Consider the following 72,089-nt stretch of genomic DNA (forward strand, 5'->3'; position numbering starts at 1 on the left):
CTGTTGAAAAAAGATCTGAGATAAGTATCTCTGTCTCCTTGTGGGAAGGAAATACATTCTAATCGTGCCCGGCATGCGAGCACGAAGCGGCTTACCTGCTCGCGTCCACAGCCTCGCGTCTCCTGGAAACGGGTCGCGAATGCGTGTGTTTGCAGGAAGTCTTGGTTTTACTGTTTCCATGGCGACCCGGGTGGCATCGCTTGTCCAGGATTGGACCGAGCGAACGCGCCTCCAGTCCCACCCCTCCACAGGAAGTGGATGGGCGGGACTTGGCGCCATGGCAACTGCGTCTGCCTGAAATGTTAAGTATGGTGTAAGTACCTCATTAGTGTGAATATCGTTGTTGCCGCTCGATGCCACGGGAATACATCCCATGAACAAAAACGGGCATCTACGATTGCAACGTGGTGTGACTCCCACGTGCATCGCTAGATCTCTAGCCCAGGTTTCATCACTGTCATGGCGAGCGGGGTGGCGCTGCTAGTCCAAGATTGGACCGAGCGAACGCGCCTCCAGCCCCACCCCTCCACAGGAAGTGGATGGGCGGGACTGGGCGCCATGCCAACTAGGTCTGCTGGTATTGTTCGAGCTGTGTTAACTAGGAGTTAGGTATGGTGTAAGAACATACTAAGTGTGAGTGATCTCAATGGTGTGTATACTGTAATTGTTCCACAATGTTACGGAGTTACATCTCATGAACATTATAGGATGTATACGACCTAAATGGGGTGTGTCACCCACGTATACCGCAGGATCTCTAAAGGGTACAGTAAATCCAAAAAATGGAAAAAATGGTAGCCACACTTAACCCATGGAAAGGACACTATATGTTCCCATAAGAGAACATAATTTATAGCACCCACTGTTGGCTGATATCCCCTGATGGGGCAGCTCAGCCTTAACTTCTTCCTCCTTATTCTAATAGATCCTGCATTCCGCTGTGAACCCCCCAATTATCTCTAAAAGGACCTGCTCTTTACTATCCGATGTGCACCATTGTATCATAGATTGTACAGTCTTTTACCTGTGTTCTACATATTCAAATATATCCTAATGGTATGTTCTCCTAACCTAATTTCATACTCCTCTCATACATCTTCTCTGTGAAGTACTGTTTGCACATATTTACAAGTACTGGGTGTGGTATAGACCCCACTGTAGTTATTAAAGAAAACAAGTATAATTTATCTCTTCGTTCAGTCCCTTAGGTGTCAGAGTTCCAAGCTTATCGGTCCAGAAGGATTCCCTCTGATCCAGCTTTTGTTGTAAATTCATGTGTGGTTCTCTCCTTTTTACCACCTCGAGTATTTGGAATCTGATTTGTGCCAGATTATGTCTCTTCAGATCCCAGTGTCTTGCCACTGACGAATTTTTATTGTGGTTCCGTATGCATGAGCGACGCTCATTCCATCTCACCTTCGCAGTTCGTGCTGTTTGTCCCACATAATACAGTCCACATGGGAATTTTATTGAATAAATGATGTTGTTAGTGTTACAGGTCCCAAAGTCTTCAAGTTTTATTTTTTCACCCGTATGTGGATGGTTGATTGTGTTCCCTTTAAGTATATAACCACAATTTGAGCAACTGAGACATGGAAATGTTCCAGTTTTGGTTGTGTTCTGTTTAGTCTTAAATTCCCTTGTTTTTACCAGTTTGTCTTTTGAATTCTGGCTCCTTTTGTAGGCAAAGGTAGGTAGTTCCTTGAATAATGTTTCAACTCTCTCATCCAAGGCCAAAATGTTCCAGTTCTTTTTGATTATTTCTTTGATGCGTTTACTTTGCTTGGAATATTTCGAGACAAACACTAACGGGGGTGTCTCTTTGCTTTTTTCTTTCAACATAAGAAGCTTTTCTCTCTTTTTCTTGTCAAGTCTCACCTCTGCTTCTTCAATTTCCAATGCAGTGTAGCCCCCATTCAGGAATTTCTCTCCCATCTTGTTTATTGCCTCTTCGAAGTCTGTGGGATCACTGACAATTCTTTTCACTCTTAACATCTGGCTGTAGGGTAGGTTTCTGATTAAACTTGGTTGATGGAAGCTTAGTTTGTGTAAAATGTTGTTCCTATCGGTCGGATTTTGATAAATATTAGTTCTGTGTCCTGAGTTCTCCTTGTTAACCTCTACATCCAATCGAACACAATGGCTTCCCAATGCCCATCTTGGCACAAAAGCGTCATTTCTGTCGTTGAATGTGTTACCGGTCCTGAGGAAATCTCTGTTCCATCGACAGTGGTGACTTAGTCAGTTGTTGCCTTTTCGCAAAGAGGAAGATTCATCCTTGTAGCCAATTCTTGATCCATATAGTTCCCAATGGCTCCGCTGTCGATATATGCTTTGACTGCATGCATTCGAGACGGCTGTTGGTGACTTATGAGAATCATTGGCAAAGCTAGGTGCGAGGTCTGGGAGTCCTTCTTTTTGCTCGACAAGCGGACCTCTACGCTTGTCGGGCAGGGAAGTTTTCCGGCACAGGCTCTGCTTCAATCTTGCTGGCGACCCCTACTGCTTTCTTGGGTGGTTTTACTGGGCACTCTCGGAGGAAGTGGCCGGCTGACCCGCAATACAAGCACAACTGTTGTTGCCTTCTCTTGTCTCTTTCAGCCTTGGATAGCGGCCCTCGTACCCCTCCAATCTGCATAGGTTAGGACACATTAGTAGTTTTGGAAGCATTTTCCTTTGGCCCACAAATACCCGAGTGTCCATTCTAGCTCGATCTGCCTTACGGTTCTGCAGTCTATGATCAAGCTGGACCACCAAGTCTATGTATTCAGTACAGTCTCTGGGTGGATTGACCACTTGGGCTAAAACGTCTTTTAACTTCCCTCTCAAGCCGCGGTGAAACAGCGTTGTCCTTTTGTCGTCCGGCCAACCGGTTTCCACTACCAGTCTATTGAAGGTTGCGATGTATGTTAACAGATCTTGGTTCCCTTGACGCAGAGACAAGAGTTTGTTATCCAAAGCCTGACCTTGGGAGTGCCGGGCAAACAACTTCTCCATGTCCAGTTGGAACCTCTGAAAGTCTCGCAAGATGGGGTCATCCCGCTTGACTAGCGGTACCGACCAGTCTGCTGCACTGCCACTGAGATACGAAAGCACAAATGCCACCTTTGATTGGTCATTCGGAAAGGCTCCTGCCTGCATAAGAAATGTAGATGGCACTGATTCATAAAAACTGCATACCTTTTTGGGTCTCCTGCAAAGCGTTCTGGGGGTGCCAAAGGTACAACTCCTGGAAGGACCACCTGTATTGGATTGCTCAGTGTAGCCAGGATCGTTGACCCCATTCCCGGTAGCGGTGTTTGCCCTGCCTGTGATTGCAGCAGTTGCCTGGCGAGGTCATCTGTACGATCCTTGGCTACGATCAGTTCTCTCCTTAAGTCATTGGTTTCTTGCCGAGCTGAATGCACCTCAGCCCTGAGTTCCCCCAAAAGCTGGGCTAGGTGGTCAGTTTCTGAGGTTTCCATGACGCCCAGGTGGAGGTTTTGTGTAAGGCTTCGCGTTCTGTCACGCTCTCCTGGTCTCCGCGGGGGCGTTGCTCGAAACTGCACGAATGAAGTCTTCTCTGGCGTTGCACGGGGTGAATTAGGGTGCCTTAGCGCGCGTCTTCTCCCTCACTATTACTTACCAGAAGCTTTTGCCTAAAATGTCAAACAAGATATTAGCCAGCCGTGAGGTATATGTTTGGTTTCCACCTCCTATAATCTTCTGATGCCCCTCCATTCTCCTGCCTCACCTTGGGTTTTTTAATGGTGGGCTCTCCGTCCTGCGATCTAGCAGGGGCGCGGTATGCTCAGTCTTCCCTGGATCAAGTTACTTCACTGATCCTGCGGGGCTGTAGCAGAGTCTTGAATAGCTGGACTCAGCAGGTAAGTCTCTATGCCAATTGGTGCTTGGTATAATTGTTAAATGTCCTTATTGCCCAAGTTTTGACTTGTCGATCCTTTCTTTCAGGTGCGGCCTTGGGCGGTTTTCAGATGAAGATTTGCCTCTTCCTAAAAACGTGGAGCAGGATTCCTGCGGGTGAGTATTAGCGCGGATGGCGTTGGAGGCTTTTATGTATGGTTTCTTTTCGTGCGCGACTAACCTGCTGTTCTTGTCTTTTTCTGCAATGCAGGTGCAGCGCGGCTCCTGAGCAGCGATCGGATGGACCGCTTCAGAGGAAGTCCCAAAAGAATGAAGACTCCGGGTGAGTATTATTTGTCCATGCAGATAGCTTTCTCTCTGCAGGTGCAGCGGTCCGGAGAGCAGCGGAAAGTGCAGCCTTCTGGATGGAATGTTCAGGTAAGGCCCCAATTGCTGTGTTAATTCCTGTTCTTTTCTTTCCCTTCTTCTCAGGTGCCGATGGATCGTGATCTCTTGGACAGGCGTGGCTGTTGAAGTTTGAGTCAAGACAGACACGGTGAGCGTTACGCTGCAGGAGTGCAGAATAACGCGAAGCGTGTTCTGTCTGCAGAGTGTGGTTTAAATAGCCTTGCAAGTAGTTCCAGGTAAAGTATTCCCTTAGCCACACCCTGCCATTTCAGGTAAAGTAGTCCCTCAGCCACACCCATGGTAGGCAGAAAGGCTCAGCCTCACTAGGCTGAGTATGTAGTCCCATGCAGTTCAGCACATATTATGAGCCTGGTGGAAGTCCAGGAAGTCCTAGGACACTCCTATGGGGCTTGATAAGCCCTTATGGGTACCAGTGACAGGGGTGGGCGCATCAGTTCCAGAGTTTTGGGAGTATGCACCATGACAGGTACCTTGTCACTGGTCAGACGACCGATCATGGCAGTCAAGTGGGAAAAATGGGGAATGAAGCGTTGATAGAAATTAGCGAAGCCCAGGAGCCGCTGCAGTGCCTTTAGATCGTTGGGCTGTTTCCATTCCGGTATGGCTCGTAACTTTGTAGGATCCATCCGAACTCCCATGCTGCTTATCACATAACCCAAGAATTCCACACTCTCCTGATGAAACTGGCATTTCTCGGCCTTGGCATACAAATGATTGGGAGATAACCTACGAAGGACCTCCTGAACATGTCCGACATGAGCCGTGCGGGTAGAAGAGAAAACAAGGATGTCATCCAGATATATCCATACAGACACTCCAACTAGATCGGAAAAGACAACATCCATGAACCGTTGGAAGACGGTTGGGGCATTGCAGAGACCGAACGGCATTACCCTATACTCGTAATGCCCGAAGGGAGTCTTAAAGGCCGTCTTCCACTCATCACCTCCTTTAATCCGCGCCAGGTGGTAGGCCCCTCTTAAATCCAACTTGGTGAAGATCCAAGCAGATTTTAATGACTCTATGATGTCCCGGCCGGGGATATCGGTCTTTGCACGTGATTTCGTTCAGCTGGCGATAGTCGATGCAAGGGCGCATCTTAACAAAGAAAAGTGGAAATTCCGCAGGGGACTTTGATGGTACGATGTAACCCTTCTTAAGGCACTCCTCGATGTACTCCTGTAGGACACTTCTTTCGGATTGCGTCAAGGAATAGATCTTGCCATGAGGGATGATGGCATCAGGTAGAATATCAATGGAGCAGTTAAACTGTCTATCAGGTGGTAACGGTATGTCTTCTGGCTTGGCAAACACCTTAAGAAAACCAGCATATTCCTGAGGTATAGACTGGGCAACGCATAGGTGGACGGGGGTGTTGCCGGGAGTGGATGGTCCTATGCCAAGTGCTGCAGGAAAAGTATTGTGAAGGCAACACTCTTGAGCACAGCGTGCAGAAGAAAAGACCAGGGTTCGGGAAGTCCAGTTAATCTGTGGATTGTGATAAAGAAGCCAAGGCAAACCAAGTACTACCGGAAAGAAGGAAGACTTGATTACATCCAAGGAAATCCTTTCTAGATGTCCCTCCACCGATAGCCATAACTGACCGGAATGTTGGCAAACAGTACCTGAAGACAACGGCGTACCATCGATAACCTCCACTACTGCGGAGTGTTCCTAGCGATGCAGGAGTATGCCATTTGTAACCGTAAACGTGACATCGATGTAATTGCCCGATGCACCACAATCAAGGAGAGCCAATGTCCTTATGCGTTTCCCTTGCCATGCAATACCAACTTCTAAAACCAACAAGGGCACAGATTGCATGGGTGGAAGGTCTGATTCAGAAAAACGGCCCACCGCTGCCTTCTCACCACATAGCGGGCCCGTTAGTTTTCCGACTTCCTTAGGGGACGCAGTGGACATGTTCCCAGATAATGTCCAGTTCCTCCACAATACAGACATAGGTTTTGCTGGCGTCTTCTCTTCTTCTCCGCCTCCAATAGTGGTCCCCGGATAGCTCTCAGTTGCATAGGCTCAGGACCTACGTCAGTTGAAGTCGCCGACCCTGAAGGGGGTACTGATAGACCCGTATGGTATCTTTCCGTCTGACGACGTTCACTTCTCCTTTCTGTCAGTCTGTGATCGGTACGTAGAACCTGATCCACCAATGCTGGGAGAGTATCCGGCTCCGGAATATGCAACAATTCATCCTTATATTCATCTTGTAGGCCACGACGGAACAAAGTCTTCTGTGTGATCTCGGGCCACTGTAAGTCCGTTGCAAGCTGACGAAACCGACTAATCTAGTTGATGATGTCACTGGATCCTTGTTTAATATCCATCAACTGGTTCTGAGCAACGGATGCCAAGTTTGGCTGTTTGAAGACATCTAGAAAAGCCTTCTCGAATGCAGCAAAATCACTTAACAAGGGACTGTTGGAGGAAACCAGAGGAGCGGCCCAAGCTAGAGCGTTGCCAGTTAGATTACCAAGGATGTACCCAATCTTGGCTTTGTCTTGATTGAAATGGCCTGATCGAAACTGAAAATGGATTCTACAATGGGTACAAAACTCTGCCACTCGATGCGGATCACCATCGAACTTCATAGGAGTTGTATGGGCCATAGCACTCTCAGGCTGTGGAGCAACACTCAACCCCTAACCCATGGCTTGCCGAAGGGTGTCATTTTCCTGGCGAAGGGTGGTCATCTCAAGATGCAGGGCCCGAAGTTCTTCCCGAAGTTCCTGCATTTCATCCATGTCAGTGCCGGAAGGGAGGCGTCTCAATCTGTTATACAAAGCGTCACGAGACTGCTGGTTACCTTTTCTTCCCGGGGAGCGAGGAGGTGAGGCTGCCAGTCTGTCAGTAAATCTTCACAAGCTGAATGAGCGATGCAGGGTACTGATCCAACACCCTTGTGACAATATACGACAGGACGACACAGAACCAGCTCCCAACGCCACGGGACAGCCCTTCTCTGATTATCGTGATGTCAGGACAGTGTAAACACTGACAGAGAAGGCCTGGTGAAGTCCGCTGCAGAACATGATGGTCGATGGTCGGATCTTTGGAAATTTCTTGAAGTGAATGCAGTCACAGGCTCAGATCAGTAGTAGTCAGAATGGATTTTGGATTTTGAGAAGGCGGACACCCAAGACAATGAAGGACCAAGAGAAGGTGTGGAACCCAAGCCACCCCAGGACCAGGCTCCAGGCAGACCCAAGGAGAGAGACGGAACCACGGGGTACCCGGACAGGGAGCAACAGGGAGGCCCAGGCAGGGAAAGGAGACCAGGCAGGAAAGGCCAGGGAGAGCAGGGCAGAACAGAGAACAAGACTGGGACCCCAGTTGGGGCAAAATAGGTGCAAGCAACAAGGTGGACAGAACCCCGAGGGGCTCTAAGGATAGCTTGTAACAGGGAACCTGGCACACAGGCAAAGCAGGCCCCCAGGAGCGCAAACAAGGCCAGAAACAAACCGCATTGAGACGCGTTGTTTCCTGGTTTGTGGAGGCTAGATATAGCCGGGGCCAAAATGAGGCTTGGAATGCAAGCGTCTGTCACTGCGCATGCGCGGAACATCGAACGCTGATGATCGCGCATTCGCAGGACATTCACAATGGCGGCGCCCATGGAGCCGGGAGTCCGAGCCGCGGGATACCGGGGAAGATACCAGCATGGGTAGAATCTCCAGGAGGGAGATCGGCAGAGCGGAGGGCCCTGACCCTTAGAACAGGTAAGTGGCGTGACAGTCGTCTGCTCCCAGTCAGCTTGCCAGTCTTCAGAATGGAGAATGGTCAACCCTCAAATACCCAATTAGTGGAAATCCACAAGTGATCACAGTTCAAGAGTGTTTATAAAAGCCTAATCTAAACCTAAATCTAAGATGGGAGCAAGCTACGACCATCAAATAATAATAAGGCAGTCCTAGTGGCGTCTTGGCAAATAAAAAGGGCCTAAACTAAAAAAAAAACGATTGCCAATCCTTACCACTGCTTTTACAAAAAAGAGTGTGGGAAAATGTTCACTAGAAAAGAAAGAAGTGTTCACAGAAATGATAAGGCAGGATGGTTTGGCTGGGTCTCCCTTCCCCACGTTTTTAGCACAGGATAAGGCGGGACTTCTGAGCACAGCACACTCCTGGGCCTCTCCAGCACGAGGTTCACGATTCAAGTTCAACGATACCAGTACCTTCAGGGTCCAAGTCTCTTTACTACAAAGTATCTTACCTTAGAAGGCCTGCTGGATCAAAACAACAAACACAAAAAGTTCCTTAGGTAATCTTGCACCTTGGGTGATTGCTCTTCACCCCTTAGATTTCTCTCCACCGGGCTCGGATCCTTCTTGCAACTTGGGCCTCCCTCTGTCGGGTTCACTAAGGCCTTTCACTCCTAATATCAATACAATGTTCTCTGGTGTTTCAGACTTCACCCCGATTCGCATCCCTCCGTCAGATTCACAATTGCCAGTTTTACAGTTCACTTTAATTTTAACACAATTCAGGATTCCTCTTCTTAGCTTTCCCTTTGGCATCCCTTCGTCAGGTTCACATAGGGTTCACATTAACACAGTACATACTTTTCTAACACCGTTCATGATTTGCTTCATCTCATCAGAAAGCGTGGTTTCCCTTCTCGTGGCTTTTTTTCGGCATCCCTCTGTCGGGTTCACACTTGCTTTATTCTCAATCTTATGAGAAAGCGGGGTTCCCTTACTCTAGCTTTCTCTCTGCATCCTTCTGTCTGGTTCACACTTGCCTTGTTCTGCAGTATTCTGTTCAGAAAGAGAGGGGGTTCCCTTCCCCTAGCTTTCTCTTGGCAAGGGGTTAGAGACTTTGATTGTACAAGGGATTTGATGGTACCCTTGTAGGACCACTCTGACATCTCACGCCGCCCTGTCCTAGGGCCTTCTGGTTCTTGTAGGTTCAACACAGGTCCCGGTTAGAGTCTTTCGAATGAGCACCCTTGTGGTGCCGGACCCCTCTGCACCTGGACCTTAACTGGACTTTCTTTAAAGTTCATAAACACACAAGTTAATTTGCTCATCAGTTCCTTGCGTTCACACTATGCTGCCGATTGCAAGCTTGGGCTCAACACAGTTCGGTTCGCTATCAGCTTTTCCTGACTCACCGGCTGTGCGGAACTCGCTGGCTTGTCTGCCTCTGGAGTCAAGGACGGTGTCACAGTAGCCAGCGTGCCTGGGTTATCAATGCAGGAGGCCCCCGTGCACCAGTGACATCTGCCACTCCACACGTCAGCTGTAAACCCCGGTCTCATGTTTTCTCTTTCAGAGGCTTCGCAGGTCTAGGTTGAAAACAGCAAGGGCATCTCGCTCATTGTCGTTCTTTCTGGTCTCGCCGATTCTCGCCGACTGCCGTCCTGGATTTGCTGCTTCCTCATGCAGTTGGCCTTGCTCGTAGTGTGCTCTTGTACTCTGCTGTTTATCCCTGTGAGGAAGGTAAAGGGCTGTCAGGTGTGCATGGTTATTGACAATTGCCTGACTCTGCCTGACCTTTGTGTCGGGACATGTCAGGTAAACTGCTTTGGTTTTATTCTGTTTTCTGTTACGGTGGGAGAAAGATTTTGTTTCAGACAGGGGTTGGGGGGGTGGTAGAGTTTCAAAGTATCCTACGGGGTAGGATGAGGAAAAGGTTTTTTATGGAATGATAGCCCTCGTACTAGTATTTTTGGTTAACTCAGAAGGGTGAGACTTGTAGGGTTGGTGAAACAAACGGGAAAACCGGGGTTATTAGTGTGAAATGAACGGGGGGGTTGTGGGAACGATAGTGTTCTATCAAGGTAGACTGGACGTTCAGAAAATGATAATCAGAGGGACATGAAGAGGAATGACTGGGAGTATTCGGGTAGGAAATAGGAAAACAGGGATTCTGGGAGATGTGGTTTTCAAATGCAACAGAGTTTGGGCCCGTAGGGGATTGACCTGATATGGAGGGGTGGTTGGATTTGGATAAGGGAGATTGTTTGGGTGGAAGGGAGGTAGATGTGATACATCCTACAAAAGCCTCAGATACTTCGTCCTCCTCACCTTCGCCCCTGGTATAGTACCGCGTCTCACCTGGGGTATTTCCCGAACACAACCTCTGGCTCCCCTACCCAGGTGTTCCTCCCTCGCTCATCCGCCCCCAGGGAGAGCGCCAGCCCTTACCTGGCCACCTGAATAAGGGATTCTCGAAGTTTGCTGGAGAGAAAACCCTTAGGTTTCTCACAGATGCCAAGTGAAAGCAAGGTAAAGTGAATCCCGCATTTTGATAAAGTGACCGAACAGTGCTGCAAAGACGGAGATGAACCCAGCAAAGGCGTTTCACGAGAAAGCCGGGGAAGTGGGGGATCCCGCATTGGTGAGAGCTTGGGAAAAGTCTTGTGCTGCCAAGCAAAAGACTTTGATTCGAGGGATCCTGCTTTTTCTGAAGAAACTGCTTCCTGATGCCTATAGACTCAAGGGGTGCTCACAGTCATGCCACTGTTCCGCCTTGTCCCGTGATGTAATGTGGGGAAGGGAGTGCAATAGTTCATCAGTGCTGAACTACCAAAGCCCTTTTGGACATTTCAGTTTGCACTACACTCTTTTGTTATACATATCATTGTCCCATACCCTTTTGTTAAATAGAGTAAGGATTTGGCAATAGGGGCAATAGGTTTATTGGTGTGACAGACCACTCAGACTAGGCAGGTGAGTTGAACAAAGGCCAGTCTTTATTGACTTTGAAAAGTAAAAAAAACTTAAATCAATCAAGATTTCAGCTCGCTTAGTCCAGCAGAAGTTGCAGTAGTTGTAGGTTTTCTGAGAAGATAAGGCAGAAACCTGGAGTTAGTCCTCATAAGCCCATTGATATGAACTTGTTGCTTCCTCGCTTCCAAATCGATTCTGCAAGAAAGAGGAGAATTCACTGTCAGTCCCTCTTCTCTGTCTGTCTTATATAGGGGCTGGATACTTCTGGACCAATCAGGGCCCTCCACACCTTTGAGGCTTGAAACCCCCACAAGCCCTGCCCCCTCCCTTCTGTACTATCGGTCGCCATGATGCAAACCAGCCATGTGCCGTGAGGTGAAGACGGGGGTTTAGGCTTTTAGAGCCCTCCACCCTAGGTAAGGCACAAAGACTTCTAACATTCCTGCTCTCTGAAGTATCTGCTTTCAGCCGTCTTCCACGCGGCAGTGCATATGGTCCCTTAGATCTTCCCCGAGCCGCCCCCACGTTGTGGCGTCTCGGCCAAACAACCCTTTTAAAGTCCGTGACTCGGTGGGCTAAGAGTAAACGCTGGTCACGTTTATGTTTGTCTTGTGCCAGGGTCGCAGCCGCAACCCCGTAGTCTCCAGCCCACACTCCTCCCTCCTTTGGCACTCGTTCTGGCTGAACGTTCGTGCCTCTGTCCCCGTAGCTCATGTGGAGCAGGCCGCCATCAGGGTATGAGACAGCATTCCACCTCGGCACTTGTTCTCGCTGTGTTTTTGTGCCGCCACCACCGGAGCTCATGTGAGACATGACGCGGTCCGCGCCTATGTCTGCCCCCCACCACGAGGATTGAATGCCTCCTACGGCCCCCTCCTCCGCACTCCCGGCCATATCCTCAGGTCTGGGTCCTATGTGTCCTGCGGCCCCCTCTGTGCATCCTGCGGCCCCCTCCTCCGTGCTTACAGGCTCAACCTCCGCATGGAATCCCATGCTTCCTGTGCCCTCCCTAGTCTTCAGGCCGTCACAATTAGTATAGGCCATTTTGTTTTGACACAACACCACTAGGACAGCGTTTTCTTTACTTTAATGGTCGTAGATTTAGGTTTACATTAGGCGTTTACCTCACCCATACACTGTTCAATCAACACCTTTGGATTGTACTCCTTGTGTCTCTCGTACTTCTGATAACCATTCCTTCCTTACATATGTTGTCAGAGTGGGATGTGACTCAATTGAAAAGAATTGGGGGACCCTAACATTTCAGAAACTTAGTAGTCGAGCCTCTGAGCCTCAGTTGCCATAAGGGAGTCAATAGAATTCGACATTTGCAGCAGTAGGGAGTTCACGACCCCTCCAGGAAAGAGAGGACTGGTTCCCACCGACTTGATCCTGATACCCCTCCCTGGTTGTTACATCAGGTTGGCTCTGAAGTCCTTTTGTTATACATATCATTGTCCCACACCCTTTTGTTATATAGAGTAAGGATTTGTAAATAAGTTTATTATTGTAGGCCGTTTTATTTTGACACAACACCACTAGGACAGCGTTTTCTTTACTTTGATGGCCGTAGCTTGCTCCCATCTTATATTTAGGTTTAGATTAGGTGTTTTTTCACCCATATATTGTTCAATAAACACCTTTGGATTGTACTTCAGGAACAGCCTCAGATGAGAACAGTGATGCAGACCCACTGGCTGAACATTGCAGTTTTGAAGTTCAGATGTATTGAAACCCCACAGAAATGTAGCTTCAAGGTTGGCACAAGTGTTTTATAAATTGTAAGTGCTTCCATGTTAGGTGAGCAATTGTTGAGATATATCCATGACAGAAAACCCATCCCGGTGTTTTCAAAATCTTCATTGGACAAGCTCAGAAAAGAGCTGGAAAAATGTGGGAGGAGCTACTTAATGGCTTGGTGCCTTGAGGGTCATTTAGGGGATAAAAAGGCGGGCACTTGTTAGACAATGCCCATACAGGGAACAGCCTCAGATGAGAACAGCGATGCCGATCCACTGCTGAACATTGCAGTTCTGAATTTCAGAAGTCTTGGAACCTCACAGAAATACAGCTTCAAGGTTGGCACCAGCGTTTTATATATTTGTAAGTGCTTCCCTTTTGAGGTTGAAGTTCTGTGAAATAAACAACAACTCTGGAAGTGTTAGATAGGCCAATCACAGCAACTGGGAGGTGGGAGCCAGCCCTGACGACTAAGGCCCCTGTCTGCTCCCTGTCTGCTATCAAAATGCTACCCCTTTCCCTTGCCCCCCCATGGTTGCCTCTGGTGTTGGCTGCCGTTCCCCTGACTCCCATGGTTGCTTGTGCCGTTCCCTTGCCCCCATGGTTTCTTGTGGTGTTGTCTTCCATTACCTTGCCCCCCCATGATTGCCTGTGGTGTTGTCTGCCGTTCCCTGGCCCCCCCATGGTTGCCTGTGGTGTTGTATTTCCTACCCTTGCCAGCCTCCTTTTGTATGCATGTGTTTCCTGCCTTGCTTATTCCTGTCTATCCTACCTCCGATTCCTCTTAGCCCTCTCCCTCTGGCCCCTGCATCATTCCACTCAGGAGTTGTCTTGATACACTATTTCTCTGCAATCGCTGTGTTGTTGCAAATGTTTGACTTGGACTTTATGGACTCGTTTGACCCTTGGGGCTTCTCCCATCTCTATTCTCATGCCGGACTTCCTCTGTATCACATACTCATGGTGATCCTGTATCATGCTGTGCCCATCTTCTTCCTGGATCCTGTCTTGCGTCTGTTGTTTCCCTGCAACACTATGGGTCTCATTATGACCCCGGCGGGAGCCGTGCTGCTACAAACGGCACGGCTGCTGCCGGAGTCGTGTTATTTTCCGGCGCCTGGCAATGGGGAATTATGAAGGGCATTACAGCCCCGGCGGTCCCGATAATTCCCCAAAGCCAGGCGCCAGAAAAAATGACTCCCCATTCCCATTCGAGTCCCATAGAACTCAATGGGAATGGGGAGGACGGAAGCACCGGCACCGTTAACAACAGTGCCGCTGCTTCCATCAAAGTCTGCGGCCGGGTGATGTTCTGCCTGCCAGGACAGACCTGGCAGGAGGGACGGCACCCGGCCGCAGAACTTGGAGTGTGCCAGTCCGGTAACAACGGTGCCTGTAGCTTGCCGCACTGTTGTTACCGGACCGGCATACTCATAATGAGGCTCTATGTGTATTACCGACTCCTGCAACTGTATTGTCTCTCCCCTCTTGCTACTCCACTCTTTTCACTGCTTACTCTTGTTCTCTTCTTTCTACCTTCTTCCTTCTCCCTCTCTCTTCTCCCCCTCCCTTTCTTACTCTATGCACTTACTCTATCAGAATTTTCCTCGGACATATTATGACAGCTACATTGTTGTCTCCTCCCTCTCCCTCTCGTTTCTCTTCCTCCCTCTCCCTCTTTAGCAAAAGATCAAACACAAGAAGTGTTCAAAAAAATGTTTAGAGCTTCTTCCAGCTCGTAGTTTGGAAAGGTGTTTCCCTACACCAAGGTAAAAGTTATTTCACAATGCAAAGGGGTTCCCTTCCCCAAGCTTCAAGATAGTTCACAATGCAAAGGGGTTCCCCTCCCCACACTTTCAATCCTTTCAGTTTCAACAAGACAAAGTTCTTTGTGATACTTTCCAGCTCCTATGCGTTGGTTACCTTTCATCTATTTCATAAAGAACAGTTCTTTTATTTTCAGTACACAACATTTCCTTTATATTCAATTACAAGCTTCTTGGAGGGTATTTTCAGTGGCTTTCACATAAGTAGGTGTCCACGGTCTAGGTGCAGTTGTCGGACCACACGGTCCACCCATTACAGGTCTCGTAACCGAGACACCTGTATTGCCTCTTTTTCCTTGTATGCACTTTGCCACTGTTTCAGCTCTACAGTGGTACTTGGGTTCTTCCCATTTCACATTCTCATTGTGCTTTTCCATTTGCTTGTTTTGCCACTATCCATTTGTTGCACTTTCATATCTTTCTAGGGCTCTTGTCAATGCTTGTTTTCTCAATTCACGCAGTTCCTTTATAATGCAGGAACTGCTTTCATTCATCTCAGTTTTCAACAATGTTTGGTTTCACTCAAATCGGCATTCAAAAATGCTTATTTTCTTGCTTTCTTTCTCTTACTCTTGGCAAGTCTTACAACCTCTTCGTGGCACTTTCATAAAGCTTGCCTTAACACACATTTTCGTGTACTTCACCCTGGGGTTTCGCTCAGCTCCAGTTTAGCCTTTCTTTCATCTCCGTTGCAGTTTTTATATTCACAAAACCTTTCACTCTGCTTTCTTAGCAGCTTTCTGTCTTGATTGTTATCCAAAGTATTCAGCAATCTGACTGAGTTCAAACTTGACCGGCATTCATATTGCCCAAAAGGTCTCTCGCTCACTGGTGAGCGACCCGACCTGCAGCAACCACACGGTTTACACCACAGTGTCACAGAGTCACTTGAGCTTCTCCAACTCCATTGGTAGTCTGCCTCCAGGTGGTTCTCTCCGTTTTGGAAAACTCACTGTGGCTGTTGCTTCTCCTGGTTCGGTGGGCCTCCACTACAGGGTCTTCGCGGCCTCGTCTGCAAGGAGCGTGAGCCTCCCTGACTCCAGGAGGTATGTATACCGGCTCTGCTACCAGTGATCTCTCGAATGCCACTGCCAGAATCAGCTTCCACTGCAATGACTCTGCAGCTCATAGGCGCTTCTCTCTTGCTTCACCTCCAGCTTCTCTGGAAAGCATTCCACATACGATTCTCCTCTTCCTAGCCTCATCTGAGCGGGCCATTTATACCGTTGTTCAGGTGTAGGCAATGTTCAATCATTACATGATTATCATGGTATTCTGCGTCCCTTTTCCTCGTCCCAGTACCAGAGTGGTGTTTCTTAGGGGAAAGTTCTCCTGGGTAACCATGGAAGGGATTGACAACAGCCTATAAAGGCCTGGAAAATGGTTGATTCATTGTGAAAGGGAAATGGGGATCCCGTGTCTCACCCAAGGGTGCCTTCACCCCACTCCCCCCAAGCCTCCTCCATCGAGGTGATCCTCCCTTGCATATCCACCCCTAGGGTCAGGATCCAAAAGCTACAGCCTTTCCCTGACCACCTGGGGGGAGGATATATTTAGTAAAGAAGTGAGGACACCCTCAGATTCCTCACATTTGTTTTTTCATCTTGGGATATTGCCCTCTCTTGTTGTTGGCTCGTATGCCCCACAATTTTCGAATCACTCCTTTCTGATCTGAGAATCTGCCATCTGTGCCTTTTTAATTCAGCTTGGTTTGTATTAGCCTGCTTTGCATTAGTTTGATATTCAAAAACGTCCCTTTTCTTCTATTTTACTCCTAGAATAGGAACCACCTGCTCTTTACTTGGGTAATGGGGGTTATGGTCATCTTTCTTTACTAAGACTCCCTCTTGGCTTGGGTAATGATAGTTCTGGGTAACTGGTTCAAGACTGACCACCTTTTTAAATTTGTTCTTCACGCGTTTCTTGGAACAGTAACCATAACCTTTCCTGGTGTTCACAATGTTTCGGATCTGCCCAATTGGTTCCTTAATAACAGTTCGGTATTCAGAATTATAATCTAAGGCTAGCGTTTGCTTACGAAGGGGTTTACACTTCTAGGAAAACTACCCGGTCTCTTTGCTCGCCACTATGCGCAAGGCTGCTGCTGCCTCTTCTCCTGGTCCCAGGTCTCCTGCTCAGTTTGGTTGCTCTCCAGCGGTCTTCCCCTTTGACAATCCGGGGCTCGTCAGCCTCCCGTAGTGAACAGGTACTTCAGAGGGTCTCTTGCTCTGATGAAACTGTCTGTCACAGCACCACTTCCCACTGCGAGGCCTCTGCAGTTCAGAGATCCTGCTCTGATGACCTTCTCTGGACCCAGCTCCGTGTGCACACCGGTTGCGGTCCCAACGTCTTCTGCATTCAACAACAGCCGCTCACAGCTTCTCCAACTACACCGCCTCCACTAATCAAGGCCTGCACTTGAGGGGGCCTTTTATGCCTGCCAGTCCTCCTCAGTGTGGATCATAATTCCCAATAGGTTGCAACCTGCAGCTTTGTGCCTCTGCAGTGTTCTTCTTCGTACCAGCACTCTGGAAATTGTGGGACTTGGAGTTCACAATACACCAATTGGCTTTCTTAATGGTTATACACATTCTCTAAAGGAGGATTACAAGGTTTAAAGGAAGTATTCAGCTTTACAAAAGAATGTGGGTTCCCAGGGTCTAAATGGATGACATTTAAAGACTCCACTTTATCATTTCCCTGGGATTCATAGAGGCCTTTACATCTATGAATGGCAGTGACTTTTAAAGGGTTTCTCTTACTTCCAATACATGACTGGTTGTGATTATCCTCCCCTACATTCCGACAGTTAGCTAGAGATAATAAAAGCTCCCTCTGACAGCTAGCGATAACTAATTCCGATATCAATGATATTTACTTCCTTGAAGAAGACAAATACCTTGTCTTATCCCACAAATGTGTCCTGTTGCCCTTCTTTTCCCAGGTGGTCCTCCCGGTTAATAACACCCCCAGGGTTAGGATCAGAAAGTGTCTGCCTTTCCCTGGTGACCTGGGAGGAGACTTTAGGTAGGGTTTCTGTGAGGACTCATCACAATATCAAGGAGGCCTCCGGCATAGGAAGGGTGTCATTGAACCGGCCTTATTCTATTTGCATTCATTTTTTAAATCGATCAAAGTAAAAATGAACTGCTCTTTATTGTTTTTGTTGATTTTAGATCTGCCCTCGACACTTTCGGTAGAGCCAAATTTTGGCAGGTTTTTAATGATTTGGGTTTACCTACCAATTTATTGAATGCACTCCAGGCACTTTATTCTAAGATGACTTCTAGAGTCAGGATCGGCCATAATGGCGAATGTATTGATTTCTTTTTCCCAATGAAGAAAGGATTATGCCATGGTTGTGTACTGGCACCCTTTTTATTTTTAATCTGCATTAACGAAGTGGCTACATTTTTTTTTAACTCTGCCTATGATGCCGAGAGCATAGATGGCCAAATAATTGGGATCCTGCTCTATGCTGACGACGTCGCATTCATTTCCAACACACTATCAGCGATTACAAAGCAGTTAGCAATCTTAGAATCATTCAGTAAGGAACTAAAGCATGCAGTAAACAATAATAAAACAATGGCATTGGTCTGTCAGCACATCTGTGCGAGGAGACTGAAACCCCATTTTGAGCTGAATAATGAAAAGATTGGACTAGTTGATTCGTTCAACTACTTAGATGTACGGATTCCTCTAACAGTGAGTGGACTGATCATTTTAAATTTAGTAATTGTGTTGCGACAAAGGGGAGCTGCAACCATTTCATTAATACGTAAAATTGGAGGCGACACTACTCTTCCTGTTTATAAAACTGTAGCGCGGTCAGAAACTGAATAAGGGGCGGAATTATGGGGCCATTCAGTGATAGATTGCGTTGGTTGTGTTGACAGGAAATTCCTACAACATAGTCTGGGGCTTTCACCCTCAGCCCCATCTATTCCAATGTAAATGTCAGTGCTGACTTGTTGCTTCACAAAAGACTTTTAAGGTCCATTCATAACAATCTCCAGGGTAGTGAAGAAGAGGGCTTGAATTTATTAAAAATGTGTTGACGGAAATTATCCTTGACCATTTCTGGAGAAACCCTACTAGCGTGGGCATCTCAACCCAAACAATGGTGAAAGGAGCCTTCCAAGAATGGGCAGTTTCACATGTTTCTAATCATAGGAATATTGGCCCCAAAACCTCTTTGTATCAGAGTATAAAAAATAATTGGGGTGTTGAAAAGTATTTTGGCTAGATTGAGAAAATAGCCCAAAGGACTTTGCTTCGTTTGGACATTCTTCTTATTAAAGCTTTTATGTCAAAATGGGTGCAAGGCAACTCCACATTTTTTTTCCTGTCTGTAGTATCATCAGGGAAACATCGATTTTATATTCTTTTGCCTGAAATATACTAATTTGAGGAACAAATGGATTAGACCCCAACTGAAAAAGCACTGGGTTAGACACCTGGACGATGCTATGTGCTTTTTTAAAGCAAGTAATAATAATGAAGCCTTTGTTGTCCTAGTGAATTACTTATATGTAGCATTTATAATAAAGAATGCAGCCTACCATTCTACCTGAGAGTTTGTACCTCTTTTTAGTGTTGACAATATAGTGTTTTTCTTGGATGAGAACTTCTGCTGTTGTGCTTTTTGATCTTAACGATTACCTGTATCAAATCTTTAGTAATTTTTATCTTTTTATACATTTGAACAAAATTATTGATATACAAAGAACTTCTGAATATGAATTTGTATCTTTTTACTATGATTGTTTATTATATATGATATGATTCTTGTTTCTTGGTATGAGTTCTGTACTTTGATGGCTTGCAGCCGAAAAAAAGTAAACATTACTATCTAAAGTTTAATATGATTTTGTTCTGTCTCTAATAAATGAGTTTCCTGCAAGAATATTATATCAGCCTTTGCCCGCCACAATTTTTCAAAAACCCTCCTTCTCTTTTGAGGGCTATAAAGGCCTTTCTTATTCCACAATAGAAATGTAATCAGACTCCCTCTATTTTTCTAATGATGTGGACAGGCATTAATAAGGATTATCTTTCATCCCTGCCCATATGTTCCATCTCCTCATGCCTTGGATTTCCTGACTAGTTCGCCAATGCCTATTTTCAATTGGAATACAAGAAACCACCAGATAAATATGATCCGGTACGCGTGAAAATATTGCTAAGAACTTCAACAACATACACGTATACATTAGAAATCAGACATGCACAACATAAAAACCAATATCTTGACCAGACCCAGACCTGATGATATGCAGGCCCAATATTTACATTTATCAATATGATTTGAACCGTAATCTCCCATTTACCCTCCCCTTTTTCTTTACCCTCCCCTTTTGTAAATTCTGCACTTATTCACTTCCCTCCATTTGTGCCATTGTATCCCTAACCCATCGCCTTTCAATGCAATTTATCCTACATATTAGGCTTCATATTAGTTCCCTGTCATGTAACAGTTTTAAGTGTGCATTCTCAATATACTATGTATATGCCACACAAGTCTGCAAGGACCGGTATCTGTTGAGATTCTGATGGTATATGTAATACATATATTCCTTTTAAAGATTAAATGCACAGTACAAATTATATCTTGTTTCATTAGTGCTTGTGAATTGCATTGTGCTATTTGAAGAGTTATATCGAAGTACATACATGAACTGGTAACAACTCTGCTATGAAACTGTTGGACACTCATGCCCCCCTAAACAGCTGCCTCGCTAAAACCAACCCATCCGCCCCATGGTACACCCTAAGCTCGCCTCCAACGAACGCTCAAACAGGGCCATAGAGAAACAGTGGCAAAAAAACCACAACCATGGAGACCTTGCCAAACTCAAATCTCTCCACGCCAACCATAGGATTCTCATTAGAGAGGCCGACGCTGCTTACTACTCCACCACCATTGCAGCAGACTTTAACAGCAGCAAAGCCCTCTTTAAATTAGTAAAGCATTGCATCAAACCCTCACAACCCTGAGGTACCAGCAACTCTGGAAAAATGCAACAGAATGAACACATTTTTAATCGATTAAGACAGACAAAATCAGAGAGACCATTGAATCAACTTCCCATAGCATTAACACCCCTACACCCCAGCATGCACACTACACCTCTGGGCCGAATTCTCTCCTCTCCCTAGATCTCCCAAAAAACAAATGCCTCCCTAAAATCTACTTCTTATTCTAACAATGAACAGCCCAATCTTCATCATTAAACAATTGACAGGCATGAAGCTCAACCTGCTCCTCAGCATCACTAATGCCCCCCCCCTACAGAAGAGTCATTCCTGGACACCCACAAGAATGGTCTCATAGGACCTTTTCCGAAAAATACAACCCTAGATCCAGACAACTTGGCCAACTACTGGTCCATTACAAACCTTCCGTTTATTGGCAAAATCTTGCTGCATCATAACTCGCCAGAATCGAACAACTTCACCTTCTAAATGACTATCAGTCAGGGTTCCTGTGCGGAATTCGACCGTCCGCACAGTGGGGGTGCGCTCGCCTGTGCTTTTTCTGAAATGTTTAATTAAATGGAATGATGGTAGACCAACTTCAGGAAAATGTGTGGGGCTGATCCCCACACACTTTCCTATGCTCACAGCATGACAAACACATAGACCTATGTACTTGGGGTGGACACAGCCTACAGGCACAGTCCCCCCATAATATTTAGTTGTTATATGACAGCCAGGGGTACACAATGCATCTCCATAACGGGGAGGACCAAATCTTCCCCCTGCCATGGGCAGCCTGATTAACTAACAACAGCTCCATGGATCCACCCTGCTCTTTTGTAGGGCTCTGCAGCTGGTGGCAGTGCTTCGCATACCAATTAGAGGGTAATTCAAGCAGGCTCACATGGGGCCTGGCTGGAGAGGTTTACAAAGAAGACAGGAAACCACAGCAACTTTCATATGGAACTGTGTCAACCTGAAGCCAGATCCCGCCTTCAATATCTATGACAGTCAGCTGTCATGTCTGGAACTGCGCGTTTACAGTAATTTACCCCGCAGGGGGAACCCAATTCATAAGGTATGAAGATGTGGTTTGCAGTAGCCAGAGTCTCTGGTCTCACTGCAGCTTCAAGGGAGAGCTGCTGCTTTAATCAGGAACCACAGAGAGATCAATTCAACAGAGAGACTCTTCGATCCACAACAGACAGGTCGATGGGTGGGACTTAGTATCACATGTTTTCACCCCTTTACCTTACCTGTTGCAAAGCACTCTGGTTATGCCATCATGCATACAGGAGAATGTTGATAGGGTCCCCAGGAGTGTTTCATTAAGGTAGGCTTAGTCTACACCAATCACTGTGGTCCATTTGGCTTCAAAAGAGGGCTGAGCCCCACTTTTGACAGACAATCTGAAAGCTTTGCAAGGAGTAGAAAGAACTCCTCATCATTGGATCCTGGCTGAAGGTACTGCCTTACATCTTCTGTCAATGAAGCAAGCCCACGACCCCCAAAGAGGGAAGCAAGATACCTCCCCTAAACATCTCTCAGGGAACAGAGGGAGATACTGAATCCAGAGGACCCTCCAGCAGCTCCAGAACTGGTACACAGCATGCCCTGGTAGGCTCTGCAGCAAGCTTCCTAGATGGGAAGTGCCAGAAGGTCTCTGAACCCGAAACCAAGGACGAGGCAGCTGCTTTTAACCCATTGAAGAAGCTGGGAGGAGTGCCTCGATGAGCATCTACCAACGTCCGCCTTATAGGACATTTTTGAGCCAGTCGAGTTCCTTGAGCTGCAACTGACTGCAACACTGACAGTTGTCAAGCTGCAGTTGCTTAAAGACATCCGAGATGTCTCAACCAGTGCTTCAGAACCACCGACCAGCACTGAGACAACGATTCCCCCAGAGCCACCATGTAGTCGAGCCTGCAGCAGTTCATCCAGTTTCGCACACCGAACCGACCTGCTATCTGATACCCGCAGCTGACTGCCTTCTTGAACTCTGTCGCAGAATCCTGCAAAGCGCATGGAAGCCCACTCGACCCTGTCGAGCACCAAGAACACCTACAGCACAAGGTACATTGTGGTTCTATCCCCCTGGTCCTTCCCAGTAGGCCCATAGAGACATTTTAAGACCTACTGCACCCTGTGTGCCAAAGCCAAGAAACCTTAAACTGTCAGTATCCAGAGTGCATCCCTTTTCCTTCTTTGACGCTTTCTGTCCTCTGCATTCCTTTTCAGGGTGGGTTGTATTTTGTAGTGTTGCTAGAACTGTCTGTTGTGATAATAATAAAGTAGATATTTTTATGCAACCTTGATTGGACAGTCCCTTTTATCATTGGTCAATAATTAGATTTTCGCTGTGTTGCAACTAACCAACGATCCATGACTTTTTGAAATAAGGCTGCCGTGCCATCCACGTTACCAAAATTGGACAAGGAAGTTTATAATTTGCTTGTCTTTCCAATCTGTTCAGATCCCTTCTGGTGTATTAGAGATGTGGGGCTGATTGATGGTTTAGAATCCGATATTCATCACTGGACCACTGGTGCCCCGGAAGTTCATTTGTCACAGTTCCGCCCCAAGTGTAGCATTGAGACAGCCACCATTCAGATGGTTGATGATGCCCTCCAAATCATGAAGCAGGGATGACTCGTGCCTACTCTGCCTCTTGGCTGCATTCAACACTGTCAAACTCCTCATCCTGCTTTCCCTCCTTGCTGACAGGATGGGATTCTCTGGCACTGTCCTGAATTGGTTTACCTCCTACCTCTCGGGCAGCTACCAGGTCGTCCACCAGATAATCTTATTGCATACTAAACGACTCCAGGTCCCCTGCAGTGTCCCCCAAGACTCGGTCCTCTCACTAATACTGTGTAACCTTTACATGGAGCCTTTGGGCACTCTGCTCAAAGATCCCAATATAGAATTCATTCATTGTGTCATCTGCTATAGCAACTTTCACCATAATTATGGTCCTAAAGAGCCCACAAAGTTGGGAGGTGCTATTATGCGTGTGCGCATTTCAGCCATTAAAGTTATGCGAGGGTGGCCAAGACTCTGCTAGTCACCCATGTCTAAATGGAGCGTGCATGGGAGCAACAGAGGTATATTATGGACTAATGGGGGGGGGGGGAATTGTGTTTGAGGAGATAAAGAGTTATGTGTGAAGCTACAGTTCATATTTTTGTCGTTAAAAGTAGCTTCATTCTTATGGCAAAGGTGATGTGCAATGGTGTTTGTGTTATATGTGAGTGCAAGGTGTGTGGAGTGAGACCGTGCCTTCCGCTAAGTTGCAAAGGTGTGGTGTGCAAGAGGAGAACTGGGTTACATGTACAAACATGTTTACTTTCTGGGCTTCATCTGTGCACAAGGAGCAGTGCTGCATTTCACAGGCGATATGAGTGCAAGTATTAGTTCCACCAATACTCGGACAATACTCAGTTGTAAATAAGAGTAAATAGTGTGCAGGCCATCATTTGTGTCTGTGATTACCTAGTGTGATGAATCTGGAGTATTTGTCCCGTCACCCCAAGGGGAGCCACCCCCCCTTTAAGTCTAGGGAGTAATCCCGCTCTGCAAGACCCTCCCTAGAGGTCTGGGCAGGTGGGACCTCACTGGGAGTGACTCCCCGTTAGGGGACACGGACTCCCATTGCCGTAGGAACGCCCTATGCAAGACACGTTATCAGCCTATATGGGACTGCCTTTTATGCAAAACACTGTGTTCTCTTTCTGTTTTGCTATAGGCAAAGGTGAATCAAGCCAGTCGTGTGAAGAAAAGGAGAATATGTCTTTAAGGAGATCCTATAAAAATGGGACGAGAAAGCCAGAGAAGAGAATAGAGAACGGTACACAGGGGAAGCCCCCTGACGTCAGTTACCATGTGGCGATAGACGCTTCATAAAGCTGAACTGCAATTATGTCTGAAATCATGTGTGAAGTGAACACGTGGCGATAGACATTTAATATAGCTGCTCACAAGAGTTTCATTGTTTAGCTGAATCAACGTACATGTTTTGTGTCATCCATTTCATGTTATCATCCATGTTTCACCATTTCATGAGTATTATGTTATATCTGTGTTATCCATGAGTGTCAGGTTATGGTCTATGGTTACAGGTGCCATTCCTCTATCATGCGTGGCAACAGATCAGCCTGGTTGGCTGAAGTTCTGGCACCCCATTTGCTCAGGTGCTCAGGTCAGGGGGCATGCATTACAGGTTGTAGGTTGCATCTGAATTAGGAGGAAGGTAGTACAGGTTTGAGTTGGTCAGGGAGTCTTCAGTTGAGCGTGAGGAGGCACAACTAAGAGTGGCTGTTAAGTGTAGGTTCTTTATTGCTAAGCTCCCCCGTCCTATGCAACTTTGTTACCCTAAAACTCGTTCTGCTTTTCCTAAAACCCCCATCCACAACCTCTCCATAATACCTCTCCCCCCCACTGGCTGTCTCATGGTTACCTGTAACTCTAAAATCAGGAACCCGTGCCAACCACGCTGGGAGGGGTCGTACACATTCGGCTTCTGTGGTTCAGGAGGGGGTGTCAAAACCCCTCCCCTTGGTCGTGACACTAGTTGTCAATCACTGATTAAAAAGGCTGTAACATCTCCGGCATAGGCCTAGAGTAATCAGGTACTTTTTGTAATGTTCGGTATCCACCGTCAAGTTCATTTAGTCCAGCCTTGAGAGGACGTATAGTCGATGCCTGCAAAGGCCCTGAGAGTCAGCCTATAAAGTGTGTGGAGATAGACTGAGGGCCAACAACAGTGTAACACTAGATAGGATGGGATAACCAACAGAGCTGCTTGACAGACAGATGCTTACCTGGTCTCCCAGCAAACGTAGGCCGGTGTCACCAGCAGCAACTTCCGGTACAGGCATCCGAACTACAGAGAGAGAGACCGCAATGAAGGACGCCTATTGGGTACCTAGGCTCACGCTAATATTCCAAACAGAGAGTGTGCAGCTCTAACACAGAAGGTAGGTTCTGTGGGCGAACCTATAAAATCCTAGAAACTGGCCCTGAAGAATATGGGCTAATGCATGAAAACGACAGAGGATAGGGGCACCCTGCTTAACTAATAGAAAGTGTTTGTGCTCTGCAGGGCAAGCAAAGTAGCTGACCCTCGACTAATGGATGGGTATACATGGTTACATAGCACCCATTGTAAGTATGCCGGGTTAGCGGAAAGAACATGTTTGTAATAGAAGTCATGGTTGACACAGACCCACAGATGCTAAAGTGGGTATTTGTTGTTTATTAAAGGTACAGCTGTTGCACACAGCCCAGTTTGCATGAAAATACAATGGCACGCAAGTATTGTATCTCTTTATTAGCTATTGAAGACACTAATGATTGCTAAAAACGATTGGCTTATCACAACAGAAGACAGCCCTGATGAAGACGGCACTGATAAATTGATGCCATTGAAACCAGTCGACAGTCGGGCAATAAGCTAAATGTTGGCAAACATTTGACCTTTGTGTGTCATCGAGCATTTTGCTTTGACATTGTACTACGTCTCTGTAGTAAATAGTGCAGCAGTGAAGTCTTTCTTGCTGCAATTATTAACGTTGTGTCTTACACCCCATGACCAATAAACGTGAATACAGCGGAGGGCAAAGACACTTTGTAATAGGATTGACACAGGCTCCTTTTTGTGTGTATGATTGGTGTACAAATGCCTTCATAGTTATAGACAGTAAGTGTAGTATATGCATTGAGACACTCAGTGTGCAACACAACTTTCTTCTTATTCTGTCCATTCGTAGATAGGCGGGGCACCACCGTCCCCTAGGAAAAGAGGAATAGGGACAGTTAGAATTTGCTGTCTGTCTCTGTTGTTTTGATCTCCTCTCGAGCCCCCAGTGTCTCAATACTCTTGGTAGGACAGAAGTAGATGTGTCTGTGTTGTCCTAATACTTGATGTGGGTTGTTCTGTCCCTTTCGGTGTTACAACAGATGTATAGACAGGCTCCTCTGGTCTTCGACTGACAGTATTTCTCCCCTCTAGTGAAAATTGAACTGTTCTTTATACCTGAAGAGATCAACACTTTTTTATATGGTTTAAGGACTTGTCATCAGGTTGAACTGTTGGTTAAAGAGCAGGTGGACGACTCTGACCCCAGGAGAACTGTATCTTTGGAACTTTGTTTCAAAATGGAATTCTCTTATTCTTGAACCTATACTTGAAATTCCTGCTTTTCAATCTGGGGAAGGGGATTCAATCCAGGATACAATGATACACAGTTATTAGATTTTGGTTGAATGTAACTTACTTTTGTTATAATTAAAATGCCATTAATCACCTTTATGAATTTGATGTATGTACCAGTGTGAGGGACAGATCCCTTTTGTTAGAGAGTTTTCCTTTAGTTTATTTGTAGGCAGGGGGAATTCTCTTTTGGGTAGGGGTAGTGTAGCGTGATATCATGCTAGTGATATCAAACCCTTATTATTTAACAAAATGGCTTCTTGTGAAAAACCTTTACCAAGTTGTCCGCCTCACATTTCTGACCCCTCACAGTGGGAAAACCACTTAGTGGGAAGTTGTACAACATGTTGTGAGTTGAAAGTACCAAGGACACTATACAAAGAGAAAAAGAGTCCATTGGGGAGGTCTCAAAACTGATAAACCCAGCAAACCTAAAGTGAAAGGATATGTTTGAAAGACTCAAGGAGAGTGATAATAAGGCTCATATGATCTGGAAGACAAGAACCATGAACAGTTGGGAAAAGTTAGAAGAACTCTTAAATCAAACCCAAAAGTCGTTTCAGAAGAGATCACCATACAGAAAGTGTTTTGTCAAACAGAGACATTTGTACATGAAAGAGCTGTGTTGAATAAGCAATCCTGGAAAGGCTGCATCGTGAGGAAAATGAAGGATTTGATCCACAACTCTCAGATTCAGCAGAATCCCTAGCCTTCAACATTGACAGCAGCCTGTCCTTCCAGAAACACATAGCCAAGAAGGCCCAAAGAGCCTGGCTTCAAATCTCCACCCTTCACAAAACCAAACCCTTCCTCCCATTGCAGGACTTCCAGACCATAGTGCAGACCCCTGTGGTCTCTCACATCGATGTGGGTGTATTACTCTCCTGATGAGGCTCCCAGCAGCTCACTTGGCGCCCCCCCTAAGAGCATTCTACCACACTGCAGCATGCCTTATCACAGGTGCATGAAAATGTGACTGAATCACCCTTGTTCTACGCAAACTACAGTGGCTTCCTCTCCAGGCCAAGATACTGTTCAAGACTGCATGTATCATCTACAAAGCCGTCCCGAGTAGCACACCAGCGTCCCTGGTGGCGAAGCTCCACATATCTGATGGCACATGGTCCTCATGCAGAAAATCGACCAACTGGCTTGAATCATGACTCGTCCACAAAGAGAAGATCTGCAAACAATACTTTTCTTGTCACACATACACCCTCTGGAACCCGATCCTGGTGTCAGCTTAGAATGACCCCACAATTCTTTAGTTTCATAAATCTCTCAAAACACAGCTTTTTCAACACCTGGCCAAGGACTAACTCCAGTAGACGCACAGACTCCAACTAATAGTACTACGCAAGATGCCAGCCCAAATTCGGACTACTCACACTCTGTGCAGCCTTCCACTGCTCTCAAGCTTGGTCCATGCTTTAAACAATTATATAAATAAATCAAAATAAACGGGTGTCTGGTACCAGAAGAATAGATTTCTGTTTGTATAATCCTTGTTATGTAATGTGATGACTCAGATGGAGTCATCACTGATTTCCCGGCAGTGACCTCCTCCCATGTGGCGAAGCGATGGCAGTCGCTACCTGATTCTGATCGTGGGGTGGCTATTTGAGGGAGGACCACATGGGGGGTTCTGGGGCGGACAACCTCCAGGGAAATACCATGGCTTCATCGGATGAGACATGGTATCCTATCCCCCTTTCCTCTTGCAGGAGGAATCCCCCATTTGCAACAATCTAATGACCTATTATGATTCGTCCCCTGCTCCCTCAAAGGAGAGTGCTGAATCTCTCATTCCAATCTACAGACCAACTTTCAAACACTGACTTGTCCTCAAAATCTATTAGAAATATTCCTCCAATGTTTTCGTGCAAGTTAACGAAAAAAGGACTACTGTTCTCAGAAACACCTTGACACTGTGATGGAGTGGAGGAATGCAGAGCAGGAGAAGACCCAAGCACAGGCAACATTCTAGTTGTAGGGAGCACACACCTGTGCCCGGGAAATTTAAAACAGGACTGCCAAAAACCATTGTAGACTGCTGTTGGGAGCGGGTTGCTCCTCTCTTTGCGACCAACGGGTTGCAAGAAAGACGGTGGAGCCAACCGACTCAAGTGCTAAGAAAATGAAAGCTGTGTGAGGAAGACTGCTTGTGGCGAGAATGCAAATGCCGGGCTCCTGGGTGTTCAGTGGTAGAAGAAAGCAGCGAGACACTTACCGGAGACCCGTGCAAAGCATAAAAGCCCTGCTGGAACTGCGGGAAGTAGTGACATGGAGAGCCGAGCTGCGCGAGGAAGAAATCACCTAAAGACGGTTATCGGGAGGCTGTGAGGAGGACGGTACAACGTTTATTCATCACCTTTTTTTCGGTACACTTTTTACCGGAAATGTTTTGCTGGAAGAAAAAAAAACATAGAAAAGTATGGGGGGGAATATAAAGGGGTGTGGGGTGGTGTATAGGGAATACATAATAGGGGAGGGAGATGGGGGACCCCCCCAAAAAAAACGATTAATTGATTCGTTTCAGCAAAACTGGGGATGAATGAAAATAGAACCGGGGAGGACAAAAAACTCCACAAAGTACCGATGAGTCGATGCTGGGCTGAAGAGAACACTGGGGCGTATTGGTGCACACACTGCATGCGAGTAATTGAACAAAATAGAAAGGAGAAAGAAAGAACACTGTTTATTAAGTCTGAAAGAGAAAAAGTGAAAGTGTATCAGCTAAAGAAGGGCACCTCTGACGTTTTCCCATATTTATAAGATATACATATAAGAAACACTAACAAGTCCCTTTATAACAAAGTGAGCTAGCCAATGAGGCTAAACTGCTGAATTACTAAGAGTGGAAGTGTGAGCAAAATACCAACGAGGCAATAAGCCATGGACAAAATGAATTAGCCAGAAGGGCTAATGTAGTGAATTGTCAAGAGTGGAAGTGCAGACAAAAGCATATTAATACAAGAAGCCCTGGCAGGAGAGTATACTACGCAATTCCAAGTGCGAGAATACAAGAAGCCCTCGCAGTAGAGTATACCAGGCAATTACAAGTGTATGAATAGAAGAGGTCCTGGTAAGAAAACCTCCCAGGCAATTAGAAGTGTATAATTGTAAATACAAGAGGCCCTGGCAGAAAAGGATACCAGGCAAGCATAAGAAAGGTATTGAAGCTAAATAAATCCTGAAAAGAAACATCAGGATCCGAATTGTGTTGACCAAGAATAAAGAGGTCCTGAGGAGATACAGCAGAACTAGAAAAAGGACTGCATTAAACAGAACATAAAAGAACAAAGAAACCCTGGCAGGAGAGTACACCAGGTATCCTCACAACTCAAAGGACATTATGTAAGATATTTGGCATTGATCAAAACGAAAGACAAGAACTGTGATGGTTAGATCTGAAGAAGGGAGACACCTTTTGGAGTAGGGAGCAAGAGCCCTGAGAGACGTTTTGGTGGAGTTACTAATTGCTTTGCCCATTTGAACATTTCTAAAACACTGAAGGCGAAAGACATTATCCTTTTCACTTTAAAATGCATTTCCTTAGACTGTGAGGGTCAGAATAGTACTTTGGACAGAGGATGGGGTTGTTTTTCACATTCTGACATAGACAGATCCTTAGTTTTGAGTTTAGGTAGGGAAACGCCTCTAGTGCAGGGACCGCGAGGCATTTTCCTGACCCCTTTTATTTTATCAATAAACGTCTTTAGTCTAACTTGTGTCCGAGTTTCATTCCCGACTCCTCACAGTAAGGAGTTGATACTCACACCAGTAAGCAGCCATCATGCTGCTCCATAATCTTGTTTTTCCCTTCCCACCTCTATGGAGGCTTGATCGTACAAGGACTCGTCTTTTTACCTATGTTTTAACAATGGGCCTCATTACAAGTACTCCGGTCCGGAATTAACACTGCCGGTAAAACCATACCGGCACCGTTTCCATGTCCGCCCAATTATGACCCGCGGCCCCGGTAATAGCACCACCCTAAACCGCCACCGCGGAAATAGGGGTCCTGTTAAGTCTGTCTGCACGGAAACCCCTCCGTTACTGTCAACACGAAACACCGTGAGCATCACAACTAGCGCGGACACGGAAATACTGGCAAAAAAATGGCGTAAATACCGTGATCACGGTGGCGGAACCGCCGCCACCGCGAACATGGCGTTATACACTGCCTGCTGAACTGAATCAGGGCACAGGTGCACTAAATCAGCCCAGCTGGACCTAGCAGCCCACTGGGAGCCTAAAAAAGGGCCACACCCAGCCCAACACAACACAGAACCATGCAGGCAGCAGGTCTATTAGCACTGGGACTGGGCCTACTCAACCAACAGGCAGCACTGCACATGGTGGCAGTAATGGCGCAGAGGAGGAGGCGTAGGCGGAGGAGGCGCAGGCGGCAACCAGCCAACCCTGCAGCTATGGCAAACCCCATTGCCCAGCCAGCCCGACCCCACTGTCAGCCAGCATACCACGCACAAGGCCTCACCCTGGAACCTCACCCCAGGACAGATCCACACACTCTACCGGCTGGACCGTGCAACAATCCTGCACATCACCGCCATGATTGAGGACAACATCAGCAGCCTTATTGACACCCCCCCCGCCACCCCCCCCCCCTCTTGAAGGTTGTCTCAGTACTGCATTTCCTTGGCACTGGCACCTATCAACACACGGTTGGTGAGCTGCACGGCATATCACAACCCTGTTTCTCCAAAATCCTGGTACAGGTACTGGATGCCCTGTTGCGCCATGTGTCGGAACACATAGCCCTACCCCGCACCCTCCCCGAGGTCATTGCCACCAAGTTGGCCTTCCATGCCATAGCAGGCATGCCAAATTGCATAGGCGCAGTTGACTGCACCCACGTCGAGCTGACAGTACCACGTGCAATTGAGGCGGTGTTCCGCAATAGGAAACAGTATCACTCTTTGAATGTCCATATGGTTTGTGATGCCATGCAACTGATTACACACTGCTGCGCACGTTTCCCAGGCTCATCACATGACTCAATGGTACTGCGGAATTCCACGTTGCCACGGTACATGGAACGCTATGCCGGACAAAGCACATGGCTATTGGGTGAGTACAGCTGACGATGCTACAACCCTGTCGAAGTGGTGTGTGTGTGTCCAGGCCAATGAGCATTGTGAGTGTGCTGCTGTGACCGCACATGCATCACCCCCCTTCCATCTACCAAATACACAGCGGATGCCAAACATCATGAAGGAAGACATGACAGGGCACCACAATGTGCCCGTGCACACGCTGGCACAGCCAATCCCGTCACTGTCCCATGGACCCTGTGCCACTACAGACACCCACCCTCAATTGAAACTGCCTCAAAAGGCACGAGAGGCGTGTAAATGAGACGACGTGTATTTACTACTTCCGTACAGTGGAGTCACTCTGCCATATGTGGACAGCACTGCACCATGACATGCACACAATCAAATGTCACCCGCAGGGCACAGTAAACATGCAAGTTAATGTGTAGGCCCATATCCAGTCAGCGACATACATCGTGATGCCCAAAACATACCCCCATACACTGCATGGTACATATGCATGAATGAATGATGATACAAGAATGCACAGCAGCAGATGAGGACATGATGCCACAAACACTGACATGTTCCCCCATCTACATCCCATGTAGGTGATGCAGGATATGCACTCACGCCATGGATGATGACACCTGTACGGAGACCAAGGAACAGGCATGAAGAGGCATACAATAGGGCACATATCCGCACACGGGTAATGATTGAGAGGACATTTGGACTGCTGAAGGCCCGTTTCCGCTGTCTGAGCAGATCTGGCGGATCACTGCTGTACAGCCCAGTGAAGACGGGTAAAATCACGCTCGTATGTGCCATGCTGCACAATATATGCCTGCGCAGGAACATCCCAATGCCACCAGACGCAGAAGAGGAAGATGGGGATGGGGATGGGGATGGAGATGGGGATGGGGATGGGATGGCACCACCTCCCCCTGGGGGTCCACATGATGGGCAGAGAGCACGGGATGCCCTGATTCGCATTTACTTTTGAGTCACAGCACATTCACAGAAATGCACGAACATGGTGACGACAATGAATTAATAGTTGCACTGCAAAATAAATGATCAATGTCCACACATGTATGTCTTGATTCGAAATGGTGATGTATTGATGTAATAACAACAGGGAAGGAGGAGCATTGGTTAGGGAAGCTGTACACCCGGGGCCACCCACCACCCAAACGTGCCCACCCCACCCAGGCTCCAATGTTCAAACCCCCAAAACTACCTACCCCACCACCCAAACGTGCCCACCACTCTCACACCCTTGTGTCCTGCACTGCCCCACACACATGCCATCACTTCCGTGTGCGCTTCTGTGCCTGTGCAACCTTGCCCGAGGGACCCGTTAGCCTACCCGAGCGCCTCCTTGGACTGGCAGTAGTGGAGCTGGATGGGGTGGTTGTGTTTGATTGGCCAGAATCTGGGATTGAGGGCATCCGTGCCAGATTTGCCTGTTGGCCAACCAACGTTGCCTCTACAAGCCTGGAGGTGTGGTCGTTGCCTTCCCGCACATGGTGTGCAAGGGTTACTATAGTGCTTGCAAAGCGTCCGATGGACCTCGACAGGCGACGCACTGAGGCGCTGTAGCTCTCCCTCTGCACCCTGGATTCATCTAGCTGCCTCTCCACCAGCTGGGTGAGGGTAGCCTGCTGGTCCACCATCCGCTGCATGCGGGCATTCAGTTCGGCCATGGATGGGGTGGGTGACCTCATGGGACTCCCCAGTAATGTGGGGCTGAACCCCAGCTCATGGAAGGAGCCCAGGTCTTCCAATGTGGGCATCTCCCCCTGTGGCCCCGTTTCCGAGTGCTCTTGCGGGGCACTGTTATCACTGCAGGCCACCCCCTCTGCAGTGCTGCTGCCTTCAGTGTTGTGTTGGGTGGCCATGATAGGTTCCCGTGGCACCTGTCTAGACTCAGCCAGTGTGGAGACGGTGGGGATGTCGGTGGTGGTGGTGGGCCGCACATCTGTAGTGGCTGGTAATGTGGCCAGAGGTGCAGAACTGCCGGCAGCATCCTCCTGTGTGGTGGCGGTGGCTTGTGTACTTGCCGGTGCAGATTGGCTGGCCTGTTGTGCAGTATCACTGTCACTTGAAACGGCTGTGGGGACACAAAGGGCATGCAATTAGTGTTGTTGTGGTGGCAGATGGGTGCATCACATGCGTCATTAAGATTGTACATTGAATAGTGTTAGTCACATGCATCTGATTGCTGGTGTATGCATTCTGTGATATTGGTTGCCATACGGATCATGATGGGTCCTTTGGCCCACACATGCACTGCCTGGGGGGGTTGTTAATGGGTCCTTTGGCCCACACATGTACTGCCTGGGGGGGGGTTGTTAATGGGTCCTTTGGCCCACACATGCACTGCCTGGGGGGGGGGTTGTTGATGGGTCCTTTGGCCCACACATGCACTGCCTGGGGGGGGGGGTGTTGATGGGTCCTTTAGCCCACACATGCACTGCCTGGGGGGGTTGTTAATGGGTCCTTTGGCCCACACATTCGCTGCCTGGGGGGGGGGGGGGGTTTAATGGGTCCTTTGGCCCAGTACTCAGAACTGCATATTTACATGTGGCATTCATGTTTGGGCACTTACCGGCATCTGCAGGTGGGCTCACTCCTGCCTCAGCCTGCCCGATCCCATGGATTCCCTGTAGGTGGAGGACCCTGCTGCAACGCTCCTCCCATGCTTGCAGCCTCAGTGGGGAAGGGGGTCCTCCGCCTGTCCCACTGCTGCGTTGGCAGTGCGTGGAAATGAGGTTGCGTACCCTCAGCCTCAGGTCGTCCCACCGCTTGTGGCAGTACTTCACGCTCCTCACTGCCACGCCCACAGGGGTGCACTTGCGTGCAGCTTCGGCCCACACCTCCTTCCTCCGCTGCTGTGTGGCACGCCGTTGGTCGGCGCTGAACAGCATCTCCGCATTGTCCACAATGTCCTCCACCAAGACGGTTAGCTCTGCCTCGCTGAAGCGCTGTATGCGCTGCCTCTGAGCAGGAATCCTGGCAGACATGCTGGTGGTCCCTTTTGGCTTCTCAGAGTTAGGATTGTGCTTGTGCTGGCTCTGGATGGCAATGGATTGTGCTTTTATATGATGGCCGCCTCCTGTTTTGGCGATCATGGTATTTCCGGTTCCGTGGCGGCGGAGGCGGAAACGGGTTTTGCGCCACTTGTGGCTGCATTATTTCCATTTCCGTGGGGTTTTCCGTGACGGCGGTAACAACGTTTCCGAGTCTGTGCGGTGCGCGCGACCTACAGCGTGTAATCGGACGGTTTTTCCGCAACCTTGCGGACACGGAAACGTTTTTACCGCCGTCACGGATTTTGCACGGTCCTAGACTGGCAGGTTGTAATGAGGCCCTATGTCTCAGATATTTTGCTTTTTGCTCTTGTATATCTCCGTAATCAATTCTGACCGCAGGCAGGGATGAAGAAAATGAAAATCCTTTATTCAGGTGGAAGACAAAAAAATAAAACAAAAAAAACGAATTCAGTTTTCTTCGGTATGGATGGGTCTTCAAATTCCTCCTTTCATTCTTCATAGGCCCAGAGCCTCTCTGGTGTGACTCTCTCTCCCTCAGGTCGAATGTTCTGAAAGAGCGTGGAAAAAACACACACCGTCCTTTGTCAGTTTCACTCTTATATAGGGAAAAAACAGTAATCAACCAATCAGAGGCATCTATGTTGTCACGTCTATAAATATTCCCGAAGCCCTGCCCCCTTTCTCTCTGGTCGAGGGTTGCTCCCCTACATCCTCCCATGTCCCTCCTGTCTGGTGCTGACTGTTGCTGGGGAAAACTTCAGGTGAGTGTAGTAAGTAACAGGCCCGGGGAGCGGGTATTATTGCTGCCTCATTTTTGGGGACCATGCTATCTGACCAACCCCAAGTCCGTGTGGCCGTATTGGGTGTGTTATGTTTCATATCGGTTTCATCCGACACATTGTCTAAGTGCGACCCGCGGTCAAATTCCGTATCGCGGGCGCCGTTTGCTTCCTTGCCAAGTTCTTACACACTGTCAATTTCCGAACGGCGGACGCCTTTCCTTTCTGAACCTCGGCCAGGTTTGCTTGTCTGGTGACCTCGTTCAAGCATCTCGCGGCCATGGCCGCATTCGGGTATTGACTCGTGACCGCTCTCTCCACCCGGCTGCCGGTTGTTGTGAGCTAGAGGTTCTTCCTCTTCACAGAGCGCAATGGTGCAAGGCTGGACTATGCCTTTGGGTCCTTTACTCTTGGGTGGGTGGATGGATCTCGTTTTCCTAACAAGCGTTCTCGTGCCGCTACGAGCAGTTATGGCTCATGCTAATAACCGTAAGATCTTTAAATATTTGTATTACTAAAGCCAAGGAGCATGAAAATAAATGTATGCACAGTTATAAGTATTGTTGCCTTTCCTACTGTTTGAATGGTAAGAAAGTATAGGCATTTGTTGTATTTGCAGATATCGGAGGTTCCCTACACATTGCCAAAAGAATGCAAACAAATATAACCAGCCATGTTATTTTGTTCATTTGGTGAATCATTCATCTTTTTCCTTCTTGAACAAAGTGGATTTTGAGGCGGAATAATGGTTTCTTCCATAGGTTTTGAGTCAGTCAGATCAGTCAGGTAGGGTCCAGTTCCTTGATGGTCAGTGAAGGAGTTTATATAACTGTGAAGGTAGGTGGGTACAGCATATAATGCTTATGATTATTTTTTTCCTTGCCCTTTCTTTAGCTACAGAAAATAATCTTTTCCCCACCACATCCTTGCTTAGGTCCCCAACTATCATGTGTCCGCCCCCCAAAGGATTTTGCATTTCTAGTGCTCTCCTCAGAATTATTTCCTTCACTGGATCTCACTGCAAAGTGATGAGGTTTCTGCCCCATTCAAGATTCTAGACCCAAACATCTATGAACTCTTCCTATCGCAAAGAAGTGCCCGAGGTACAGTTTAAGTAGTATCAAAAGAATTGATTGACTGAATTTAATGGGATTGTTATGTTCAGCATTTTCAGGAAAGCCAGTTATCTGAAAATTGTTTGTTCTGGAGTCGTTTTCTTGTTCATCGATCTGAACTTTGCTTTGCTGTAGCTGTCATTCACAGATTTGATCCGTCATCATTGTTGGGTTCTCCAGTGTGTTAACTTTGGATGCCAGTTCCTGGTGTCTCTTCTGAATTGAAGAATTTCACTTTGAGGTATGCTATATCTGGGGTAACATTAGTAAGCATCTCCAAAATTCTGGCATTTCTTTCTTCCTTGCAAGCAACATGCTCTTTTCCTTCCCCCTTGCTGGTGTTTTGCAGGCATGGACAACTCAGGGGTAGATGGCTCTGCCACGCTTTAAGTTCCGAGTTGATTAGTTTTGGGGAGACAGGCGATGTGTCTTCAGGCTACCACAGGCAATTTTGTATTTGTTTTAAAATAAGATTTTCAATTGCAAATTCTCTTACGAGACAAGCATATGCAGATGTGGTGTATATATATATATTCAGTGAACAAACGTTGTTAAAGGGACGTTATGGTTAAGTTGCACTAATAAAAAACTATAAAATTCAGTGAAAAACATTGTTAAAGGGGCGTTATGGTTATAAGTAAAACCGAAACCCCCAGAATTCACCAGTTATGGTAAGCTAAGCAACCATAACTCATGCCACCACTGTGCACTGATAACACTAACACCCAGGACATCAAAGACGACATCAAAAATGTCATTGATGATATCACTGATGACATCACATGTGTAGGCCACTTGTTTTTGTTCACTGACATCTAGACCTGATGGTTTTGGTTATTGACAGTCAGAATATGACATTGAAAAGGTACATCTAGACATTAACCTTGCTGTATGTTCTTAAAGTAGTCTGCTTAGCATTTCTTCTTAGCCGATGGTGCATATATACGGGGCAATGAGCAGGCCTCAAACACACAATTCGTTTGTATAAGATCAAGTTTAAGGTTATTCACATTTTCTGGTGATGTTGTTTCTTTCTTCCTTACTTTAGTTTCCCTGTATGTGCCTCTGATGTGTATGCATTGTAAGTCTTTCTTTGTATTGTTTGTACTAACACAAGTGTGTAGTAAGTCTTGAATTGGTAGCTATTTATTCCTGTAACGGGCACCTTGTTTCCGTGGGGACGTTGGGGCACGGTTGGAGCCCTCCCTTGGTCTGGTTCCTCAGAATCACCTTCCCCCTTCCTAGAGTGGTTGGGCCTGCGGCACAGGAGATGGATCTTGCCCCTGTGTGAAGAGGAGAGACAATGAGAACGGAGTGGGGACCCTGTGACTTCCCTCAGCCCTTTCGCGCCAGAATATGGTGGGCAAGCACTTTCCCATGGACGCTAACCTGTAGTTTTGTAATGTTGAGCTATCCGTCCTGCCTTTCCTGGCAGGGGCGCGTAGAACGGGCCGAGTAAACTTCACTGGCCCGTGGAAGGTTGATCCAGACGGTCTGCGACCAATCCAAGTATGAGGTAAGTCTTTAGTATGAGTTTAGTTCAGTCGGAATGACTGTATTCCGTCTAGTGGTAGTTCTTGCAATGTCTCATGTATATATGCGGCCGTGTGAGCGCTTATAAGTTCTAACCTGTTTGTTCTTTTCCCTCGTAGGTGCAGGCCAATGATGAAGAAAGGTGTCCGGGCCTTTGATGAAGTTTCGGGTGGAAAGAGGGAGTCTCCGGCTCCGACCGTGGTGGAATATTGGCTTAGAAGAAGACTTGACTCAGGCTGTAACGAAATGGAAGTAAGAAGTAGAGTCCGGCACAGGCCACAACAAGTTGTACATAAGAGGAGCGTTCAGCGATGCAGCAGCTGGAGCGCTAGCGATGTGGAGGCTAGCAGCAGGTAAGGTGCGTGCTCAGCGATGTATTGGCTGACGACAGGTAATATGCATGCTCCGCGATGTAGCGGCTGGTAGTAGGTAAGGTGCACGCTCACCGATGAAGAGCCGGGTAGCAGATGGAGCGACTGGCAGCAGGTAAGGCGCATCCGCAGCAACGGAGTAGCTGGAGAGAAGACGCTCGTGGCGGGAGGGAAGACGCTCGCGGAGACGAGACGGAAGACTGCTGGTAAGATGCGCTCCCAGGAAATCTCGAAGATGAGGCTGCAATCCAGAGAGGCACAGGTAGGTACAGTGGAGAGTGTTACGCTGCTTGGAAGCAGAATAACGTAAAGCCAGGGCACATGGATGAGCTGGCCTTATATAGGCTGGTACAGGCCCCTCCCATATCTGCGGCTACAAACTCCACCTTGTTCTTCTTTGGGCCTGAAGCACTTGCCTCCCAGTTCTTTTCCTTGGGCCACGCCCGGCCCAGTTGCACACGCCCTAGGCCCAGAGTGCGTTTAACATTTTCTCAAAACTCAAAGGTAGCATCCATTATTTTACTATTCAAAATTACCATATTAAAAAATATTGTACTTCTATGGTGCATGTTGCAGCCATTGCCTATGTGTATGTATGATTATGTTCCATTATTAACAACACCCTAATCTAATATTTTCTTTAGATGAGTACATTCTTTAATACATGAACATTTGTTTTATTTATTGTGCATTTAGTTTAATTTTTACAAACGTTAAGCACATATATCAATGTAAAAGATGAAAAGAGGAAAAGAAAAACCGATTTCAATTAACCAACACATCGTAAAATAATTAAAGGAAGTAGCAATGAACTACAGTTAATATTCATAGAATAAACATACATGTCCTTAAATTGCAATAGCCACATGATGTATTCCAGTAAAAATATTTAAAACTTGATTTTTCCATAATCAATTTGTTAAAAATGTTTTCAGAGCTTCCTTCCACATATTAAAAGCAGCAGCCACCATGACTATCGAGGTTGCCCCAAATAAGGATGACCAAAATTGGTCCTTTACAAGGTCGTTAATATTTGAGACATAATCAACCTAGCCCCTCAGGTAACAAGTTGTCAGGGTCATGCAATTAGTGAAAACTAGTCTATGTCTCCCTATGGCAAAGTCGGCATGAACGTGCACTGTGAGGGGTATTCTGCCACGTAGCAATAAGATCCATAGTTGGTAAAAGATTTAAACGCAAATATAATATGAATCATTTTAATTCCATAGAACACATCTTGGCCAAATACCCACTAGGCATGTGGCAAGGAAAATGTTGTGAGAACACAAAATACATAAAATACTTATGTAAATTAACACCGACTGCTGCTCCTTCTAGCAGAACACCAAAACAAATTAGATTATAAATTATCAGCAGAAGCTGCTACTGGAGTACGCAGAATTCTGAAACAAATGAAAGTGCTCCTAATAGATGAAGTAAGCATGGTTTCCAACCTCATGGTGGCTTCAATTCACCTCAGAATGCAAGAAGCACGACTAAATAGCTTAGAAAAATGTATCACCAACACAGCTGGATTGGAGAAAATGGTAACTTTGTGTCTAAACTGCAGAGTAATTCTAAAAGGTAATCTTGACTTAGAACAAGGTTTAGTCAATGGAGCAATTGGTACAGTTGTTTGCTTCCAAACATATACACAAGACAACAACATTCAGTTTGTCAGCATCCACTTTGACAAACTTGCGGAAGTTAAAGAAATTGGCCGCACAATAGCATGTTTCCTTCTTTTCAAAGATATGTGCATATGCAGAGAACAATTCTCTCCGTCTCATGCAAATGCTGTCACTATTCACAAATCACAAGGTCTAACCCTAGATTACGCATTGATTGACATTGGCAGCACAGTCTTTTTTTTTTTAAACCATGTTTATTTTTGGTTCGAAAGCATATAGGTAATTACAACATAACATTTGCAAACAATAATCACTCAGGTTCTGCATTTACTTATGTTCATGTCTTACAGTTCGTAGGAGTTTGCATTACCTTCGAGGATTTTCGGTTTTCGATTCCTTTCCTCCCTCCTCCCGCCTCCTCCTCTCACCCTTTCCTTTTATCCCCCATCCCCTATAAATCCCTCTCCCCCCAACTTTAAGCACTATTTTATACTATTTTATCCAGACTATTTAGAATTTTACCCCCCCTGACATTAGTATCTCAATGACTTTGTGTTTGGGAGAGTTCAGATTACGTGTGTTCCGGAGCAGGCGGGGATTGAAGAAATGGGCTTCTCTGTCCCATACATGTTCATGGAATGTGTTCCAGGTAGTTAAGAATCTTAGGTATTTACCAGTACTGATGGTGCATACCTTCTCCATAGCCATTACTCCTCAGATCTTAACCCACCAGCATGCTGAGATTGGGCCCTCTTTGTTTTTCCAATTTTGTGCAAGGGCCATTCTTGATGCTGATAATAGGTGAGTAATAAGCTTGGCTGTCTTTCCTGACTTTGCATATTTCCCTTCTATAGGAACTCCTAAGAGAATTGTCTTAGGGGATCTCAGCAGTTCAACTCCTGAAATGTCCTTTATGTAGCTTAGTATTTCTTTCTAATAGGCAACCGCTTTAGGGCATGTCCACCACAATAGGTCTCCCTTCTCACCGCAGTTCCTCCAGCAATTTGGTGAATATGACTTTGTAATTTTATGAATGCGGTTCGGGGACATATACCACCTGAGGCATAGTTTAAACACTGATTCCTTTATCGTGGTGCATCTGGAGGTGCTGTGTGCCCGTGCCCATATTTGGTACCATTCCTCCTCTGTTAGTGATTCTTGCATGTCTCTGTCCCAGTTCGTTTTGTATGTGAGTTTGTCGGTCGGCAGGTCGTTGGAGAGCAGTTTGTAAAGTCTGGAGACTCCCTTCGCCGTGTTGCCTTCCTGAAGAGAGAGTTCCAAGTCTGATGGCTTTCTCATGCCCGCTTTCTTCATCATTAGGTGGGTAATCCAGTGCCTTATTTGTGCATATCTATAGCGTTCATTTTCTCCTATATTGAATTCCCGCTGGCAATCTGTGAATAGCAGTGGGGAGCCGTCTTTGTACATGTCTATCCGGTACATAGTTTCTGCCCCTGACCAACCCGCCCAAAATCCTCGCTGAAGACCCGGTGTGAAATCTGGGTTGTACATCAGTGGCGAAAATGGCCCCATTCCACTCAGAATGTGTTTCTTTTCCCGGGCTTTATCCCAACTTTGCAGTGACCACTTTGTCATTTCCAGTAGGGCATCTCTGTTGTCTCGGTTTTCTTTCCTCAAGCTCAACAGAGCTATTAGGGGAGTCGATGATGCTGTTTTTTTGATTCTGCACCATCCTTTATAGTCCTCTGGTTTTGCCCACCTCCGTATTGGTGCTAGTTGTGCTGCCAAGATGTATCTGTCCATTTCTGGGAATCCCAGGCCACCCAGGAGGGGAGAGCGCATTAGGATTGACTTCTGGATCCTAGGTTTCTTAGTTTCTTATTATGCCATATAAATTTGAATACCGCATTTTGAAATTCTCGGATCTTGGCAGGCGGTATTGGCACTGGCAGTGAGCTTATTACATAGAGGAGACGGGGGAGAATGGTCATTTTGACCGCTGTGATGCGGGTGAACCAGGACAGCTCCTGAGAGTCCCACCTGCGCATATCTTCCTGTAGCTGTTTCCACATCGGGATTATGTTTGTCTGATATAGCTTGTGTGGTTCTCTAGCAACGTGGATTCCTAAGCATTCCAGTTTTCTTTCCACCCAGCTCATCGGGATCGTCCTCTCCAATTTCTCGATCTCTTCTCTCCTTGCCGTTATGTTCATGGCTTTTGATTTGGGGATGTTTATAGAGAACCCCGAGACCTGTCTGAATTCCTCCAGCTAAGCCATCACTCTAGACATTGTATTTTTTGGGTCTACCATGAACAGCATGATGTCATCCGCATACAGGGCTATTTTGTGGGTTTCTTGACCAATTGTAACTCCTCTGATGCTGACATCTTGTCGGAACTGCATTGCACATGGTTCCATCGCCATCGCAAAAATCAGTGGGGAGAGGGGACAGCCCTGTCGTGTGCCCCTTCTGATCTTCACAAATTCTGTACCCTGACCATTGATCCTGAAGCTTGTCGATGGATGTTGGTAGTTGGCGAGCACCATTTTTGTAAATTCTGGACCACAGCCAAAGCGCTCTAAGATCAGTCTCAGATAGCACCAATCCATGTTGTCAAAGGCCCGGGTGGCGTCCAGAGCTGCCACTGCAAATGACTGTTGTATTCGTCGCCCAGCGTCTATGACATTTACTGCCCTTCTGACGTGGTCTTGTGTGTGCTGATCAATGATGAACCCTGCTTGGTCATAGTGTGTTATGCTTGGTAGAATTTTTATTAAACGCGTTGCTAGAATTTTCATATAGATTTTTGCGTCGGTCTTCAGCAATGCTATAGGCTGATAGCTTGCACAGTTGTTGGGATCTTTACCTGGCTTTAGGGGTAGTATAGTTATAGACCTCCCCATGTCCTGCGTGACTTTCCCCTCTTCTCTGATTGTATTGAATAGTTTTGTCAACGGGCCTATCAATTGTGTGCAGAATTTCTGTAATAGCCATTGCCGAGGCCGTCTGGACCTGGAGTCTTATTTGCTGGTAGTGCTGAGATGGCATCGCTGATCTCTTGTGCCGTAATTGGATTCCCAAGCTTGGTTCTGTCTTCCTCTGCAATTTGGGGCAGCTGGAGAGTATTGATATAGGTGAGTTGGCGTTCTGGGTCCAGGTTCTCACTGTTTAAGAGTTCCTCATGAAATCGTTTCATTATTTCCTTTTGGTCAAACTCTGCTGTGTGGGGTTTCCCATCGGCGTCCTTTAGCTGCACTATGTAATTCTGAGTTTTTTGCTTTCTCAGTTTCGCTGCCAGAAATCGATTAGCCTTGCCCCCATGAATATAGTAGGTTTGTTTTGTTTTTAGCAGCGACGGCGCAATCCGGTCTGCCGTGTGATACTCCAGTTGAACCCTGATTTTCCAAAGCGCTCCTAGGGATTTCCTCGAGCCCTGGGCTTTATGTTGGGCTTCTGCAGCTTTCACCTCTTTCTCTAGTTGGTTTGTCACTAATGTTCTTTCATGGTAGTATGCCGCTGCTTGTGACATGAATTCTCCCCTGATCACTGTCTTTCCTGCGTCCCATATTACCCCCCAGGCCGTTTCCCCGTTATCATTTTCTTTGAAGTAGTTGTTGATGGTGGTCTCCATATGGGCCCTTAATGCTATTTCCTTTAGCAGACTTTTGTTTAATCTCCAGGGAGGTTTTGCTCTGTTCCCTTCCACCCCCCAATCTACACCCACCATCACTGGTGCGTGGTCTGAGTGATATTCCACCCCTATTTCTACATCCGTTATTTGCGGAACCAATGATGTAGATATTAAGATCATGTCTATCCTGGAGTATCTGAGGTGGACGGCTAAGTAGTGGGTGTACTCTCTCCGGTTCCCATGGAAAAATTGCCAGGTTTCAGTTACTCCTAATTCCCTGTAGAATCGGCCCAGGGCTTGCCTGTTTTTCTGGTCAGTGGTTGTTGGGGGAAGTGTTTTGTCCAACATTGGGTCCATAACGCAATTGAAGTCCACACCTACTATCAGTTGGCCCTCGTACCATCTGCCCAGTTTGTCCAGCAAATCCGTTACGTTATGAACACATCTTGGCGACTGTTTGGAGCGTAAATTGACATGATTGTGTACAATATCCTCTTTATCAGCCCTTTGAGCCCCAAGTACCTGCCTTCTTTGTCTTTGTGAGTTTGTAGTTTTTTGAAGTTTAGAGCCCTCCCAAGTAGTATAGCTACTCCCCTTTTTTTCTCTCCACTTGAAGCGAAAAATTGTTGTGGAAGGTTCCGATTGGTCATTCGCTTTTTGTCTTTGGGGAGGAGGTGTGTCTCCTGTAGAAGCCCAATCGCTGTCTGCATTGTTTTCAGCCTGTCTAGTATCACCTGTCGTTTTATTGGCGAGTTCAGGCCCTGTACGTTCAGAGATGTTACCCTTGACTCAGCCATAATGACATAGGAGAGGTTGCGTTGTTACAAGCTGGGATTGAGGTGTACCCGTGGCTTTCATGTTTACCTTTCGGCGCCCTATGTCTCGGGCTTGTTCTGTCGATGTGGCCAATGATTCCTTTTGCTCTTCCAGCAGCCCTGCTGCTCTCCCCCGCACTCCCCACCCCCCAGATATGCTGTTCTTTCCCCTCTTCTGCTGCTTGCCGTCCCACGTAAATGAGAGGCCAAAAGGGTGTGTCCATCTGTATCGTATCTGCTTTGTTTGTAGTACTTTTGTAATTGGCTGCATCAGTCTTCTCTTGCAGAGCGTACTCAGCGCTAGGTCTTGGTATAGTTGAATGTGAGAGCCATTGATTGTGAGGTCATTGTGGAATCTTGCTGCTCTCAGTATTTCTTCTTTCTGACAGTGGGACGTTACAGCTATTAGAACATCTCTAGGTCTTGTTCCAGGGTCATTCTGTTTTTGGCCAACTCTGTGTATACGATCAAACCCAATTTGGTCTGACTGTATTTCCGGCAGCAGGCTACCGAAACATAGTTGCATCGTGACTTTAAGGTCACAGTCCTGGACCGTTTCGGGGAGGCCTTTGATCCTGATGTTGGATCTTCTTGAGCGGTTTTCAAGGTCTTCTGCCTGTAGTTCCAAGTTGGTTGTTGCGCTGGCCAGCTGTTCCAGGAGGACACTGTTCTGGTTAGAGTCTTCTGCTACATTTGATAAGCCATTTTTGACTATATCTTTTATGCCTCCCAGGTCCGCCTTTCTCTGCTTACCTCTTGGAGGGAAGATTTCAGTTCCTCCTTCATCTGTTCCAGCTGGTTGTGGAACAAGTTCGTAAGTCTGGCTTCCATCCCCTTCAGACAGCTCAGGAGTTCCTCTTTATCTGACATCATTGTGCTTGGTGATGTTTCAACTGTATGGGTAGGACGCTCCAACAGGGGGGGGGGGGATGAATCACTCTCCGCTCCTCGACTCTGACCCCAGCACTTTTCAATTTGGCCCACTTGCGTTTTTGTCTGGGTTCTCGTTTTTGACTGTCTGGTCCTTCCCCTAACACCTGGCATCAGAGCTGCTCCTTGGGGAGCAGACAGTGCTACTCGGAAGCCGTGAAAATGACTCCTTGACCAGAATGTATGCTTCTTTCACCACTTAGAGCCCGTAGGCCAGTCACGTGCTTCTTGGTTGTTCTTATGGTCTTTTGTCACGTTCTCTGGGTCTTTGGGGAGCCTTGAGGTTGCGCTTGTTTACAGATCTTGTGGTGGCTCCGGAGGGGTATTATGACCCGTGCCTACCATGCATCCGCTCGATGCACGTGTCTGTTACGTGGCAGGGTTCCAGGTTTATCTGAATAGTAAGCTTGTGGGGGTATCAGAGCGTGTATTTGACCCTACTCACCCACCTCATGTGTGGGCCGTGATCCTTGTAGGGAGCTTCCTTCCGCCCGTGCGTACAGATCGCTCGCACCTAGCACACACGTTAGACGCCGGAGGTAAGGGAGCCCTCGCTCCGATACTTGCCACGTGTGTCAACTAGTCGACTTTCCCTAATAGTGTAACTGAGATCCTGTGTCTCCACCGGAGTTCAAGAGTCGGTGAACCCTCTCAGGGGCAAGATTGTGCTGTCGCTGCCAAGTTCCTGCTAGTCGCGTGAGTGGAAGGGTCTCGCAGGTATGTCTGGGTGTTTGCGCCAAGAGACTACTGCTCCAATGGGGGCGAGTGACCTGCCCGACCCAGTTCCAATTGCAGTGGCTCTGAGGATCGGAGTGCAGACACTGGATTAGTAGCACAATGTCAGTGATTTTATGTGGGTGTGTGGCTGCCCTGTTATGGACGTTGGAGCGTGGCCAAACCCTCGCAGAGCGCGTCTTACCAATTGTCCGTGGTGCTGCATTGCTGCTGGGGTTCATCCCCACGGAAGCCCCTCTGTCCGCTAGCGCTCGACAGGTCTGCCCGGAGCACCAGCGGTTCGATAGGGGGGGGAGGAGGAGGAGGATGGGAGCCAAGCCACCCCTGGCCTTCGGACGTGGCTTAGGGACCAGAGGTTGCTGTACACAAAGTTCTTCTTTCAGCTCAGTGTATCTCCAGGATGCAGATGGTCTTTGCTCCCGCGTCATCCCAAACCCTTTTCCGTTTCTGACAAGGAGGTACACCAGTCTCTATATTTTGTAAGAGTTCTGTTCACTTGGGGGTGAGTGCAGTTTGTGTGGTGAGGGGTGTCCAACTTCTCTGCTATGCGTAGCTGATGACAGAGCCACACTCGCCGTGTTGTCAGCGCTAATCGACTGAGGACAGTGGTGTAACTTGCCAATTCCTAAATGTGGATTTATTGGTGTGGCGTTGTCTCAGTATTTTGCTTCCCGCATGTGTTGCTGCTCTTCCGGCGCAGGCCACATCCGTTTCCAGACGGGCAGGAGCACAAGTATCAGGCAGCCATTTCGAACGTGCCAAGCACCTGTCTTCTTAATGATCTTTAGGGGCTTGTGTGCAAATCTGTTATAGTTATGCTGCAGTGGTGTTCTTCAAGGGTGTCCCTTCAAGGGTTGTGTTCCTCTCTGAGGATTTATTTTTGCTCCCCTCGCCTGTCGGTTTCACTGCTGAATTTCACCCTCTAAAACTATAGTGTCTGTTGATGATTGGGCACTTAAATAATAGAGAGTTGTTACTGTGGGTTTCTGTGCTCTCTGGCTTTCTCCTATTCAGTTGCTGTACCCCCTCTGCATTATCTTATGTGGGATGCTTTGCTGCTGGGCTCACCTCTAGGTTTTGCTCTGGGCCGTTCTGTTTTGGCTCCCCTCTGCCTCAGTTGCTGCTCCTGTGTGTTGTCCGCTACAGGCCGATCGTGTCTTTCCATGGGTCTTCCCTCATTTAGCTCATCCCGGCACTGCTCCGCTCCCCCGGTCCTCCTGACGTCCCTCTCCTACGAAGGGGCGGGCGATCGTGGGGACCGGCACTGTTCATCTCTTCTTTTGGGGCTTACCAAATATGTCTGCACTGCAGCCGGAGTGCCGCCGAGGCTTCTCTTTGCCCCTCTGCTATGAACGCCGACCTCTGCGCCTGGCTGGGAGTCGGTGGGGAGGTATGCGCTGTTGGTCCCACCAACGCGGTTGAGTCCCATCCTGTGGGAGGCTGCGGGCGTCTGCCGTGCACCTCGCTGCTTGCTCCCGACGTTCGGGGAGGGGGCCCTTTGGCACCTGGGTCCACTCGGCTCTCCCGATAGGCTCCGGGCTGTTGCTTCTGCCGGCTTTCCTGCGGGCCCTCACGGGGGCCGCAATTATGCCCCGCTGGCCTCTCTGGTGATGTTGACACCTTTGGTTCCCTCTCAGTTGGCTCGCTCGGTGCTGGGTGGCGTCAGGGAGCGGGTCGCCCCGGGCTCGAATGTCGGGTCGCACAGTCCCGTGGGCCCACCCCTGCCCAGCCGCAGGCCGAGAAGCGGGCAGCGGGTCTCAGAGGGCCAGGTCCGCAGGGGGATCCGTAGGTGCAGGATGGAGGAGCAATGGGAGCGGGGCAACCCAGACCCGGGCTCCGGGCTGTGCAGGTTTGTGTGTCTGCTTCCACCCGGCCCCCAGATGAGTGCAGGTGCCTGTGGTTGCAGTTCGGGGGAGAGACGAAGGAGTCTTGATGTCGCAAGGGCGGCTCCGCAGGGGTTTTGGAGCACAGTCTTTAAAGAAGGTATGAGTTAAGTAGCACTTTCACGTCTCCATACAGTCAATGGTCTATTTGTAGTTAACTTTGAAGCAAACAAAGTCAACTCTGACATTCCTTGCATCCTAGAATACAACAGACTACGTGCACTTTACACCCCCATCTAGATATGTACCCTCTACCTCAAAAAAGAAAACCTTTAAAAAGAAGACTAATGCAAACATAAGCTATAACCGATCTCCCAACAATACCACTAAAGAAACCAACTCCTTCTCCATCAAACAATACAACCACTAAACTGTCTACTACAAACTCATCTGCATGTCCATCAGAAGAGAAAAACAAATATCTCTTCTCCAAAAAAATCTACAGGCCCATCAAACGATGCAGAGATACAACTCTCTGGTCCATTTCAATTCAGCAACAAAACTGGAGTAAATTGCTATGCAAATGTAACAATCAATCTTCTCCAATTGCCAGCAATTGTTCACAACATTTACTTAAATGAATCAGACCAGTTGTGTTTGCAAATGCTCGTCCTGCATAGAAATGCAACAAATAATCCAGACAGCACTTACAGTGTCTCAGTTATAGGGCAAGAATTGGACTACTGTGCAGGATTGGTAAGAATTACCATAACACACAAGAGGATCCTCAGGAATTCCTGATGTACTTAATACAAGTACTGGAAACCAAAAACATCCCTATAAATGAAATCTTCCAAATTTCATACACTTGGAAACAAACATGCACTCTGCAACCATGTTTTACTAGAACACATCCCTATTGAACTATTTGTATATTGTGAGGGAGGCAAGGTATCACAAATAGACACTGACACAAGAGCTGCACGTTTCAAAACCTTTATTGATGAAAAGAAATGAAATGAAATTTTATTTATATCGCGCTCATACACAAGTGGTTTAAAATGGGTTGGAAAACACCTAGCTTGCCCTATAAATAAGATAGTAGTATTCTCGACCATCAAACAAAAAGTAAAGACAGTTCTATTCAGTCCTTAGTCCAAATAAAATAGCCTGTTCTAATAAACCTAATGCCTTCCCTCTTTCTAGTACAATAAAAGTGTAAAGAGAATGTATAATTCAAAAAGGAAAATCAGTGTTCAAATGAAATGTCAGTATGGCTGAGTAAACTTCCTTCCCCACGTTTTGTAGGCTGGGGTAAGGTGGCACACTTGGACCTTGCAACACATTCTGGCTTCGTACACAAGGATGCAGTTTGTTCATGGACCAGGACCCATTTGGTTTTCCACAAAAAGCCACTAGTTTATCCACTGGACCTCTTGGCTTTCTCTCACTCCAGCCCAAGTCACCTTTTAGCTTGTAATACAGTTCAGAAAAAGTTTTTTTCCTTCTGATTATCACAATTCAGTACAGGATTTCCCTCCGCCAAGCTCAAACCTTTCAATCACAATTTGTGGGGGTTCACTTCCCCAAGCTTTAATCACACCTTCATAGGCGTCCCTCCGTCGGGCTCAAGCCTCCTTTCACTTTTGTTCCGCTGTCTAAGACTTTTGAAACTGCGAGGCTGTTGCTCTTACCTCAGCATGACCACTTTCACCTTTTTTCCTCCAACGTCACTTTTTCTCTCCTACACCAAGGCCTCTTGGTAAATGTAGTTTCAAGCACAGTACTTTTTTCAAAGTTCAAAGATATCTCTCAGATCCAGATTTCCCTCTACCGGGATCAAACCTAACAGTTAAAATTTTGCATCTCAGTTTCTTTCTCTTCCCACCACTTCTACAGCATCGGACATTTCACAGAGACTTTCGATTGGGCAATCTTCTGTCGCCGGACCAGTCTGTTACTTGGTATCTTTAATTTACTGTTTTGTACAATGCTTTGCTTTCTCTTGCGTCTTATCGGCACATGTGCAACCTTCATTAATCGGATACTGTTGCCATCAAGTTTAATTTACCACAGAACAGACTTTCATTGCTTTCATCAACTCACCGGCTGTGTTAATTCATTTTCTTCTTTCATGGCTTTGATTCTGAAGTCAAGGCTGATACCACAACTAGCGCTGGACCTCCCCAACTCTGCCGTTCACACAGGAGGTTGGCTGGTATCCTTGAAACACAAAAGAAGTTTGTCTTTTCTCTCTAGCTGGGCTTCCTTGCACAACCTTCAAGGCCCTTCGGAGGTAATAATCTCTCGCCGGGGTGTCCAAGGTTTCTCCGTACCTCGGTTCCATCCCTCGTCCTGTCTCTCTGCTCCGCCTGGTTTGCCGTCGCCCTGGAAGAACTGCTCCTTCTCATGCACCACCTTGCCCAGAGTGTGTCTCAGTGTTGCACCTTTTAACCATGTGGGGAGAGCTAATAGGTAATAGGTGTATGTAATTAAGATCAAGTGCCTGGCCCTGCCTGCTCCTATTAGTGGGACATGTCCAATGTAATGCATGGTCGGTACTCCTTTCAGCCTCAGACCTCCTCGGCTCAGTGTTTGTGTATGAAAGGGGGATCTGGAAAGTTGGATGGACTGGGGTATTTGGAAATGGGGGATACCATGTCTCACCATCTGGTGTCCCTCCCCCACTCCCAGAGGACCCTGCACCCAGGTGATCCTCCCACACTTGTCCACCCCCAGGGACTGGATCCAAAGGCGATGGCCAGGCCCTGGCCACCTGAGTAAGGGATGCCCGTGGTCTAGGCAGTGAAACACCTGCTGGTTTTTCACAATATGTATCCATAAGGTACAATAATGGGCATTTTGGCTCCATCCTTGCTTTTATATAGAGGAGACCCTGCTTCAGGAGCACTTGACCAAGTAAAGAAGTGAGTCCCAACTTTAACCTCAGGGCCTGGATAGGTAAACATTGTGGCAGACCCAATAATTGTCTCCATATGCATCCTTCTAGTACATTTTGACCAGTCCAAATTCGATTGGAACATACCTCAAGGATGTACATAATGGCAGGAATTATATATTGCCTATATATCATGGCAAGAACTATGCATTGCCTATATATCATGGCAGGAACTATGCATTGCCTATATATCATGGCAGGAACTATGCATTGCCTATATATTATAACACCCTTTAGGCTGTACCCTGCAGCATTATCAGCACATTTTACTGTGAGGGCATGTGCTTTGTTCCGCTTTTCCCATAGAAGTGCAGCGTTATTAGCCCCATGGCTAAAATAGATGCCCAGGTACTCATAATCTACAACCTTCTCAATCAATTAGTGGTCCATATATATGCTAGCTTTTTTCTTGCTGACATTCCCAAGCACATGTATTTTGTCTTTTCACAATTTAAGATCAGTTTATTCTTAGCAGCATATCTGGATAACTCATCAGCAGTGCAGCTCAGTCCTTCAAATGTGTGGTCGAGAAGGACCACATCATCTGCATAAGAGATCCAGATGACTCAGTGGGCTCCAAGCTTTGGGTGGAAATGTCCAATCTCCATCAAATGCTCGGGGAGGTCCGCCAGGTAAAGGTTGATTAGCATGGGGGCCAGTACGCAGCCTTGCTTAAGACCTTTAGCTGTGTGAATTTCTCTAGTACAGAAGCCCATGCTATTCAACCTAACCTGCACCCTAGTATTTTTTTTTGTTTTTGTTTTATTGTTACAGTTGATAAATCAATTTTCAATATAAAATACAGAATAAAAATACTAAATTAAAACATTACAGATCAATTAAATTCCGCCTTGACAAAATGACGACATAGATTAAAACTTAAACAAGAAAGAAGAAAACCATAGCCATAATCCTAGCCTTGGCCAGCGATAAAAAATCGACCCTCAACTCATGACCAATCAAGAACAATCCTTAATGACCCTAACTAACAAAAATTCAACTCTCTATTTACAATACAACCTCCAGAAAGATAACGGAAAGAAAGAGAAGTAAGAAGGAAAACTAAATTAGAAATTCCTTCTCCCCTTCTTTGCCCTCATAATATAATTTATTCTCATTGTTTCAACAGCCGACTCCCTTTACCGAAAGCAACGTTAGATACATTTAACATGACCAAGGCATTGGTTTAACACAATATTGCTTATCGACCATGCTCAAAACACATAAAACATTGAATCAGTTGTTGTCATTAGTTAAGTTCAAGGCCAATAGATAGTTGACTATAGCAATTCTGACTTTCGTCAGTCTGGTATTATATAAATACCACCAGTGATTCCTTCGACAATAGTGTGTAATCTTCGAAATGAGGTCTAAAGCACACAGTTCTTTTCTCGATTAGAGAGGGGCAAATGACTATTCTGTGATCTAATGTTTCCCTCACTCCAGTAATTTTACAAAATCTACAATAACTCATCTTTTCAGGGATTAGTTTCCATTTTGCTAATACATCCCTTGTGTGCCAGATGTTAAACCTAAATCTCAAGAACATGTCTCTATGTCTTGCGCCCGGGAATTTCATTACGTATGATTCAGCTGTTCTTAACTTTTTTTATTTCCACCTTATACACATTTCCATGCTTACTATTTATGCATTGGTCATAGGTGTTACACCAATCCCATAATACAATTTTTGTTTTTGACTTCACTGGATTCGTGAACAACATATTATCAGACACATCAGTTTTTATCAAGAATTCTCGAACCATTCGCATCCACAATGCCATCGCATGGTGCTCAGTCGTTAGAATATATGTTGACAATATGTACATGATTGAGTTTTCTGCTATTGAGATAAGACATTTGCGATATATGCAGCAGTGTTTCCACATATACACTGTGTAGAGAGATGTCAACCCGAGCTCATATCGAATTAGATATATTGACACCGATTTAGGAAGCTTTAATAGCGCTTTCCAATAAATACCCTCTAACACAGACCAAAACCTATCATCTCTCCAGGATCTCGTTTCAGCATCATAGGTTACTGTAGATACTGCTTTCTGGCAGTAAAAAATGATAATAGGTTTCCATGAAAACATTCCATATTTATGATTCATCAAAGTAGCCTGGGCATTGGCTGTTTTCATTTTTTGTCTGATTTCCTTGTAATAAGGTGTGTCCGCCTCAGTAGTATTTACATTGAGGCCTAGGTATTTATATTCCTTGACATCTTCTAACCGCTGATCGTGCAAAAACCAGGAGAGATGAGCAGTCTTTCTCTTGTGCTTATTTTCAATCATCATAGACTTTGACTTTGCCAAGTTTATACTTAATTCATTTTGTTTGACAAACGTTCCTACTACTTCCAACAGCCTCCGTAACCCCCTGGCTGTTTTTGATAGCAGAACCAAATCATCTGCATAAAACAACCAGGGGATCACACTTGCAGCCAGCCGTGGAGAGTCCGCCACCACAGTCTTAAAATCCTCAGCTATGTTTGCAATATAGAAATTGAACAAGGGTGAAGCCATTCGGCACCCCTGCTTCAACCCTCTAAAGGTAAGAATGCTGCGAGTTAGGTTGCCATCAAGTGAAATTCTCACTTGAATCAAGGTATTCGTGTGAAACTCCTGAATCCAATGTTTCACATGTTCTGGACACCTCCTGAGTTCTAACTTCCCAAATAACCGTGATTAACTGCTGTTCCTAGCCCGGGGCAAAAGCCCGTCTGAAATGGATCATTAATTCCAGATTTAATGGTCCACTGGTTAAATTCTTCCAACACAAAACGGGCAAACACTTTCCCAGGTGCATCCAATAATGCCACTGACCTATAATTTCTTGGGTTTATTCTATCCCCTTTTTTATATATAGGGATTAGTATCGATTTCTTCCATGAGGCTGGTAGTTTGTTTGTATATATTACTTGATCAAATATTACATGCAGAATGGAAGCCCATGCAGAATGGAAGCTCATGCTTCCGGATGGTCTTTTAGCATGGAATTTGAAAGCCCATCAGGGCCAATTGCTCTTGTAGAGCTCAATTTCTTTATATAGTATAATATATCTTCCTCCATGATTTTTAGTTGTACTAATCCCTTAGGAACCTGGCCTGGTAAATGTTTTGCCCAAACACTACTCGCATATAGAGATGAATAATACTCTGTCCAAACTTTCTCCGGCACAGCATTGACTTGGCTAATCGATTGAATAGGAACATATACACTTTTTATCAAACCCCAAATCAAAGCAGAGCTTTTAGTTGTCAAGTGAATATAGCATGATTTTTGTATCTTGAGAAATCATATGGGCTAAATGTTGTTTTAGCCAATTGTTGTATGAGGTCTTCAATTTAATAGTTGCTGCTTTACGTAGTACAGGGTCCCATGTTGTAATTCTACGTATCTCATTCCTGAGTTGTGTTTTTCTTAAGGACACCTCATTATCACTCACATGTCTACGAGTTTTATGATCATTCTGCCCCCCCATTAACACTTTTGTTTTTGAATAAATGCAATGCCGGATTATAGTTCCCCTCTTGATATAGTAGGTTTGGCTCCAACATATCTTTTGGGTATGAGGTGATTTTCAGTAAGTCTGATAACATAGGCGGAGTCCATCTGAAACGATTGCCCTTCGCAGAAACTGCTACGGAGTTGGAATATGATTCCCTAACTTTCCCCACCATATCAACATTCCATTGCCAGTTCATTGCCAAAATGCTGTGATCACTCTGTTTAAGCTCTGACACTTTGAGCGCACTCAGCATATTGAACATATTGTTATCGACAAAGATGTAATCAATTAGAGACGTTGACTTGCCTCTTTGCCAAGTATGCTTAGGGGGAATGTCTTCAGATATTGCACCATTTACCATATTTAGACCTCTTTCACTCATTAGCAAGTTCCATTGACTAGCAGTTGCCGATAGTTTGCCTTTGTCACTCTTCAAACAGTTCATATTCAAATCACCTGCCACAATAGTGTGGTTTATCGTAGCATCTCTTGCTATTAAGTCTAAACAGTCCCCCATATCTTTTAAAAAGGGACTATCTTTAATATCCAAATGATTCCAGTAGATATTCACACAGGCTATGTTTTTCTTGCCATAAGTAATTTTTACAACTTGAATATGCTTGTTTGGGGAGTGCCACGGCATCAACTTCCATCCATTTCCAGTCTTAAGTACCACAAAAAGACCCCCCTTAGGTCTACCACGATTTTTACTAGTCGCTGGTATCAATTCCAATTGATGATTTTCCCAGACTGGCACAGATTCCAACCATACTTCTTGGAGCATTAATAAATCATATTGTTCCAATTGTACCCAAGAAGAGGAGGACAAATGCGCATTACCTCGCGTATTCCAAGATGCTGCCCTTACAAGTTGGTTTTCTGTGATGTTATCTAGCTATCATCTCCTCTGCATTACATCATTAGCTGCAAAGGTCACTACTCGTGATTGTTTGACAGGCATATTGGAATACGAGACTGAAACTGGATTTTGGTTCCAAGGTTTACCTTCAGGCATGCTGAACGATTTCGATTGAGTTAGTTCAATTCTCTGCGTATTCTCAGCCAAATTTAGCAGCGTGAACCACATCTAATAGATTTCCATTCTTTCCTGCCAAATCGCCTCCTTTACCATATTAGACGCCATCCAGATCTTAACCGCCATTCTATCATATTCATGAATGCATTCAATTTGAGCTATATCAGATGACTTCACCCTTTGTAGCCGTGGAACATTTCCCAGAATGTTTAGAACTGATTATCTATTTAGATCGTACACCCCAAACCCCCCCTGCACTGCATTATCAAACTTACATTGGTCAAGTCATTACAATTACCATGTCTGCCGTTCATTCTCTCATTCTTTTCACTGTATCTCCCATTAAAAGTACTGTTAATGCCGGGAGTGTTCTGGGCACAGGGGATCTGAGGTAACCTCACCTCAACTTGCCTGCCGGCACCCCCCCTATTCAATTCCACATGACTCGACGGAGCCTTCAAGGGCACATTCCTTCTCCCCTCTTTCAACCACTTTGGGGGGTTTTCATCCATGTGTTTAGGGGTCATTACAGGTTGTATCAAATATTGCTGCAGTGATTTTTCAATTTCTTCCCTGCGCTCTTCTAATGTCAGATATTTCTCTTGACTAAGTCGTCCGTCTTCTGAAGATTGTTCAACCTAACCAGTTCTAACCTCGATTCTTTTAACCCCCTCCTGTTCCCCGTTCATTTTGCCAATATCTAGCACCAAATTATCCAACGGGGCATATTTTAGTTCAGATTGAGAGGTATCCGATTTTTCCATCGCAACCTGAGTGTGTTGCATTGAAAGGCCCTTTATTTTAGCTATTGCCACATATTTTCTCACAATTGCCACACTTTTACCCTGTACTCGTTTATCAGGCAAGGTTAATAACTTTATAAATTGCCTGGAGTTTTTGCTTTTCTGCAGCTTCGTTATTTTCTGATTCTTTTGTGTTAATGATTTAGACCTATGAGCAGTTTTTTTAGAATGTAACTGCAGATTCTGAGCAGAGAATATGTTATAAACTGGAGTTTCTGATGTGACCACCTTATGCTCCGGAACATTGATATTTAACTTATTTTGTTCTTTTTGATCACTTATCTCTAGAATTTCCTCACCTTTTTCTTGATGCATCGCACAACCATTTGTTTGTTCTTTACATTTTTTCTTTTTTGGTTTTGTAACTATTGCCTTCACGTATTGGCGGCACATTCCTTACTTCCCGTTGATCATTTATCAATCTTGATTCAACCAATTCTTTCAATAAAAAGTTTTGATCTGTAAGACGAGAGTCTAAAGATTCATATAGTTTGGCCAGTGTAAAAAGGGCATTGTTCATGGCCTGCAAAGTAATTTCTGTCCCTAATGGTGCGGCTTGCCCTCCACCTTCGTTTATATCAATTTCTTTAGACCTGCCTTGTCGTGGTGTAGGATGTGTAAAAGAAATTGAAAGTACTGAGGACTCATGTTGTGAGTCAGGAAACATCACTGGGGATTGCGATAGGTGATCTCCTTCATCCAGTTCGCCTGATTGCATATTCTGGATATTCATGTTCGAATCAAGAGGCCCATTAGCCTCCTCTACACACATATCCCCACATCCATTCTGTAATTCCTCAATCTCGACGGTCTCTCCTTTTGCCCCTTTAAAACCATCTTGAGGGCAGGGAGTTACCAGTATATGAATCTGGAGAGTGGTTATTTCATTTAATGTGGGCGGTAAGACCGGCCCTGATTTTGCCGGCACGACAAATTCACCCAAAAGGTCCTTCTGAGAGAAGGCCATCATCAGGCAATCAGAGGGGGAGCATAAATCTATTGCAGTATTTACCTCCCCCTCCACCTTATCAGTTAGATTTTGAACTTCCCGCGCGCCATTAAGTACCACTTTTGTTGAAACACTGAAAGATGGGCATTCTTGGTAGAATTTCCGAATATCCGGCATATTGGATATCAATCTGGAACGTGATACGTTCCTGCGTGGAGCGCTCGGGATGCTATTAGCACGTTTGGGAGTAACCAGTACAGTGTCAAAATCATCATTTCTAGCGCCTTTTGGTGTCATGCCTGTGCATAAGGTAAACATTTACTGAACTTAGTGGAGGAATTCACAACACTTCACTAGGATCAACCACAGCTAGCCACTTACACAATGAATTTGTACACAAAACAAGTCAACACTTGTAAACAAGCCTCACCCCTCGCCACTCACCCGCTCTAGCAGCTAAAACAACCCTTTTGAAATCCCTAACATATATGCACGCACACAAAAGCGCGGGTGCTACTCCTAATGTAGAGTTGTTGGGAGAAGGCTAACTGGGGGAGGCACAGCCAAATAGTCACGTGACAACTGTTAGACACAATGGGAAGCTAAGTCTTCACAATAAATTCGAAGTACAGGGTATAGCAACCGCTTACTTACTCATATCAGCCTGCTAAACTTCAAAGAAAACATACATTTTCAATTGAGTCAACCCAGCCTCACCAGCGAACAGCCAACAGTACTTTCTGTACTTCCTTGGGTGCGCGCGCATGATGCGCAGGAAGCAGAGTATTTGGACTATTCCTGGAGGGCGGGTTAAGGACGTCACGTGATCATAGGGTCAGGCTTCTACAGCGAGAACAGAAAAAGGACTTTAATATACACTGCCAAAAAGGGGCGGTTCTACAGACTACACAGCCTACACAGTACATGCACGAACCTACAAAGTGCTTGTGTTAGCACAACAGTTTTCAAAAAAGTTTGTTTGTATTTACTTTCTTAAAGGACTAGCAGGCTTTTAGTCCCAAAGCGGTGCAGCATTCAAAAACGTCCTCCTGCTCGATTTTCTTTCACTTTTCAAACGTGGAGAGCAGAGATTCCAAACAGCCAACAGTACTTTCTGTACTTCCTTGGGTGCGCAGGAAGCAGAGTATTTGACTATTCCTGGAGGGCGGGTTAAGGACGTCACGTGATCAAAGGGTCAGGATTTTTCTTAAAGGACCAGCAGGCTTTTAGTCCCAAAGCGGTGCAGCATTCAAAAACGTCCTCCTGCTCAATTTTCTTTCACTTTTCAAACGTGGAGAGCAGAGATTCCAAACAGCCAACAGTACTTTCTGTACTTCCTTGGGTGCACCCTAGTATCGGTGTGAAAGTCTTTAAGTATGTATGCACAAGTCATCGGGGATCCCCCAATTCTCTAATTTCCTCCACAGCCTGTGATGTTTGATAGTGTTGAAGGCCGATTTAAGTCGACAAATGGGTACAATGATTTCGAGCCTTATTTGTTAGAACATTTAACAAGAGCAAGTTGTGAACTGTGCTTGACCCGGCTCTGAAGCTGGTCTGAAAAGGTCCTAATATGTCATTTTCCTCAACCCAGTTTTTAAGTCTCTCTTATACTAGAGTCCAAATAGTTTACCTGACGCGTCCAACATAGACAGTAATCGATAGTTGTTTGGTTCTATGCAATAATGATTTTTGGGTGTACTGGGATAAGTATTGCCTTTCTCCAGCTGTCAGGAATGTTACCCTCCACACATATCCTAGTGAACAGGGTCATCAGTAGACCCCCCACCCCATGTCTTTGGATCAGTTTTAAACACCGCATTTGCGAGACCATCAGGACCAGGGGCCCTGGAACTCTTCAGTCCCTACATTTTATTGATGATGTCTAATTTGTCAAATGTCATTTGAAACAGGGGGTTCCCATTAGCTGGGATGGCCGCAGTATAATTTGTGCTATTCCCATATTTTTTCTGAATGTGGTCTATCCACTTCTGCGCGTCAGTGAGATTCAGTAACAAACCCATTTTTTTTCCCTGACATCAAGTACCCTCCACATCCTTCGTGATGATTTCTAACATTCTCTGCCATTGAGCGTTACTAACACTGTAACATCTTTTTTTAATTTATTTTTTATTCAATAATAAAATCATCCTTTCAAATACACATATACAAATACAATTAATTTCAATAAAACAAAATACATTTCAAATCAATTCACAGTTGTAACATATGCACTATTTCCATAACTATTCACATGTAACTTGAAACTTCACAAAATAAAAAAGAAGAATAAAAAAAAGAAGTTTTAAGATACATGATTTATCTTAGGTTTAAAAAAGAGTCATCGTTACATTTCATTTTCTTTCATTTTCTTTCAATGTATTTCCTTATACATCATTTTATCTTTTGGAAATATTACATCCAAGAAGCGAACAATCGCCACTCGAGTTGCCAGTTTAGAGCAATTGAATAATCTTTGCCAAATTTCAGTCAGTTCCATATTACAGTGATTGCTCAACTTCTTTCCCTCCTCATACAAACAACTGTGGAGAAAAGATCTGTTTTCTGTCTCTTTAGACGTTGGATTTTTTTGCTGAGTTGACATTTGGCATCCCTAATTACCAGGTCGAAACGTCTATGTTTTCTGCCACCCTCTCTGTGTGTATGAACATTACCTTTAGGTATAGCATCTGGCAATAGTTGCTTGAACCAGGCAATAATATCCTGTGCTGTTCCATTTGACCTGAATAATTGTTCTTCCATCAACCGGTTAGCCATATATGCTTTCATAGCATTTATGTTTTTGTTGGACCATGTTATTCTGTTTTTGCCTGCATTTATGTCAACGCCACCTGTTTGCCTAGGTGCACATACCTCCTGACTTACTGTCATAGTCAAGGTCAACATAGCGTGGGCACTATAAGGGGTGAAATTAGTAGACAGTTCCAGTATGTTATCAACTCCATCTGCATTTATGATAAAGTAGTCTAGAATTGCCACCCCATTTCCTGCTTTCCATGTATACATCCCAGGGATGTCAAATGGGGGCTTCTAGGGGGTCAATAGATCAACCCTGCAGTCTCCCTAGCAACCCCTTGCTTGCCCTTTTCGACCCCTACCATATAACCCAAAAACGGAAATTCTGAGCTTCAGTTTTTGCATCCGTTTTTTCCAATATAGGTGGCTTTCTTCCTGCCTGTGCCGCTGCAGCGGGCTCCAGAAGGTCTCCAGCTTCAAGGGCTCTCTAACTTCCCAGGCACATCGCCAATAGTTTGCCCATTGAGCATTACCACGCCCCATTCTTTCATAAATTGTGCGCCATTGCTTTCCCTGCAGAGAAGAGGACTGTTTCATGCTACATTCAGCTCCGACCTCCTTGGTTGGATCTATTCTTTGTTGATCATCGCAGTGGGCATTTCATTCTCTACCTATCAGCACCAGGGATTCACCAGTCTCTACCATCCATCCTGCTATGGTTGCACCAATGGTGTAATTTATATCCAAAATGCACGTACTGCCCTGATGTACATATATTTAGGTTCTGTGTCTTTCCTACCCTCTTCCTTATGTTTGCCTCTATCTATAGGCCCCCTGGACCAACCTCCCATTTTCTCTCTGAATGGGCCGACGTCTGCTCTTTCTCTGGTCCTCCTCCCCCAAACTTCTCTTCGTAGGGGACTTTAATATTCATCTAGACTCTTCCGATGTGGCCTCTGTCCTTTTCTGCGACCTCTGTGACTCTCTCCCTCACAATCCTTCCCTCCGGCCCAACCCACTCTGCTGGTCATACCTTGGATGCGCTTATCTCATCAGACATCTCGCTCTCCAACCCTCTAACTACCCCTCTCTCCTGGTCTGACCACTCTCGCCTCTCCTCCCATCTGGAGCTCCCTGGACCCCCGGTGATGACTGTACCCGCACTGCCAGTCAACTTCTCCGCCATTCGACCAATGAAGAGTGTGTCAGTTGCTGCATTTGCTGCCACCGTCATTCCTCCTCCCACCGCTGCTATTGAATCTCATTCCAATTTACTGCATGCTAACCTCTATCTCTCCATCTCCATCTCCAACACTCTGGAAATCTGTGTCCCGGTCATGAGGATCTGCATGAAGCCTGCCTCCAAGTGCAACTCTTGGTATGACTCCAATTTGGCTGCTCTGAAACCGAGTGCAGAGCTGCTGAGCAGAAGTGGCAGTCCTCCGGCACATCCTCTGACAAATTGGCCTTCCGCCTGCTCCTAAGCCAATATTGCCTCTCAAGCCACTCCAGAAAGAGGGCTCATGTCCAAGCACATATTTCTGGGGCCACCAATAACACTGCTGAACTTTGCAAAATCTGCAAGGAACTTGACAATCCTTCTGCAATCCCCCCACACCCCTTCTATCCAAGAGTCTCTGCACCGCACTGGTCTCCCACATCTCCACGAAAACTCAGGAAATCCTATCCTCTCTCTCTCTCCTCTTCCCCCCCTCCCTACGCGCCTCTGCTCTTGAGCCCCATTGGCCTTCCCCCACCCCCATTCTCTCCTAGTGAACCAGATAAGTACTTTAGAGTATTGCGCTGTATGAAAGTCTCCTCAAAACAGGTGCTCCCCTGATCCTCCAAGGCCATCAAGGACAATATCTCCTCTCTCGCCCCTGTCTTGGCTGATTTCTGTAACCATTCCTTTGTCACTGGCTCTTTCCCACAACCACTCAAGCACTCCCTTGTGCACCCCCTCCTAAGAAAGACATTGGTGGACCCTTTCTGCCTGCTAACTATCACCCCATCTCCATCACCCCTTTCCTGGGCAAACTTCTGGAGAAGCTGGTCATCCCCCAACTGACCCACCACACCGAATCTGCTGGCTGCCTCCATGACCACCAGTCTGGATTCAGAACATCCATGGAAACTGCTCTCCTGAACACCTGCTCTCTAATCTTGATTCCAACTCTCCCTCCATTCTGATCCTTCTTGAGATGCCCTCTGCGTTTGACACGGTCAATCATGCCATCCTCATAAATCGTCTCCGTGATGCTCTTGGCATCACAGACCGGGCACTGGCCTGGCTGACCTTCCTTTTCTAACCAACCTTCTCAAGTGCAATTGCCCCTTTCATCACCTCGACCTCAATATCTACCTGCGGCGTTGCTCAGGGATCTATCCTTTCGCTGTAGCTTCTGAACATTTACCTTGCCCCCCTGGCCCACTTGATCACCTTCTTTCCTCACTTCCAGTGCTATGCTGACGACACCCAGCTCTCCTTTAAGCTTCCATCCTCTACCTCCTCCTATTCCGCTCTCATACCGGACTGCTATTCAAGCATCGTGTTCTGCTAATGATCTTTGCCTTAATGCCTGTAAGATGGAGATCCTTCTCATTGGAACTCCTGCTTGCTGTTTCCCTCCCACTCTCTGTCTGCCCTCCTTGGGCCCCCTCCCCTCACCCATTTGTGAGGCAAAAAACCTTGGGGTCATCTTCAACTCCTCCATCTCCTTCTCCCCTCACATCACGGACCTTGCCAAGAAGTCCAGCTTTCTGCTACACCTCCTCAAAGGCATTCCCCCTTTCCTCACCTTTCCCCAGAAGCTTAATATCTCCAGAGCCTTAGTTCTCTCTAGGCTGGACTACTGCAACAGCTTCTTCCTCAATATGCCTCTTTCCTCCCTTCGCCCTCTACAACTAATCCATAATAGGGCCGTGAGATTTACCCTTGGCCTCAAGACCAAGGACTGAATCTCTCCAGCCCTAAAATCTCTCCACTGCCTCCCAGTGGCTGCAAGGATCAGAATCAAGACCCTCTGCATCATCCACAAGGCTTTCAAAGGCCTGGGACCACGCTACATCCAACTATTTCTACCTAAATACCTCTCTGCTTGAGTCCTTCAGTCGTCTAGCTCCAACTCTCTGCAGATCAGACGCTTCTCCAAGCAGAGAGTGTGGGGTAGATCTCTTTCTTTGGCAGGAGCCTCCCTCTGGAATGGCCATCCTGCTCCTCAGACTTGTGCCAGATCTCCTTAAGCTCCAGAAACTTCTCAAGACTTTCCTTTTCACCTCCTCCTTCCCTCGCCCGCTTCCTTGCTGAACTGTCCCCCTGCCGCTGTGACTGATGCCTGGACCCTTATGCACCTTACTGGCACCAGGCTCTCCTCGTCCAGTCTACCCCAGTTTCCCTTGCAGCACTTGCCCACGGACACCCTCCCCTGACTAGCTTGACTCTGGTCCACCTCCCGCCCCCACTATCTGACCTGTTCCCCTGGCACTTGCCTAGCCCTGGGTCCCCTGCCTTCCTGCACTTCTCCCTCCCCCTCCTCTCACCGCAGCCCTTCCTCCCTGACCTGCCCCCTCCCAACTGCACTTATTGTCATTGCACTTGCACAATCCGAATGTCAGAAGGCCTAGTAGGACCGTTCCTTACTGTTATCGTTTTTCCTCTGTCCCTCCTCCCCCTTTTGCCTTGTGGTACCTGGAGACACTTGTGTATAGACACCATACAAATGTCCAATAAATTAAATAAATGAACTAGTAATATTTGTTTTTGCACACTGTCCACATGTCAGGATATTAGAACTGCTATCCATCACCTCAATTTCCCTGGCAATGTAACTTCTAGCCAGGACCATTGTCAAGCCCCCCATTGGCCTACCCAGGGATCCCTTGATGGCTAAAGCTTGAAACAACATATACCAATCAATGATAACTTTGTGTGTGAGCCAGGCCTCTTGTAAAAGAAGATATCCTATTCATACATAAATTTGTGGCAGTCTATAATATCTATAAAATGACTGTGGCCACCATGTGCATTCCATGTCAGAATTCTAGTTATTCCTGGTCAATGTAAGCGATTAACTGGAAGGAAACCAGTAATTCACGACCACTCCTGCGGGTCTGCGGCACTTTGGCCGTCTGCGTTTACTGCATCAACCTTTCTTCCTGGGCCAGTAGCAGTGATGGCAAGCCCTTGCCTCTCCAACCCTTCGTGTTGGTTCCTTCTTCCAGGGCTAGTTTCTTGAGATGATTCTGCTTGACCTAATTGAAGGTCATGGTGCTCCTCCATAACCATCCCTTCATTGTTTGTGGAGGCCAGCGCGGCCGCACCCTGGATAGTTTCAAAGTCATAACCCATCTGAAACAAAAGTGTTGCACATTGGCCTACTCAATCTAGCATGTCTAGGGAGTGGCAATGTCAAGGGATGTCAGGACTTCAGCATCCTCAACCTGCTCCACATATTCTATGTCACTCGATGTCAACACACCGAGTTGAGGACTGGAGTTTAGGACTCTTAGGATTGTGCGCCTGTTAAACCAATCATCCTTCTCCCTAGGAAACAGGTTGCAGATAGTAAACATTTTACAGGCACTTTTCACCCAATTCTCACTCATACATATATATATATAATATTTATAACACCTTATTACCGAGAGGTTTCCAAGGGCGGACCCGGGGATCGAACATGTGGTGCTCCGTGACATTGATCAGCTATCCTCCCGAGCCTATATATTCACCATCATGTAGGGTGCACCTTTATGCAGTGGTCGAAGTGTATGAAAAGAAGTAGTGGAACTATGTTCCCTACTGGCCTGCACCCACTCCTCACTTCTGCCTCTACATTCTTGGAAAGCCAGTGGTGGTGATCACCGATCACAAGCCCCTCCTCCCCATCATGGACGGAGCATCCTCAAAGCCTCCCCCACACATTGAACGCTGGATGCGGTCACTCAGAGTATGTTGTGAAGCTACAGTACCGGCCAGGCACCAACAACCCAGCCGATTACCTGTCCCGCCACCCTAGCCCAGGAAGGGTGCAGGACCAAGGGGAGGTCGTAGCGTGCCAGGAAATAGTGCACAATGTAGTGGATGTGGCCATGCCCGTGGCATTAGCTCATCAAGACATCATCAAATGAAGACAAAGTGTTCCCGGTCATCAAAACAGCCATAGGAAGTGGGGAATGGAAGGAGATCCTCAGCAACAACGCAAGGCGAGAAACAAGGGCTCAACGGGACATGCAAGCGTTATGGAAAGTGAGACATGAGCTATCGATGTCAGAGGAAGGCCTACTCCTACGGGGCCGCCAGATAGTAATCCCAAGGGTTATCGTGGCAAAGGTACTAGAGCTTGCACACACAGGACACCAGGGGTCCGCGAAAGCAAAAGCCCGACTGAGGCCGAAAGTGTGATTTCCTGACCTGGAGGAGAGAGTAGATGAACATATGCGGAGATGCATACCATGTCAGGCACCAAGCCCAGCGGAAAAAGCACCCCCAATCAAGTCCATGGAGAGGAGCGAGCAACCGTGGGGGACCGTCCATGCGGATTTTGGATCGACCAGAAGGGGAATGTACTTCCTCGCGGTCATAGATCAGTGGTCGAGGTACCCGGAGGTAGAACTGGTAGAATCCACAGCATGTGATCACACGATCCTTGCGCTAGAAAAGATGTTTGCAACCCACGGGTTTCCGCTGATCCTATGCTCGGACAATGGCCCACCGTTCCAAGGCAGTCAGTTTGCAAAGTACATGGAGGAAAAGGGAATTGAGCACAGGAAAGTGACACCACTCTGGCCCAGGCCAATGGAGAGGCCGAGAGATTCAGGAGGACCCTAAACAAGACATTTCAGATCTCAGCAAATGGTGGTGGAGAACTAAGGCGGAACCTCTTAGAATTTTTACGAGAATACCGGACGACTCCACATCAGTCCACTGGGGTTCCCCCAGCGGAAGCATTATTCAAACGATGTCCCCGGGGTCTCATCCCAGAACTAGAGGGCAGGGCACCTGCAGTAATTAACAATGCACATGTCAAACAGGAAAGAATGGCCCGGAATGAGAGAGAGAGTGAGAGGAGACATCTACAAGAGAGGGACATTCCTGTGGGGGACACGGTGTTGGTCAAGAATTGTCATCCAGAGGGCAAAATGTCGCTCACCTACGAGCCGCAATCACTTGGGGTAACACATGAGAGGGTCAATGGTTACGGCGGCCAATGAGCGAGGAACGGTAACTAGGAACAGATCATCTTCAAAAAGATCGATGAGAGTTCAAGGGATGAACCGCCGGAAGAGACAAGTCGACCGGGAACAGGGAAAGTCACGCAAGAGGCCACCGACCCCAATGAAAATGGACCTGAGGACGAAGCACTGCTGCCGAACTTCGAGAGGAGCAGCCGGTACCCGAGCAGACAGGGCCGACAACTCACTGCTCGATTCAGAGACTATGTCATGGACTCGGAGAGCTGAGCCATCAACAGACAACTTTGTGCGACTCACGTTGAGTTTTGTTGCAATGTTTGGTTTTGGTTTAAAGAAAAGGAGGGATGTTGTGAAGTATTATGTGCATACGCATGCGCAAGCCTCGTTCGGGCTCACGCATGCGCGGAAGCAATAAAGACGTCCCCAACGGCAGTTGCTGCCTGGGACCTTGTAAGCATCAGACGCGTCTCCGGATCTCTCTCTGTGAGTGCGTGAATGTTGGATGCAAGGCAGCCGGAGGCACTCAGATGGCCGCAACACCACTTTCAACAGGAAGTCAAAAACACTTGGGGGGGGGGTGGGGGGGGGGACGGGGCGTCAGCGCAGGAAATAGGATGCGCAACGTGCCACTTACTTCATGGTGTATCAAACAGTGTCCGGGCCGGCTGGCCTCCCCGCAAAACTGCACTGCTGAGACACTTCACAGCACTTCCACCATTTGCTTACCATACACTGTTATGGGATGGGATATATATAGAGTGAGTGTGTGTGAGTGTGTGTTTTTTCTCTTTTTTAAAAACTTTCCAGTAATGGCCTTTCTGGAGCTTTTCTCACATCTACTGTGTGAAGTCCTGTTCCGCCTCTATTTTGTGGATTCGGGAAAAAAGATGCAAGTTCGATAAACTGGTTAACATGACATTTTGAAATTAACTTTGGTGAAAAACGGGAGTAGTATTACTGGATATGAATGGTCACCAGGAGCATGCCTCCTTGGAGTACATATAAGCCCAAAAACCAGAGAATAAGATGATGGATCTGGCCTGGGAATTGGTAAAGAGGAGAATCGGAATGGCATGGAAGTCACGGGATGGACCACACATAGAGAGATGGTGGGAGGACCTAAAAAGGTGGTCCAAGGGGCGGAAACGGTAGTGTGGTATGGAGCACTCCAAATGGGAAGGGTAATCTCAGATGATGTAATGACCTGGAATGCCCAAATGCATGCACTCTTCACCTCATCTGATGACAAACCCCCCTGAGCAGATAAACCTAGCAGATACGGTCAGTGATTTGGTTTAGGGGTTACAATCTAAGAAAAGACAGAGCAGTCAGGTGTCCACCAAAAGATTTTGACTACAAATGGAAAAGACTACCAGAGAACACTTGGCAAATGATCGCTGTGTTAACATTTCTGGTTTGAGTTTGGGAGGAACCTGGAGTGAGGGAAAGGAAGGGAGGGAATGAGTCATATATACAATGTGAAATCTTGAAGACGAGGATTGGCAAGAGCTTGGACTTGGTTGTAAAATCAATAAACACAATTTTAGAATAAAGATGGTGCTAAAGCGCCACCTAATAGCCCAAACTGAAACAGGAGTATTTATGACGACACTAGACATGGTCGATGCATACTTTCATATTTCGATGTTCCCCACTCACAGAAAATTCCTAAGATTCAAGATGGGGAAAGGCACACTACCAGTTCAAGGTGCTTTCCTTTGAAATAGTATTGGCACCTCGTGTATTCACAAAAGTGTTTGCTGTGGTATCAGCACATGTATGTACGGAAAACCTCCCCCTCTATCCTCACCTGGATGACTGGCTCATAACAAAGGAGTCCTAGGCAGAATGCCTGCAAAACACCCAGAAAACAGTAGACTTGCATTTCAAATTAGGATACACCAAAAACAAAACAAAGTCCAGTCTGAAACCCTCCCAGAAGAAACCATTCCTGGGACCAATCATAGAAGCAAAGCAAGCTATCGTTTATCCATCCCCAGAAAGGATGCAGGTCTGTCTTCGCCTAATCCCTTGTTTTAAAACAGAAGCCCAGGTAAAGGTAAGAACGGTCATGCGGGTGCTTGGTGTGATGGCTTCATGCATCTACATAGTACCAAATGCACAACTAAATAGGAGTAAAATACAACAATAACAATGGTCCCAGGTTTTCGGGCTCATGGGATGATCTAGTGGTGGTTTGGAAAGAGGAAGTAAATGCTCTGCAATGGCAGACAAACCAAAATCTCTTTAAAGGCAGGCCCTTCAAAATATTAACAATTCAAGCAACTATTACAACAGACGCCTTAATGGTAGGTTGTGGGGCCCATCATCTGGAACCTGCGGCACAAGGCACCTGGACACAGGGACAAACAATACAGCATACACATTCTACTGCTCTTGGCGATGAAGATAGCACTGCTATCTTTCCAGGCAAGACATCGCAACAAGAATGTGTTAATCAACACAGACAACACCACTGCTATGGCATACATGAATCAACGAGGAGGAACACATTCTCAAACACGGTCAACTGTAGCACAGGACATATGGCCGTGATGCATCAGGAATGGAATTCATATACAAACATAACATGTTCAAGGGGAGGGCAACCACCTGGCAGACAGTAGAAGCACGGTTTTTCAGAAAAACCATGAGTAGGAAGTAAACCCACCCTCAAACAGATTGTCATGATGTGGGGATTCCCAACAGTGGATCTGTTTGCTACAGCTCTAAACAAAAATGCAAAAGCTTTACATCAAGGTACTGTGAAGGCATCATGAAGTCGACACAGATAAGAGATGTATAGTTTTGGCTATAAACCATTTTTAAATGAAAGTAGCTTTGGCCTTTCTGTGGCCACCTGGGTGGAGGCATTGCCTCAGATTCCTCACAATACCCGCAACACGGATCACTGGGGAATTCCCTATGGATGAATTGGCCAAGGATATTTGCTTACACTTCGCCCCCTGTGACCCCCTCCCCCAACGCCACTATTGCGCGAGGTGATGCACAAAATATTATACAAGAGCACAACCGTAATATTAATTGCACCAATGAGGATCAGACAAACCTGGTATCCTCACCTTCAAAGGATGGTACGTCATCCGCTGTTCAAGCTAAACCAGTACACAACCTCCTCGCCCAACAACAAGGCGAGTTAACGCATCCCGCCCACAAACATTGAACTTAGCAGCATGGCTCCTGAAGTCAGACATTTACATTTACCACTGAAGTGTTGTGATGAATCCAAGGGAGTCATCCCGGATTCCCCAGCAGTGACTTCCTCCCATGTGGCCAGGGGACGGCAGCCACTACCTGATCCTGACCCTGGGGCAGCTGTATGAGGGAGGATCAGATGGGAGGAGACCGCTTCCAGGGAGATGTCATGGCTTCATTGGATGAGACATGGTATCCCCCATTTTCCCATGTGAAAGACCCCTTGTTACCAAATACCCTAATGGCTTATTGCCATGCATCTGTAGCCCCTTTTTGGAAACATAGAGAAAGCTTTTCCCAAAACCCTTTAAACCAAACTTGCATCCCTGGAAAAGAAGGGTAAAAGCTCCAAGACAGTCTTTTCCAGTTCAAATTATCATCCATGTAGAACTGGTTCATCATTTGGAAAGGTTGCAAGTAATTTGTCAAGTAAATTGCATCAGTCAACATCAATGGACTTCATCTCCCACAATTACCTAAGTACTGGGATGAGGAGGGAGAAGGGAGTAATACAGAGTGGAAAGAGCCTCAAGCTCTGTGAACATGCTAGTTGTTTTCACAGTGCACCTATGTGACGAGCATTTAAAGATCGAAAACCAACTGCAAGAGGTTGCTGCTGTTTGGAAGAAGTCGTACCTCTCTCTCTGCGAAGTACGTTTTCCCTGGGAGCACAGACCAGTGGGGTGGGCAAGCAGAGAAACGCTGCGCAAGCAGTATGTGCCGCAGACACGCCAGGAACAGAGGAAAGACTCCTGGGTGTTTAGCAGTTGGAGAAAGCAATGCTTCATTACCAAGACCTGAAGGAAGGCAGGCATGCTGCCGTGAAGCGGTGAGAGGAAACAGAATGACGTGGAAGCACTCTAGAGTAAAAAGCGGGCAGCATAATCTTGCTGTATAAGCGCTAACAGGACTGAAGATGCCACACTGAGCCAGTGAGTCAACCCAAAGTGCGGACCCTGAGGCATTTCGGCGTCCGTGCCAAACACCATTTGTAAACTTTAAATCCACAGAAACAGACACATTGAAACGATTGTTTGCAAGCCAAGAAGGGATGGCGCAAATACAAACCCTAGCAATTTGTGACAATAAGGAATTTAGATTTGGGGGAAAGCAAGAGCAAACATTGAAACAACCATATGTATTGAACCACAGAAGATATATGCAAATGTGGAATTAAAAGAGGAACTGTTTACCTATGAACGTGATAAGACCTGGTACGGGAGTATACCAGGCAGTTGCAAACCTACAGACAGTCCCAAGAAAGGACTCTGTTTGTTAAATCAAAGAGGGAACTTTTAAAAGTAGGAACCACAAGGCTACATATCTTTGTAACCAAAAGGATTGTTGTCCACCAAGAAAGACACAGAGAATTGTTAGACCAAGAGTCATTGGAATGGTGTTAAAGAATCAAGGGGGAAGGGAATCGCCCTCTGGAACCAAGGTTCTTTTACACTGGAGACCTTTTATGTTGGAGCTGTTCTATTTTTCCATTATGAACTCTTTTTGCAATCACCAGGTTAAAGACTGTTCCCTTTTCACCTTATGATTTGGTTTGTAGTGTGAAGGTCAGGATAGAGTGTTTGGACACAAGGACAGTTTTGATTTCTGACATCCTGACAGAGACAGATCCTTCGTTTTTAGTTTTAGGTAGGAAAATTCCTCTTAGAGCAGGGCTCAGAGAGGCCTTTCCCCAACCCGTTTGTTAATGAAAGTATTTAATAAAAGTATTTAACCCAAAATATGGCAACTTTGTGTCTGACTTTCATTTCTGACTCCTCACAGTGTATTAAAATACTTAAGGAGACACGAAAACCAAACAGAAGACACTGTTAATACAAGTGGAAGCGTTTAGTAGTGTGGTGCAAGTGGGACAATGTTGACCCCATTAATGGAATGCACACCTACACACATTGTTGCTTACCTACTAGACTCAGTAGTTTATAACTCACCTTGCAGCACTAGCAGCTTATACCACTTCACAACAGTAGGTAGCCTGGTGGAATGTACCAGTGGTTAAGGCCTTCATGGAAGGAGTCGAGATTACATCGTCCTAGGCTTAACCTACTCTCAGGTTGGGACTTAAACTTTGTGCTCCAAAGACTCATGGAGCACCTTTTGAGCCTATACATAGAGCCACATTAAGGGATCTCCCTCACACGGTGGCCTTCTTAATAGTGGTTACATCCATAAGAACAGTTAGCAAACTACAGGCACTATCAGTGACTGAGCCTGTCATCACCATATACAAATACAAAGCAATCCCTGATACAGTCTAGATACTGCATGCCCACCTTCTGACATCATACAGCAGGGGTGTTGCTAGGTCTGGAAAAGATCTGAGGCTGCACTAATGTCGGGACTGTCAGGACTCGGGGCGAGCTAGTCTTTTGGTTATTGCCCTTGAGCTTCTATTCAGGGCTATAACCAAAAGAAACTGGGATATTGTCCCATCAGCCCCCCCATTAGCAACGCCTCTGTCGTATAGCAATCCCAGT

Source organism: Ambystoma mexicanum, chromosome 12 (genome assembly GCF_040938575.1).
Source record: "Ambystoma mexicanum isolate Mex_15411 chromosome 12, UKY_AmexF1_1, whole genome shotgun sequence".
Lineage (NCBI taxonomy): Eukaryota > Metazoa > Chordata > Amphibia > Caudata > Ambystomatidae > Ambystoma > Ambystoma mexicanum.